Source organism: Echinococcus granulosus (assembly GCF_000524195.1).
Source record: "Echinococcus granulosus chromosome Unknown EG_S00044, whole genome shotgun sequence".
Classification (NCBI taxonomy): Eukaryota; Metazoa; Platyhelminthes; class Cestoda; order Cyclophyllidea; family Taeniidae; genus Echinococcus; species Echinococcus granulosus.
Genome location: NW_020170424.1, coordinates 391,247 through 443,784, shown reverse-complemented (window position 1 = coordinate 443,784; position 52,538 = coordinate 391,247). Strand labels below are relative to the sequence as shown.

At 42.8% G+C, this 52,538-nt stretch overlaps 2 protein-coding genes across 2 annotated transcripts; one reads left to right on the top strand and one right to left on the bottom strand. All coding sequences in view use genetic code 11, as the record gives it.

The window, feature by feature from the left end:
* Positions 1–3,214: 3,214 nt before the first annotated feature.
* Positions 3,215–9,226, bottom strand: EGR_05703 (Immunoglobulin-binding protein; the record flags this gene model as incomplete). The annotated part of the gene is made up of 13 exons (XM_024494952.1): positions 3,215–3,322; positions 3,410–3,544; positions 4,001–4,104; positions 4,391–4,843; positions 5,645–5,769; positions 6,283–6,466; positions 6,553–6,766; positions 7,513–7,652; positions 7,757–8,000; positions 8,080–8,340; positions 8,412–8,571; positions 8,744–8,973; positions 9,125–9,226. 13 exons carry the CDS (start codon positions 9,224–9,226, stop codon positions 3,215–3,217), a joined length of 2,460 nt encoding a protein of 819 aa, XP_024350648.1.
* Positions 9,227–11,885: 2,659 nt separating this feature from the next.
* On the top strand, positions 11,886–47,836 carry EGR_05702 (Signal recognition particle protein; the record flags this gene model as incomplete). Its single annotated transcript, XM_024494951.1, has 19 exons — positions 11,886–12,506; positions 12,557–12,701; positions 12,975–13,126; positions 14,535–14,708; positions 16,502–16,937; positions 18,473–18,823; positions 19,948–20,111; positions 22,414–22,584; positions 23,270–23,574; positions 27,699–27,952; positions 30,760–30,958; positions 32,583–32,801; positions 33,216–33,350; positions 33,402–33,560; positions 37,153–37,293; positions 42,268–42,388; positions 45,120–45,224; positions 46,428–46,524; positions 47,664–47,836. 19 exons carry the CDS (start codon positions 11,886–11,888, stop codon positions 47,834–47,836), a joined length of 4,122 nt encoding a protein of 1,373 aa, XP_024350647.1.
* Between the last annotated feature and the right edge of the window lie 4,702 nt (positions 47,837–52,538).

Here is a 52,538-nt window from a genome sequence, read left to right as displayed (position 1 = left end):
CGATTTAATTAATTACAGATTAGGACAGGAAAGCAAATATTCCTCTAAAACGTCAACTAAATTCACGATTTTTATAGGAGACACGCAAAATCTGGGCGTTCGTCAATTTACAAAATCCTAAATTCTTGGGATTCGGGTGGAGCCTTAAGGCAAACACATGGCTGTGGAGGAGTTTGCAAACCTAATGAGAATTTCATATTTTTTCCTACTGTGAATAGTGAGAACCAGCTTGATGAAGTTCAACAAATGCCGATTTGAAGGCACCTTGTAGGTGGCAAGTGGTTAGCTTACACAGACAACACAACTAACCAAACATCCTTGAGCCCTTAGTCGAAAAACGACATCGGACTTTGATAATCTTTTAAATTTCACCAAAGTTTCTCGTCCTCCTCTCCTGATTTCTCTTGTTTAGAGGGTAAGGAACCAATGGGAGAACACAATACGGAATAAGCAACAGAATAAACAGCAAGGCGGGCTAAATGCTTTTTAATTAGAGGCCTTCTTCATCTAAATCATGCCTTGATTTGATAGAAGTTTTGACCTTGCGGACCGATAAAATATGGAATTTGATTTTTTTGCATTTTCTGCCAATAAAGGACCCGAAAATTCCTTCTAAATTCATGCTTTTGCCGTGGAGGTGGGGCAAATTTTACTGCACTTCATTTCCAAAATGAAAATTTGGTTCACTAGTGCAATGTCAGAAAAAATTATGCGTCGGAGTTAACTGCCATTAAGTAGGCTGAATAAATGGCAGAAATGAGGCCATTTGTGTTTATCTGAATACGTTGCCAAGTATAACTGCCTCCTAATTTTAGATCCTACGACGGCGTATCACCAATAGTTTGTTATGATCGGTTTCTTTCAAACTGTCAATTTAATCATAAATTTCGTGCGAAACACGAGCCATCTTAAAGTGTGTTGCGATTTTAGTGGGTGGTCCATGCATTACAAGTTCGTTTCAAAAATTTCGCCTATTTTTTCCTAGTACAACGAGACAGCAAATTTAAGCATGTTATCATCAAACTGCCAGCCTGTAACAGATTTGGCATTCACCTCTTCCACCTTGGCCTTGAATCCCTTAGAATGAGTGGACTGATTAGGTGTGGGCATTCTTCATTGGGGATAGGATGAACGAGCACAGTGATCAGGGTTATGAATGTCCTGAGTACACTCCTCCTTGGGAACAGATGGCGTCCATTCCGCCACAAGTTTCGGGCTCGCTGACTGCCTCTTACCTAAAAGACGCATTGCACAGCTCCCTCGTCTTTTTAATAGTAGTCTTCTATGTTTCCTTAATGCGCGGTCCTTGCAAATGCCGTTTCTGGTGGTATTACTTCTCTCGTTTGTACGTCAGCTCCATCTTCGTATCCAAAAGTTGGTGTACCTTTGTAGGGGTGCATCTTGCGCGGAGATCGGTGATTGGTTGAGCACTGCGTGAGACGGCTAGCACTTCTTGGAATGCATTTTTGCTCCACGGGTGATTTTACAATTTTTGTCCCATTCCTTATTTAGCCACAGGATGTATTGTGGGATATCGTGGATCGCTTCTTCCATATTTGTTAAAGAAATATCAGTTTGTACTATCGTTTCACTACCTGTAAGCATCTTGAGTGGTGAAACGCCGGTAATGCATGGACTGTAGGCAAGGAGGCTCCGTCCATGGCGTTAATCCCGTCTTCCGTTTGTACATCCTTGTTGAAAGCTGGTAGTATTTCTCTCAGGGTGCGACTCGTTCTTTTCACCTGTTTATTACCTCGCGGATGTCTAGGTGTCTTATATGTCTTAAAAATCCCGAAGTTCGCGCATATTTCAGCAAAGAGTCGCTAAGTACCGTTTCAGGCACTTTGTGCTGTCAATGCCATTGACTGAAGAAAGACCATGCGTCTTCTGTCATCAGGGGTTAAGCTTTAGCTGCTTTCGTGAAACAGTCTCCCATAACCAGAATATATCCACTTCCCCATGTTGTCAATGCCTATGCCTTCCATTGCGAACCCTGTTAGTATGGATTGGAGTGGTGCGGTCGCTGTGAGGTGAGGCCTCTTGAAACCGCTGCAAGTGCCAAAAAAATTACCTAATGCATTGTGGTAGTTCGGTGTTGTGGTTAGAATTTTAGCGCTCTATTGTCCGAGCCCCATGTTCTGGGAGGGTACGACCATATCAAAGAGCAAGGCATTCCTTGAAAAGTTGCCGGTTGGCCGGGTCTTTACACCTTGAATATCTGTGAGACCTGGATAGGCAAGGCCAAAGCCGACAGCCGAAGAAACGGGAGTAACCATTCCCCATTCCCGGAGACAAAACCGCAAATCGACCAATACACGCCTATTTGTGGATAGCCTCTGCGCTTAAGCGAAGGTGCTGGAATTATGCATGCCGTCAAGACAATCATTTGTGGGGTGGGCTAAGCCGGCAAAATGTCTGTTCTGCTAGTGGCGTGGAACTATAATTCTGGCCAGATCTAACATGCAGTGTCAATTCTGAAGGCGAATCTGCCTCGGTTCTATTCCCGCTTCGTCCGCCCAAAAACGTCCTTCACCCCTCCATCGCCGACTATTTACACAACCAGAAGTTTTGTACCATCCCAAAATAGGTCAAGAATATTTCGGGCGTCCAAATCACCTACTTGGCCTTCTATGCATCCATGCCTTTGTCCAACCACCATTTTGTCAAATTCCCCTACACAGCTTAACCCAATAATACCGTCCAAGACTTGCCTTCTTTTGAATAGTTTTCGTCCTGAGAAAGATTACAGAGGAAATTGGGACTCTCGTTGCTCGCTTTTAAGCCGGCGTTCCTCTTGTCAATTCGATGTCAACGCATCCAAGCTAAACTTCTTGCAGGCATGCAGGAAAGCTATTAAATTTGCATTAAATGCCACCAAATTATAGTTAATCTCCTGATTTCTGCCTCCTCACCTGCGCATAAAACACGAATTAAATTGGTTCAAGTGGTTTATCCCACTGATCATGTGGTACCTATATTCCACAGCCCTTTGCTAGCGATTGCGGATCGCCTAGTTCGCCCTTTTCAAGCCCAAAATCTTACCCTACCATCCTTAGCCTGAAAAAAGGCTCAAATTTCGAGAAAATTGTTTTTTAAGTGGGATTGTTGAAACAAAATACTGAGAAGAGTCAGTTGTTTCACACCCCACACACACACACATGTGGAAATTAAACCAGAGGGGTCAAACAGATCTTCTGGTGAGGCCTCAGGGTCATCAGCACTCCAACCAATCATCTTTGCCTTTGTCAATGATATCCAACTTGTAGGGGCTGTGGTAGATGCCCATGGAGAACTTGGGTGCTCTGCGTCGAGTTAGTGTCACCTGGAGGGAGGAAAGGAAAACGTGTCTGGTTATAAACTATTTTAAAAGAGTGGAAGGCATTTGGTGATGCCGAAGGCGAAAACCTACGTCGTCTACACGATAATCAGCCGGACCAGGCATAGGCTTCAGGGGGATCGGTAAAGTGGCGCCCATGGAGAACTTGGGTGCAGATGGTTTGGTGATCTCGGGGTTGCCGATAGTGTAGTCCGCTGGGCCGGGGTTCTGGTGCACGAAAAGGGGAAAGAGTCAGTTTCTTTCTAACAGTTTAAGGGACCACAACCCTTCCCATGAAGCTTGAATTAATACCTCGCCTGAATAAATTCTACTACCTAAGTTTATAACTACCGTCTCACTATATTCAAGTTAATTTATTGAAGTCGAGTTCTGAAGCCTCTTGCCGTGGACTCATCAATCTCTGGCGTTTGTGCATCCGGCTTAGTGGCGTGGTCTTCTGGCTGTCTGTAGTTGCCTCATCCTCCACTACTTCAACAATGTCTTCTCTTCCACGCCGTCCAGAGTTATTACGAGATCAGGGAGGATGCTGGGACATTGCTGACATTTTAAACCTTCTTGTTTTTATTTTCTTGGTAAAAAAAGGGAAGATTTTTTGGTCCTAATCACCAAATTTGTTTCACATTTGATAGTTAAAAGTAGAAGAAAACATTAACAAAAAATCACCTTTGGTGTAGAAAGACCATCATTTCGGCCGGTCAGAGTGTACTGAGGTGCTGAAATCTTTCCACTAATAATATCTGGTCGAGGCAGTGAGTAGGCGTTCGGAGCTGAATTTTAAAAAAGGAACGGGGAAAAGTAGCAACGAATATTCACCTCTTTTTCCTAGCTGTCAGTGAAGAAGCGGCCGAGAGACTTGATTGGTTTGTCAAATACTGGCTAATGTGGTTACAAGGTGACTCACGAGTTGAGCTGTAAAAGGAACTTCTCGGCCCACAGTGCTATGTTAAAAAGAAGTCTTCTTTCACACGATAAAATTTTTACAACCTTAGAGGCTAGGGCTTATGCGCATCCCCGGAACTAACTTATAAACGAGAAATCGTCAAGTCTGCTTACCGGGCCCGGGGTTTTTGAGAAGATCCGGTGCTGCCAGCCCAAACTGGTACCCCGGGGATCTCGGATGCACCGCATTGTCATTGGGAAGGTATTGAGCTGGTCCAGGTCCAGGCGATGAGGAGTCTGGATCTAATCTCTGTTTCAGGCTGTAAGCTGGACCCTGCATGAGACCATGATTGGTCATCTTGCCGTTTTGAGGATAGGCAGCTGGTCCCGGACTAGCCTCATAATAGAGATTCTTGTATTGATGGCCGAACGAGTAAGCCGGAGCTTTTATATGAATGCTCTCAAAGTCGTGATCCTTTTCGCCCAATAATGGAGGCAGTTTGTAGACAGGACCGGGACTGCCGTACGTCGCATAAATAGGCACCCGCGGCCGGGTATAGGGATAGCCCAACTTCTCCTCACCCATTTTGGGATACTCGCCGAGTGGACTGCGCTCCCTCCGCCGCCCTATCGATTGGCGCGTGCGCAGGCGTGGCAATCAGCTGATTGTACACGTGATGTGAAAAAGCGCGGCTTATCTGATCGTCATGTCTTTCTGCATCCCATTTGCAGTGAGTTTTGTCGAGTAGAGTGTTTTACAGGGGGCTCTATGCAATTTACTTCACTTCTTTATTGCCTTAGAAACTAAGTATATTGCAGTTTGGAAGAAATGGAGTTTGGTGTAAATAGATTCAACGCTGGGGCTAGAGGAGACCTCGACTACATCTATGGTGCTACTATAATCCAAAAGGTAAAGAAACTGTCTTCTCCTCTTGGGTAAAATAATTGTATCGATTTTGCGGTGGCATATCATCATGACCTCCTTTTTCGCCACCCAGCTATCGTAATCAAGGCATATAACAGCGAATTCTAAGATCAAGAAAAACCCTGTAATCAGAAAGGGGATAGGTCCTATTGTGGTCTATAATCTAGGCAAATGGACACCATCCACACGCAATGAGGGGCGGTGACAAAGCTCCCAAAATATCCGCTTCTTGCCCCTTATTTTTTTCGCCCGAGATGGTATGATCAGACACGAAGTAGGGGAGACAATACGAGAGAAAAAGTCGGCGGTCCTAGACCTCTTTTTGCCTTCTAGGCACACAATATCTGATGGAGATGGAATACGTAGCATCCTAGCACTTTTAGGGGAAGAATTTCCGATAACAATGGTAATTATCTGGCGGGGATTTCTGTAGTTATCTAGCACGTGTCATTAGGAGGCTGCACGAATTTATTTGCTTACCCCACGCTTAAATCAAAACAAACAAATTGTCGCTCCTTGATTCGCCCCCAGGTTCATAATAAGGCATTGCCAGGGTGGAAGAAAGTTACTAACAGCGGAGGGAGGAGTCGAGAGGCTATAGTCATGCACAGAACGCCAAAACGGGCAACTAAAAAGGTAAGACGACCGAAGAGTCCACACGGTTAGAGAATAAACAACTCTGATCTACCAATTCTAAGTTGCCAAATCTATTTACTACCGAGAGATTCGAAATTGCTCAAATTACTGTTTTTAAGTGATAAGGTTTCAATTTGGCTCAGTCCAAAAAGATAATTCGTATTAATGATCCAACCTAATGCAAATCCATGTCAGCATTCGAGCAGATGTGCCTTCCAAACCATTATCTATGACTGTGAGGGTTATCCCTCTCAGAGTAATGTCAAATTACAATCTGCAAAAGTCTGAAACGAACCAGGTCATTATTATTACTTGAAAACATTGCAAAGAGAACAAGAATACCATTCTGAAAAATTAGCACGAGGATGAGGCACAAAAATTTAAACCAAATCGAAAGGTTGAGGCGGTGAACCGAGGTCTAAGCAAGAGCCTACCGCAGTTTATAAAATTAAGACCAACAAGGTGGTTAAACTTATTTACAGATGACAGATTTTGTCACATTTACTCAAGCATCCCATCCTCTTCATCGTCATAGCTAAAAGAGAGGCTTCCTCCTGATTTTTTGTTCCTTTTCACCATTTCAGTCTTTTTAACCCCCTCGTTTTCTCCTTTCCTCCCACTTCTGTCTCTCTTTTCCCTCATATCCTTGCTATCTTCCTTGGCTTTTGGTTTGCGAAAGAGCACCCTGCCTACAATGGCAATATGGAAAAGCAGCTTGTAAAGTACCACGTACTGACGAAAGAATAAGTGGCAAGGTTTATTCGAAAAAACGAACCAGACCGTTCTGCTTCAATTTCCTCAGCAGTGGGTTTGTTGTTATTTTCCGCACCTGATTTCTTTGTCTGGGGTTGTTTCTTAACGAGATTTCGTTGAGCAAAGTCGATGGCCTCAGACTCGCTAACACCAATACCAGCTACCACTTGGGGGGCTTCGTCCTCCCTGTCACGCCAATCTTCATCGTCGTCTCCACCACACCGCGGTTGTACCCTCTGTTGGGAGAAACCACACGATATGGGGAAGGGAGGGGAAAGACAAAATGTGTAGTTCATAATAAACTCGAGTAGGTTCTTTGCTTTGGGTAGAAAAATCAACAGAAGGAAGGATCCATAAAATGAACTAGATTGTCTATCCAAACACTTATCTATAATTAAAATTGAAGGAAATTAAACCGCTTCCGGGCAAAACTAAATTCTTCTCATTAGAAAGCTGGAGAATACAGCTCTCTGTTAAGTAAAATGGGATTTTAAGACGAATGCAATATTCGCTTATTTTAAAAAATCAAATTTTGGAAAAAATACACAAGCCTGAATCTATTCCAGACGATAAAAAAATGTGGCGGAGGGAAATAAGCATCCAGAGGTAAGCGCAACCAGAGGTGAACACTCAAAATCTTGGTACAAATACTAATCGCGAATCGCAAGAAGCGGGTGAGAAAACTCTGACTACTTTGCATCAGTAATGGAAACACAGAAGACATTTATTTTAACAGTTAAAACCACAAGATGTATCATCAATTCTGAAAACGATGACTTCAAATATGCCAATTGGAGGAGCAAACAGTGTGACGGTAGAGATGAAAATGCAACCCAGCATAGGCAATTCAAACCATGTATACTTTCCAATACTCATTAAAACAGAGATGTCAAAGCTAGCCAAGACACCCACAAAATCCTGCCGTTAAAATATTCTTGCTACTGATGTAAATCAAGTAAATATATCATCACCCAAAATGTACTTTGCTCTCGATTGTGGCTTCTGGACGCATGCCGGATCGCTCCCGAAAGCGCTTTATGAAAGCCGGCTCCTCCGCATTTATCGCCTCAACACGTCGCTTCTGTAAATAATTGAATAATATGTTTGAAGCGCAGCCAAAACCTCCCCCCCGTCAAACATCCATTCAAACTGGTCCTGGATAAGAGAAAGGCAAAGGACGGGGTTATGGTGTGCGAACCTATTTATTGGTTATCTGAGTCATCAACCACGATTAGCACGGTTCCCAGAACCACGCCGATGCTCATCTTTGAATTCGTCAAATTTGCGCGCTTTCGCCCGCTGTTCTTCCGAGTACGCGTCTTCCAGCGCATCCTCCTTCGCTGCTCTTGTTTCCGCTTCTTGTTTGACCTCTGCAGTTTCCGAAGGATTAATACGTCGCCATGTGCCTCCTTTATTGTTTACTTTGTTGCCTTTAGCCGGTTGTGGCAGTGGCATCAGCCCTTGTTGCACCTACAGAACCGCATGATTACATTGGCCGGTTCGAGATATTATTGTTGCTTAAAAACACAAAATGCACTTGGTCTCATACCTGCAGTTCAACAAAGTGATCAAGAGTCATAGTCGGCAAACTTGGATAGCCGGCACCGAAGACAGCAGCTTGAATCTCTTCCCGAGTGATGAGGAGTGGAGGTTGTCGACTGATTGGGGGAGGGGGAGGGGGAGGGAAAGGCGAAGAGGGCCCCTGCGGCTCTAGAAACCGCAAAAGAATGGCCACCTCCTCACTAATCAATTTCAGCTCTTCAACCGCTGTATAGGCCCAATAGCGAACAATCGCCAAACTTTCTTCCCTCTCAAAATAAATAATACTCGGTTATCAATCCCAAAGGGCAAGATTTTCCTTCAAAGGAGAGACTCGCTTACCAGAACCTCATCGTCCACATGGGAAGTATCAAGGAAGTGGAAGTTTTCCAGACGTTGTTCAAGAGCTTTTTTCGCCTTGTAGGCACGAATTTTTTCTTCACGAACAGCGTTAGGATCCCATCTAACTACGGATGGTTTCGATTTCGAATTAGCACCATCACTGAAGAAGAAAATGGCAGGTACTAAGCACAACTACGAAACCATATTTGGCGCGCGCAAAAACTACTTGACATTTACTTGCCCAGAAAAATCATGCGCTGTTTGACGCTTTGGTAAGTCGGGAATGCCGTAACAGTCGACTAAATCCAGAAACTCGTCATAGTAGGTCTAACAAAATTTGACCAAGACAGAATTTGCATGCCTGAGCAAGTTTCAATGTAGTTAGCCGCTCCTCTCGATCGGTTTTTTGGCCATTAAAAAAAGCCAGGAAGGCGGGAAGAGTAAGGTAACGAATTGATTGAGTGGATAGATCCTCGAGTAACTCATTTTTACTAAATAGCTCGAGTTGATTGATCATCTGAATGGCCTCTTGACATATTGCACAGCTGTCTTGTATTAACTCCTATGCACGTCAGAAGCAACAAGGTTTTACCATGAAACCAACGACTGAAATCAAGAAAACTTATATAAAAGCTAAAAAATGAAATAAGACAGAAAAACAAGCAGCGCGGCACGATCGTAACAGGGGAATCATGGGAATTTATAAAGCATACCCTAAATTTGTCATCTGTTGAAACCGTTCCAGTTTTTTTAATCTTAAGATAGTTCCCAAGTGCGCGTGAGAAGAGGGACGGCAGTGTGCTTTCGGACTGCATATGACCAAAATAAAGGCTAAGGGGCTTTTCACAAACATTGAAAGATCTCTGTCAAGTAAGAACCATATTCTGCAATTTTCATTCAATTGTGTTGTAAAAAACCCACCATATATTCAAAAGGTCATTCAAAATGAACTTGTATTTGCAAATCTTAGGAGAAAATTATTAAGATACTTCGATTTGCTGCCAACAATATTTGAAAGCATATGCTTTGTAAGGTAGGCATACCTCCTTATTGGGAGTTTTATATGTAGGTAGTTTGTTTACTTTATATGGAAATGCAAATAACTTTTTAAGTTACATGCAAAATTAATCCGTTGCATTAGACTACTTTAAATGAAGCAAATTTGAAACATTTATTAAAATCAATGAAAGCAATTTCTACCCACGGGGTTCCTCTTCGTTTAACTGCGTTTTGTTCTTATGTAGCTTCTACGGACTTTTTAAAGATTATGAAGAACGTACTATTAGAGCGGCAGTGCTTAGGGCCAATGGGGTTGCCCAGTAACCAAAACTAAGAGTCGAACAAACAAAACATTTTGTTTACCTGGATTCTTCAAGTGGTAAATAAATCTAAGACTGTATGTAGGCAATGGTATTCGAATAATCTGACTGTTATTATCACCCCGGGTATTCCTGAGAGTGCGAGGACATGGATGAGTGGCAAAGATCCACCGTAAAATATGCGCATCAAGACAGCGTCTCAATTCCCTACATTGATTAGTCCTTTTCTTTAGCTCAGCTCACGGTGTTCAAGATGATTCTTCATCTACTAAGGCCATCTATGCATGGCAAGTGTTGCAAAAACATCCTACGAAAAGGCAGTTTTTCAGCTGCTTACGGGCATATAATCTAGTTTGATTCTAAAATTGTATTAGAAAAGGTTAACTCCAACTTCACAGTGTTTAAAAGTTGATGCTACTTTGCTATAGGTAAATTTCCTATATCGTTCGCTGGTCACCAAAATGGTGGCCTGAGAGGGGGGCCATTTAATTAAGTGCAAAATCTAAAGCCACTTTGTAAATCTGATATTCCTTATCTCTTTCTACTTTCCATATTACTCTTATACCGATTCTTCCCTCGTCAAGTGAAGACGTGGAGGAGGTGTCATTATACTTGTGTGATTATCTCTGTTGAGGCGTAGAAAGTGCCTTCATGGTAGCGTCATTAAAGTTGCCAAAAGAAGACGCGCTTTAATCTATAAGTCAGAAGTCCAACCATATTCATCCACCCATAGTAAGTGGTTTGCTTTATAGCGTTAAGGCTTAATGATCCGACCGTCGTTTTCGATCGGATCTGCTTGCTGTCATTAGCACGTTTGCAGTTTAAGCCTTCTAGAAGGGCTGAAGGGCTAGAGTGTTAATGAGAGCATCATAGAGCAGGGACAAAGGGCTTGCCGGGTTAAATATGCTATTTTATGAAGTTGAACACTGCATCGCTCCACTTCACCTTTTGAGCATTGGTCTCACTACACCTCTTTGTCAAATGTCTGACTAGACTTTAATAGACCCTTGAGTAATCTGGCAGAACAAGGTGAACGTTTGATTGGTATTTTTAGGTTTGAAAACTTATGAAAGGGTGCTGCCAAAATGGCTATCAAAACTTCAAATATCCACAATCTGCATACACATCGCTTTCCAAAGTTTATATAGCCTATAAATTCTCAGAGTTTAAAAAAACGATCCCCTGGGTTTTATGATGAGTTTATGCCTAAAGAAATTTAGGAAGTTTTCATTTGAGTTAATGCCGAGTTGTGACAGAATGTGAAATTAGGAAATTTTCAAAGGCAGACGCCACGTTTCTCTGGGCAGTATCACTTCGACGAATTCGTACCTACGCAGTAGATACCTTTGTTCGCAACCTTAAAATTTGTCAGTCGGCTGAGGAAAATAAGGCAACTTAGTTACCATGGCATGTAAAATTCCCCCGCATTTTAAATTTGTTTAATAAATGAGAGTCATACCAAGTAATTTCCTTTAATTTTATGTGTACTTATAAAGGTGCTTGCGCCTTCTTTTGTTTAATTAATATGTGAAGGCGAATGCATGATGGCTTACAGTAGCTCATAAACTTATTTTCTAGCAATATGAGAAGTATGACTCTGATGTTGCATTGAGAGTCACAAACAGCAGGGTATTTAATATTAAGCATATTCAACAAGATAAGAAGTCTGCACGATGGCACGGAATAATCCAATGTAGTTTTGGGACAAAAAAGGCCATAAGCTAAAAAAGAAACGTATTAGCTTTTAGATTGCATCTCAAGCCATTGATTCCTAAATATTTCTATCTCTTAAACTAAAATTTAAAAGGTCTCTTAATCGCTACTCTAATATGTATATATATTGTTTATATACACGAAATCTTACAAAAGGCTGCCAGCTGGTCACTCGTCCAGGATATACGCACGCGTAGGCCAATTTTCTATTGGTTTTAACTTGGGTCTATTATTTTGAGTGCACCATATGCCTCCATACGCCTCCAAGTTATTAAGAACTCTCGTCCTTTGAAAGGCCTTTGGTCCCAATGTTTTTTTAATACGGAAATCGTTTTTTGTTTTGGTGGTATAGGTGAGAAATAATTTTCCTACCTTCTGATTCGCTATATGTGGAGCCAATCACATACTTGGCTTTCCATATCCCGGCCTTTTTTCCCCGGAGATGGTGTTAGCTGAACTCGGACGTAAGATCACTTCTGCGCTCAGAAGCCTCGGAAATGCCACAATAATCAATGAAGATGTCCTTAACAGCCTTTTGAAAGAAATTTGCACTGCCCTAATCGAGTCTGATGTGAATATCCGGTTGGTCAAACAACTACGTGAAAATGTCAAGTCGATGATCAACTTTGACGAGCTGGCAGCGGGAGTTAATAAGAGAAAACTAATTGAAAGCGCTGTTTTCAATGAACTTGTTAGGATTATTGATCCTCAAGTGAAAGCTTGGCAACCAACTAAGGGGAAGAGCAATGTCATCATGCTGGTTGGATTGCAAGGTAGTGGTAAGACTACCACGGCTACAAAACTCGCATACCATTACCAAAAGAAGGGTTGGAAGACATGTCTTATCTGTGCGGACACTTATCGTGCCGGTGCTTTTGATCAGCTGAAGCAAAATGCCACGAAAGCCCGAATCCCATACTATGGTTCCTATACAGAGGCGGATCCCGCTGTGATTGCCAAAGAGGGTGTAAAGCGATTTAACGAGGAGAAATTTGAGATAATCGTTGTCGACACCAGTGGTAGACACAAGCAGGAAGAGGCGCTTTTCGAGGAAATGCTTCAGGTTCGTCTATTTCTTTCTGGCTTTAATTATTGGATTCTTTATTTTAATAGGTGTCCAATGCCATCAATCCAGACCACGTAATTTATGTCATGGACGCATCAATTGGTCAGGCCTGCGAGGCCCAGGCCAGTGCCTTCAAAGCAATGGTGGATGTTGCCTCTGTCATCGTCACCAAACTTGATGGCCACGCTAAGGGTGAGCTTGAAATTTTAATTTTGTCGCAAAGGTTTCAACACTCGTTTATGCAAATTGGTAGTGAAGTGTGTAAAAGAGGTCGATGAGATCTCACTAGTTTTATTTTGAAGTTGATGTATCTGTCGCCTAATTCCATTACAGCTACCTTCAGCTTCATTGATCTCAACTTCAGGAATACATGATTTGGAACTGCTGATTAGCAAATGAATTCGTCCTGTTACAACCTGGGAAAATGCGTCATATCCCTCATCAAAGTTAATAATGATATTTTAGGCGGTGGTGCCCTCAGTGCAGTGGCTGCCACCCACAGTCCTATAGTCTTCATCGGTACGGGTGAGCACATTGAGGACTTTGAACCCTTCCGTGTGCACCCCTTTGTCAAAAAGCTCCTCGGGCTGGGTGATTTGGAGGACCTCTTTGAAAAGGTTTGTGTGTGCCCTCTCCCCCCTCCTCTATCCTTATTCTCTCTAAAATTTACTAACCGTAGTCGCAAGCTCCGGTGTAAGAAGGTATCGCACATCGCATTGTAAGGTGCCCCATGAATTTACAGTTCAGCCATGTCCTTGAGGTAGTTTTTCTTCATTATCCTCTTTTATGTATTCAGTACCATTAGATCTCATGGTAAGGCCTTATTTGTGTAATCAGCTTTTCTGAATTTGATTGTTCGACCTCACTGCAAATTGGTGTGTTAGTGCATTCAATAGCTTTGACAGCTTTTGATGGTACACAATACGACATCGTCCGTGAATTCTCAAAGTGTTTTGCCATTTAGGCTCGGAAGGGTTGGTTTATCTGCTTATTTCTATGATTCGTATCAGGAAGGGGTTATTTGAGTAATAAGTGTTCAAGGCGGGATTGTTTACATTTCCTTTTTTTAGCCGTATTAGGGTCTTAATGGGTTTATGTTACTACCGACTTTTTAATTAGTTTTCCTTCCATACAACCATCACGTGTAGATGTCGCCTCGAGTTCTTGCCCTATCTCGCAATCCATAAATGCGTGGAGTTCCTTTTTTTTGCTAGTTTATGACAACTGGTTGTATGAAGGCGTCCCAAAGAGATTGCAAGTTGTTTGTGGCCTGAGAAGAATCACATTAGTTTTTGACCATCGGTTAGAATGGTTAGAAAAGAGCTATTGACAAGTAGTCGTAGTAGAGCAATGGAACATCGGGATTGCTGTATAGCTTTAGCTGAGGGCTTGAAAAAGCGTTGAGTTCTGCAGCAGTTATGGTAATTTAAAAATTTGTTCTCAGTGCTATTTCTTCAACTCTTAGATGCTCTACCGTTAACTGGCGTTCAAAGCATTTCGATATGCATATGCTCACAGCAATCGTTTGACTAGGTTGTCCCATATAGCTAACTGTGCTGAACAAGACCAGTGAGCAAAACTGGTCAATTTTTCTCTTTTATAGCAGTGGGCCCTTGGTTTAATTGTCAACTTTATGCATGTTTTAAAATTGGGCACTTAATGGTTTTGTAGCATTCGTTGAAGGCGCTGTAAAGCATTCCCAGTCTGGAAATTCATTTATACCAATGTACAGAAGGATTTAAAGATCTGCGGCATTGCTGACCTGAAGACCAACTTAGTAGCCCAATCGCGGCAGACTGAAAAGGTCTCTATTCGGTTCCAGATAAAAATACTCCAGCATCAGTCCCGCTTAATGCACATGGATCACTATTCTTTTTGATGGCTCCGATTCCACCTCTTTAACTATTCACCGCCAACAACAACACGTAATCAGCATCGTCTGTGAAGGGGTTAGAAACGCCTTGGAAGGAAGAGCTAGAATCAACCCTCATCGTTTATTTTCTTCCTACTCTTCTCTGTTGTCAGGTGAAAGACATGAAGTTTGATGAGAACGAGGAATTGATCAAGAAGCTGAAGCAAGGCGTCTTCACACTGCGCAGCATGTACGAACAATTCCAGAACATTTTAAAGATCGGTCCTCTATCTGCGGTTCTGTCGTCCATTCCTGGACTAGGTCAGGAGCTCTTCACTAATGATCGAGTGAGTTGACTTTTAGTGATCTATAGTACATAACTTATCCCCGGATGTGTAATGTGGCATACTAGTTTGGGTTTGGTATCACTGAGCAGACTGCGAAACTACCTACAGAAATACTGTCCATATCACCAGGCTGGTGGTCGAACCAAAGAAGCATGAAGGGCCTTTTCCTTTTAAACGTCATCTTTAGTGCTCTTATAGACTAATACTTACCTTGAGATCTATTTTAAAGCTAGGAAGCCGCGTCAACTCCTCCTTACAGCAGATTTTCCCTTCTTCAGTGTCTGGATTTGGTATTCAACCGATGAAGTTCGGTTTGTTCTTCACTTGCATCGGATTCATTTACCGATTCCGCCAATGAAGCACCTGGAGTCATCTTTAACGAAAAGAAGGTTTACCAGCACTGAAGAGGTGAGAAGGGTTAAAAGGCTATAGCCGTAGGCAAACGTCCATGCCATCGAGCTGGTGAACAGTCTGAATAAATTGACTCCGGATTCACTAAGCAACAAGGGTGTAGACTTCTCTGCGTTGTTCAGCGGCTCAAGTGCTCTCAGATTGCCAGTCCCCATGACTGCCAGGAATGCAATGATGTGTGCGCCTCCCTTACTTTTGTGAGGACTTCTAAAGTCGTCGCTCTGGGGGAGGGGGTTCATTCGTCATGTCGGCTCCCTTACATCCTGTACTGGTCGGTTTTCGTGGAAACACTCATTTAGAAGCAGAAAACGTATGCTTTATGGGGCAACTTCTTGAAGTTTCTTCCTACTTCATTCCCACCTTCATTTCGTTGTTTATAATTCAGAATCCGTTGACATTCGGGTGCTGCGACTCTGGATATTTCCAATCGTCCACTGCCTTTTGCAGTTGATTTCGGCCCGATCGGTTACGGTGTGGTGGAATTTGAGCTTTAGGTTGGTTGTCGATCATTTGACAGTTTCTTTGGCACTTCTGTTGGGAGTCCCCTCGAATTAAAATAACTGGCGGTGAATGACTTGAACATGGGGTCCGTTGAAGACATAACCCTTGTGTAAAGGCTTAGGAAAAACAGTCGCGTTTGTCTTTAAGGTGAGGCGAAGTTTGATGGAGATGCCAAAGTACCCTACCAGTTCTTTGTGGTTACATGTTTTGTTCATTCTTTTAGCTGGCAGTGAATCGTGACAGCTTGTCATTCATTTGTTGTTTCAAGAACTATTTGGCACAAGATCACGCGTTTGTGGTGTGTAGGCAGTTGTTCCAAGCTGACTTCATGCTTTTTTTTTCTTTCATATGTGAAAAGCCCACCTCGAGTTTGGATTCGGAAATAAATGGTTCTTTAAATTTGTTACAAAGTAAGTAGTGGCGAATTTTCGTTTGATTTGAGTAAAACAAAGTTCCGATCTCGACGGGCAAATTGATTTTGAGGCAAGTCTAACGAGAGGGGAGTGTCCAATCTTTTGAAGCTGAAAGACGTAGTTTTCCGTCAGGTCGATCGGCAAACGGAAAAGCCGATTAATCAAGTAAATGTGCACCAGAAAATCTATCTGATGTCACGTTGATCAAAAGTCGGTCTGACACACCGAGAATTGACCGATTCAGTCGGCAATATTGAAGGAGAGTCTAAACTTTAAAAAATCATTTTTTACCCATAAATGTAAATATGGTGTGGACGTCAGTATTCAAAGCTGATCCTCACATTATTTGGGAGTGACTTCCCACCGTTCCTTAACATTTTTAGGAATATTGTCGTCTCTCTTTCCTCTTGGAACCACTAAAGTCTTTCAAGGGATTTTTTTTTCCACCCCTTCTATTCATCTATGTAGGAGAGCCACCGCCGGCTAAAGCGCCTGATGACCATCATGGACAGCATGAACGATCACGAATTGGACTCTGACGACGGGGCACGACTCTTTAACCGCCAACCCGGTCGCATTCAACGCGTAGCCCGTGGTGCTGGTGTTAGCCAAGGAGAGGTGAAACAGTTGCTAGTGCAGCACACAAAGTTCGCCCAAGTGGTAAAGAAGATGGGCGGCATCAACGGCCTTTTCCAGCAAATGCCTAGTGGAACTGGCGGAGGAAGCGGAAGTGGTGGAGGTGGACAGCCGAGTCTCTCAGACATGGCGGCGGCCGCGCGCTCAGTAAATTCGGGAAAAATGGCAAAACTACAGGCCTCCATGGCCCGTGCGATGGACCCACGGGTGTTGCATCAGATGGGTGGGACGGCAGGCCTGCAGAATGTCCTTCGACAACTCCAGTCCGGTAACTTTGGTGGACTGGGTTCTGGAACACCTTTTGGATAAGAGAATGACTACTTTCAAGTTACTTTGTACTCCACTCCCGTCTCTTCTCTTCCCCTTCCTCCGTTCCTTTTCATGGTATACTAGTCATGCTGTGATGGTGTGAGACAGTATTAATATGACTTGTGATTACGTTGGGATTCTGCTGTAATTCGTTTCATTTATGCGATGGATGAATTATTAACAAGTGAATAGTGAGGCAGACGGGGGGGTGGTTGGGTAGAAGAGTCAACGAAATCAATGTTTGAAGAGGCAGGAGAGGAGTAAGCTGAGTAGACAAGGAGAGTGCGGCCGGTAAATGGTGTGGTCTTGCACAGAGGGTGCTGGCATTGACAAAGAGTGAGTGTATTGGTTCTAAAAAAGATCAACCCAAAGCCCCTCCTTGCGTTGGTAATACATGTGCATACTTAATTTGATGAATTATTTCGACTTCAGGCAAGACTCGGAACTCCGCAGTAGCAATCGCAAAAACCATCAACTTATTTAACAATATGCAAGAGCTTTTCTGGCTTATGTTGCACACAAAATTAAGTGCGGTGTGACAGCGAATTTAATGATCCAGGTTATTTCTATCTGCTCAGATAGAAACAGCTTATCTTCACCTAAATCTCTGTCCATTGCAATCGTAAAAAAATCAAGCTTATTATTTAACTTGTAATTTTCCCGCCACCATTTTTATTTAAATATAATCTGCAATTATTTTTCCACTTATGTTTCTCCTCGCGCTTTTAATTGATGTTCCGCAAGAAGAGCTTGATTTAATCTAGCCAATCATTATGCAACTGCTGTGGAAGCAGTTATATATCAGAGGTGTTGCGCAATGAGCGTAGGATTTATTGTAAGTGGCAGGTCTAGTCCTCGGCTTGCGTACGCTTTTCAATTGAAGCTTCCTGTCACACTGACTGTTACTTTATCCTGTTTTGTGTTTCAAAATAACAATTTAAGGTAAATCCTAACCGTAACTGTTATATCCTCACTCGCATTCATCTAAATTCTTGTTGATGCCCAAAGTCACCGAGTACATTGAAGTTGCTCTGTGATGCTATTTTTTATTTTCCCCTTTAAAAACTATGTTATGTGGTCAGCCTCTTTTGTCATTGGAAGACTTTGTAGGTTTCTCTTTTGGGACAAGTCGCTATCCTACTATTTTTCTCTGTCAAAAGTGGACTTTAAATTGAGCTTCATTCCTGACCTAATTTTTGCCATGCTATTTTTTTGGACGATTGCTCAGTAGTTTCTACGGATCGTAAGATGAGGTCTGTCAAGATTTTCGAGCATTTTAGCACATGAATAGATTTGCTTAAAAGATTGATCCTAAATTTAAAAAATTATGGGCTGTATTTTCGTTGCCTTTGTATTGCAGGATATGCCCTCACAAGAAGAGTGTGGCCAAGCTAATATGACGTTTAAGTTAAAGGTGAAAAGTGAGTTTCTTCTCTGATAAATTTACCGCTTTTATCAGAGGACAGAACCAGTCTCATTCTATTTCTGCCGCAGTTGCGAGCGCAAAACTACACAAACACACCAGATCCACAGCTCTATCGCGAATCCGAAACCCCATATTTCGCGTGGAGTTTAACACCACATCCTGGGACGCCCCACCCCCATCTGACAGTCCGACAAACACGGAGCACGTAACCTCCAATCGTGGTGTTACTGCGACCAAAACCGGGTGGAATCCGCATTTCAATTCAAGAACCAACTTTAACATCAACATCAACTCTCATATCGAATTCCTCATTGTCTCGCAGGCTTCTGTGCATGCTTCTCTAAACGGTGGGACCGGGCTAGTTGTCGGCTACTCCCGTCTTGGAATCCGTGATGCTTTGAGAAACTATGGTAATAATTGTGAGTGCCAAACGCGCGTGTTATTACTTTGTACTTTCATTTCATATGTGCACATGTACCGATGGCGTCATTGCTGAGTTTTTACTATTCGCCATCCCTTGTTTGATGCTATAGTGCCTGAGCTGTTTCTTAAGCCATTATAAGAAGTACCAACCTTGAATTGTCTCTGTTATCGACGTGCAGAAGAGTTAGAATCCGGTTGCACTAGCGTGAAGGTCGAACAGCAACAATGATTGCTCCTCTGTTGCGTTGCTTCCCTCTTCTCTTGCGCCTTATCTTCGGAACCTTTCGTGATCGCTCTTCTATTTCGGTTATCGCAATGTCGTTGGGTAAATTAAACCCAACTATGAGATGTTAACGAAAGTCAGGGTCTGAAGATGTTCTATTCCAACGATAGGGAGATATGTCATCAAGAGCGAACGCACTTCGTAAGCTGTCCACTTTTCAGACTAACATTTAGTTGAGAGCGAATTCACTTGGCATAATGTAAAAATTGTAGTGGCTATGTTTCCTGTACATATCTGGGTCACTCTCGACCTATTGCAGCGCAGAAAGGCACTAGATAGTCTGAAGAAATTCTCTATTGTTGCAATCATAGGCAGTTATTCTAATGCCATTTTCAATTCAAAACCCAGTGCCGTCGGTTTCACTAGCCTTTTAAGAGACTTTGAAGATTCGGCCATTCCTTTATGACTTACTGGTGTGCCACTAAAGTGTTGTTTGATTAATTTTTGAAGATATTTTAAAAGACACCTATAATCTAGTTGATCCGTTACTAGGGAAATATAAAAGTCTGGGAGACTAGCGACAGAGGCCGAGGCTGAAATGTGGGTGGCTGAAAAGTTCACAGAGTTAACACGTTCCCTCTCAGAATCTCAGGCAAATCAGCCATCACAACCCAGAGTGTCTATTACTCCAATATGATATAAACTGTTTTTTGTTTTGTTTCCTCCTCTCCACTCCAATTCGTATCCTTTTAAATGTCACTTGTAACATGCAGGCTCATGTAGGGTTGAGACATCGCAGGTATGCGACGTTGGTAGCGAGCGTGTCGAACAGGCACGATATATAAGACGAATTAAAAAGCTGGACTCATCGTTTTGCCTTTATCTGTGCTTGCTTAGTGGAGGATGCGGCCTTCTCTTTGGATATACTGCCCCTGCCAACAGATCAGTGCGTGGACGGTAACACCTTGCCTTCGCTAGGGACGCTCAGCCTCTTCCTCACCGCCTCAGCTACAGCTGTCAACGCGGCAATTGTGGCTGCCAACATTAATCAACGATCTTTTGTAGGTCCTTTGCTACGGTTTCATGTGTTAGGACGTTTAATTTTGCTAATGCAACGCATCCATTGCTGGCAGGAGATGTCTGTGGGGTCTACCGAATTGTTTATTGAGGGCTGAAATAGCGAATACGTCTAATCTAACTGCTAATATTTTATGCGCATTTTGAGAAGGATGAATTTAAAAACGGATGTTAGATTTAAGCCGGGGCTTTGGAATTCACAAAAGAGATGAAACTATGTTAAGGAGTTCAGTGCTTATTTGTCCACATGATCCCTTGCTTCGATATTTATAACTTAGAGTTTGTTTAATAACCGTAGAGTTCCGGCTTAGGGTAATTTTTTAGTTTAGCCGAACCATTTCACAGCAGCTCGCTTCACTTTGCATTCCTTGGTATCCAGTGTGAACCAATTTTTTGTTCACCGTTCTTGTCAAAGTCTCTGTTGCGAAGTTTCGTAAAGGCCTCAAGGATCAAACCTTCCATGTGCTGGTCGGATTTTTACAGAACTGACGCTGTGTTGAGGCCTAGGAATCATCACAGTCCAGGCTGCCACTGCCGGAAGTTTGGCCGCCTCCAGGTTTAACGCTTCCGTTCATCGAATGGTGTTTCTTGCACCCATGCACTACCATTGTTGTATTGATTTACGGTGTCTAGAGTCTGGACTGGGGCAGTCTGTTCCGATTGTTACTGAGGCAAACCTGGCGATTCCTACATCGTGTCTTACTATCACGATGGCGCCCATTCGTATTCTTATTGGGTAATTAAGGCTCCCTGTTTGAATTGAGTGTGTCTTGTGCGAACCGCTTCTGTTGTCCTGTAATTAGCTCACTTCTAAGGCTAGGACCATCTGCCAGAGCGGAAGTTACTGTCCAAACGGGATAGAAGTACAGTTCGTGTTTTGGGTGTAGGGTGTATCTAGTCCCACCCTCGCCTCATCAAGCATTTCATCTCCTCGTTGGTGTTTATGCCTGTGATTTACTCCGAGACGGAGCCCTGAACTCACGATCGTCGGAAGGTCAGGGAGCTACCCACTTGTAAACCTTGGGTTGATATAATATTATCAGGTGTCTGTTTCTGATTGACTACTGACCGGTGTCACTACCTGGATTTTAAAAACGCGACTTTTTCAATTTAGTAAAGTAAATATTTGGCCCATGCCATATCTGCGCATTCGTGTGTGGGTTTGTGTACTTTGTTTGCTCCGCATTGCTAATTCAACTGTGTCAGCCACGTAATATCATGCCAATAACCAACTTCACTCATTGAGCTTAAACAATGAGTTTTTTTTGATTAGTTTACAACGATCCGCTCTTATCTCAATCTCTCTTAATACCACAAGATCAAAGAGCATCACATTGTCGTGTTTTCAGTCTCAAGAAAACTCGATTTATTACAGTCGTGTTCTGACGTTTTGCTGGGGCATGCTCTTCAGTACCCGTGTAGCCCTCTCATCTTTACAATGTTGTTTACCCCCTCGATTTACCGACCTTCGCCCTCGGCTTTTTGCGCCTCTTGAAATGTTGTCTGTGCATCAAGTCATGTCAAAATCTGTCGCACTTTTCTGGCTAGGCAACTACCTAAGACACCAATTTTGTGGAACTTGAATCTGCACTTTTTTCGTGTGGAGCTTGGACCCAATCTCTTATGCACTTAAGTGGAGTCTCGTGGTTTTGCCCGAAGACAAAAAGTGCGCTAATATGGCGGCTTTTCTGGGGCATTACTTTTTGGCACTGCGTGTTCTTCCGATTCAGCGGCCAATGGTGGGATTAAGTAACTAAACATTCACTAGCCTCGCTCTCAAGAACAGTGAAATAATCATGCTGCAGTGTGGAAATGGGAGGACTTCAATTTTTAGTATTGCCGGTGCATTTCGTAGTACTCTAGTTCCTTGAACCAAACGTACTGCGAGCGCGGAGGAATTCATTTGGGAAGGGAGATAGAAACAGCTGTCCTACTATTTCGAAACCTCTGATCAAATCGACTTGGGAAGGTATCAGTGGTGTCTGTTGGTCTTCCCTTAGCTGTTCGTACCCAATTTTGAGCGGGGGATGTAAGGAGCACTTTGTGGAATGCATCCATCCACCGTCGTCGTTAATACAATTTGCTAATGAGTTCCCTCCCTCTTTCAATTAGATCAGAATCAGGTGAACTAACGCCACTTGATAACTAAGACCAAAACATGGGCTTTTTTCGACCTTTTCCTTTATCAGTGTCTCATAAACTATAATGGTGTCGTTAACGATGTGTTTTACGAAACAGGTCTTTAAGGCTATTTTCAGTTTCCAGTTTTGCTCTTGCCCCCATTAGAGTCCCTCTGGATACTCTGCTATGCTCCAAACAAACATGGAGGATGAGGTACAGAGCCGGACCCTCCAGTGTGTCCTGTTGTGCATCCTCCCGATGGGAAAGGGAGATGTGCAAGGGACCTGCGATTCGAAGTGCGGCTTCGGAGTTGATAGGAGGCACAAGCGAAGTCATGTTAGCTACTGCAAACTGCTACGTACACACGGTGCCTATGCTACGGCCGTATTAATGACTGCAAACTTTCGACACAGAAAGATTTGCCTTACTTGGATGTTGAACGTGGGCTAACTTGTCCAAGATGTTTGGAATGGGTGGGACGAGAAGTTGCGTCTCTTGTACGATGATTTATGAGGGGTTGTGTATGTCAATGAGGCATCCAGGAACAGACATTGGATCCAGGGGTAAGGTGGACTGGAAGACTCCATGACTGGAATTGTTAGTGACAGTGTAGCCGTCCTTAAAGTGTTCGCACTATCGTGTTCAAGTGTTGATCACGACAGGGTTGCATCGCCGTGTTGAGCTGCGTTGTACTGTGCTTACTGTTGCTTACCCCTTGGACAAACGTTGCCTGGGCTAGACTGGCCTACGATAGCTTCACTGGCGATGGTTGTTCGTGATAGGACACATTGCACTTGCTGCTACGTTTAGAGTTGTTACAGTAAAATTCCATTTATCGTAGACATCTTCAATTAAGAGACTCTGACCTTAACACAGTCTATTGTAGAATAAGTTGCTATTACTCTGATGAGTATTTTTGTTTCTTATCATCGGCGGATCTTTCAAATTCCGATGGACAGTAATGGGCGAGTGCATTTATAAGAGTAAAGCCTATTTGTGAAAGCTATTTCATGCATTTTAGAGGTCCACTCCCACTGCTGAGGAGTCTCGATCATCCACACCCGCTGCCAATAGTAATACGGCGCCCACCAATGCCGTCACCAATGGTTCTTCTGATACCTCTACTACCAACAGAACTCCTGCAACTGGCGACCTTTTGACCATTCCACGTCGGTCAAACGGAGGCAGAAGACGTTCCGCCCCAGATACGGAGGGTCTACCACCGCAATGGGAGCGACGTACCGATCCTTCTACAGGGAGAATCTACTACGTGGATCATTTAACAAAAAGAACACAGTGGGAGAAACCACAGCCTCTTCCAAGCGGGTACGTGATGAATACGTCGTAATTTCTCAGTGGTTTCACGAAGTTATGCCTATTTCGTAAGGGAGTTTCGATTTGCCAGCGTCAACTTCATGAAAATAGAGGTTTGCTTCGTGGTTAAAAAATATTTCCTCTGGCTCGATTGGTTGTCCTTCTATTGATATCATCTCGTTCGGCTTCCAGTTCATCCTTTTAAGTAGGTTTAACCCAGAGCCGTTATCTGAAGCTGTAGAATCCATGACCAGATGCTAGTTTATGATATGACTCCACTCTACGTCTATTTTATTATTCTAGGTTTCATCCTAAGTCAGGGACTTGGCCCACGTAATGTGTATAGTAGCTCTTATTTCCATTATGACCGATGTCGGCTACTCCTAGATGGATTGATGCGCATTTCGACAACTGTTGTGGCGTCTTTCATCACTTCTTTGTCTTCTTGTTGCTAGTTTGCCGCAGACGTCAACACTAACGGGCCCACTCAAATCGTTTGTAAATTGGTACTTTTTTTCGTGCATCAGCAAGGAGCGCTCTGCTTGTATTTAATGCTTATCTGTTCACAAATCGCCCTTTTACTTCCTTTATTCATCCCTCTTCTAATAGGTTGAGCTTAGAACCAGATGAGCCGGAGTGGAGAGAGTGCGTAAATAATTTCCTTTTTGCCTCAACTCGACGCGTTTTCAGTCAAAAACCCATTGTTTTTCTTCCGGAAGATTTGTGCTCTGGTCAATGTGGATGCTCTACCTCTGTTTCGTTGGCAATACTCATTACCTATTCATTCCAACTAGCCAACCAAAATATCAAGTCTGGTGGATCCGCTTTTCTTTCCTATTTTCGTGTGTCGCTCCTCGCTGACTTGTTTCAATAAACCAACAATCCAGCCGGCTACGTTCTCACTTCTGGCGAGCCTGCCTCTAGTGGAGTACAACCGTTGCTTATATTTTTCCCATCCGCACTCTTTGCTGACATTTGCTGCAATTAAAGATGCTTTGCTGTGCTTCGAATAAGTATTCTCTCTGGGGGTTCTCCTTGCCTGATCGACTTGCTGCCTAGAGATTCTCTATCGGGTAAAGCTCGCAAATGTCTCAACCCAAAGACAAAGACTGCTTGTCCGACGACAGATTGCTCTGTTTTGAATCAGACCTTGTCCCTTATTTACCCCACCTGTTCAAATATCGGCGTTGTGTTTACCCTTTTAATTAGGTCGGTCCTACCACCATCTCCACCCCTAGATAAGGAGTGAGTGATGGAAAACGGGTTAAGTATTTGTTGCTCTTTGAATTATGGCTCGTCTCCTTGCACCTTTTTCTCCTGTGGTTAATTAGATGTTGGTGATTTGTTTTTTTAGCGGAAGACAGCTGCCTAGATTGATACCCTTGCCCAAACCGTAGGTCTTTCAAGTTGAACACACTTCTATTATCGTGAATTCCCTGCTTTCCCTTCTACTGAGCTATCCGGGGCTGCTTTTGTTGTTTTAGTGAGTTGCGACGACCGAGATCACCAACTTTGCTCACGTCGTATGTCTATTATGGCGGGACGATGATCGGCCCCATGGGAATTGATACCCTTCAAAGCACTTTTCTTCACTAGCCAAACAATCTTTTACCCTTGTAGACGCAAGCCACCACTATTGAAGCGCTTGCCTACTAGGGATGTTGTTAGGTAGCTTCGTTTCCTCGATGTACTGGTTGCTATGTTCCACTCTTGTAGCTTTATCACAATACTTATTTGCTTTACCGTAGGGATTCACCGAGATGTGAAACCAAATTGTATGTAGACACTGCTTTGGTATGATGCTACCCCATTGTTGCGGTGCAATAGATCACAGTTTATCATTTCGTTTCATGGCATCATGCGTCGTAGATAGCGTTGCATCCTTAGCTTTGCCAACTGCTAGTTTACTGTCTCGTAAAGTTGCTACGGCTTTCTGTAGATTAATCACTCCGTCAATGGGGGTGGTTTGTTCTTGCTAGGTCTCAGTCACCTTCGACTTCGAGAGTTCAGTATGTGAATTAGCTCTTCTTTAATTGTAAATATCGCTGGCTGCTCTAGTTGGATTGATTGCTTTTTACAATTGTGTTGGTGGTAGCATTGTCCACCACCTCGCAATCAAGTTGTTGACAGTTTGCGACCATTAACGTCAACGCCTCTAAACTTTGAGTGAAGTAGTGTCCATTTCACGTCGAGGTGCGGGTCGCTTTGGTTGAGGTAGATATTCTTCCACTGTCGTGGTGTTGTTCATCAGGCATTAGTGGAGGCGTCTGCTATATTGCACTAGGTTTCATGCAAAATCAGGGACTTGGTCCCCTGGTTGGATAGGTGTGCTCGTTCTTCCACTGGCATTTCCCATGATTTCTTCTTGAACCATTTTCATTGGCCAACACTACTGATGTCATCGCCTGCGCATGTCAAATGTTACTTATTTTGTCTCCATAGATCGTTTCACTTTGATGTACTTATCTTTTATTAAGACAAGGTTACTCTCCGGACCTTTTCGATGAATTCACTCCGTAGCTTGTCATCTTAGCGCGATCCCTATGTGAATTAACTTTGCCGTTTTTCTGCATCCGCCAAATGGTTGCTTGGTTTGAAGCATCTCTTCGTGCATCATCGTGATGCTTTTTAAAACGACTTTGTTTTTTTTTTATTTTTATGGGCCATTATCTCCTGTTGTAACACCCTACTTTGATTCGTTCGTTTGTAACCCATAAAAGAATAATTGCTCTGGTGTTGCATTTGCCTCATTACTGCTGATGTGTTTGTTTTCCCCTTGCAGTTCATCGTCAAATTCGAACAAGCAGTATGTAAAAACGTGTTTTTATGGAATAACTTTACCTACCCCCGTTGTTAAGGCGATTTTTTGATGAGTGCTTTTCTTCCCTTCATTAGTTCGGGATCAAATAAACCAATCCCACTTGACGATTAGGACAGAACACAGGCTTTTCCTGCGCCCTTTCCCTAATCAGTGTCTTATTAGTCATGGTTTTTTCGGTGGTGATATGGTTTACAAAACAGAGCTTTGAGGCTATTTTCGGTTCCAAGTTTTGCTCTTGTTCCTATTAAAAGGTCTCTCTGGATGCTCTGCTATACTCCAAGCAAACATGGGGATAATCACAGAGTCGTGTGAAGTAGGATGTAGTACAGAGTCAAACCTTCCAATGTGTGTCCTGTCACGCATTCTTCTTATGGGGAGGGGAGGTACGCGAGGGGCATGCAAGTTAAAGTGTGGCTTCTGAGTTGATGGAAGGCATAAAGTCATGTTAGCCACTGCAAACTACCGCTTACACCCAGTGCCTATACTACGGTTGAACTAATAGCTGCGAAGTTGCGACGCGGAAAGGTTTGCTAGTGCGATTAATGCCTTTTGGAGAAGTCTGCTTTACGTACTCGTTCGGTGTGGGCTGGCTTGTCCAAGATGGTAATATGTGTGTCGATGAGGCGTCCAAGACCAGACATGGTGGATGGATGCCTGGGCTGCGGGTTGGAAGGCACCAAGATTGAGATTGCTTCTGAGAGGATGTAGTCGTCTTTAAAATGTTTACACTATTGTGCTTAAGTGTTGGCCGTGGCAGAATGTTGCATCGCCGTACTGCACTACGCTGTACAGCATTGTCTGAAGATTTCTTGTAGATAGCAATATCTGCGAATTTGGCGTCTTCTGTGTTGCCTGTAAACGGTGGAGCTGCCATCATTGCTTACCATTTGGATAAACGGTGTCTAGTTTGGACTGGTCCGTGCTAGGTGCGCCGGTACTGGTTATTCGTGATAGGACACACCTTGAACTTACTGCTACGCTTAAAGTTTCCACAGTTAAGTACCTTTTATCGTAAACATGTTCTATTAAAGGTCTCTTTTTTGCGTAAACTCTTTTCGAAGATATTTACTGAGTCAGTAGGCTGGATTGAGACAGGTTTCGCCTTTCAATAATTACCACTCTTTCTGTGAAGATGATGTGATAGTTCTTTTTTGTCTGCTAGCTAAACTCATGCCTCGAATGGAAGATATTTGAATCCTTGATATCCTTCAGTTCCAAGTGAAACTCAAGTGTCTCCCTATTTTCTTCTGATTTGATGATACGGCTGTCAACTGGATCCCTTTTAGTTTTTCTTTTATGGTCTGACCACTTCCAGATGGGAACGACGACTGGATCAGAACAACCGGGTTTACTACGTGGATCACAACACGCGCACAACAACCTGGCATCCACCGTCAGATCATCTGCTCGACAACGTGGTGCGCTGGCGCCAGTGGTACGACATACGAGCCGGTAACATGCGGAATCAGATGTCGCAGCTCTACGCCTCCTCTGGCTGGGCCAATGGCGCCGGTAGTAGCCCAGCTCATTCCATCCCTGAAACACTGGGTCCGTTACCCGAAGGTTTTGGTGAGTTATTCGATATCAGGCTTAGGGATGTGTCGGTAGTGCTTTTTCGAATTCGATTTGCAGTAGCTTTGATTTTTATAAAAACGTTTGACCTTTGGATTTATGGACCGCTGAATCAGTCAATGAAGCCTGAGGTAGCTTTTGTTTCATCTGCTGCCTTGGCTTTTGAAATGTGGTCCTTTGATTCCGCCTTGTCCTGTTTAGTCCAGTCCCTTTGAGCTTAGTCTTAGGCGGCAATGAATTGACAGGGATATTACTGGAGATTATACCTTTGTTCGGATCGCGAGAGCCCGCGTACTTAACACCTTCATTACCGACCCCACGAATACGTGAAGCCCCGGTTTTCTTGCCGAAGATCGCTTGTCACAAATATGTGGCATACGTGCCTTATAAGCCTATAGTAACCGGTTGCTCCGTGAACATTTTCGTTTTCATCATGGTGTTTTTCCCATACGAACGTAAAGAAATAACCTCGAAAACTTTTTTATAGATGGGAAGAAAAATTTAATATTTAGCGTCCCACTTTAGTTGTTTCCGTGCTTATCGCTATTCTATCCCACATGTTTTGCAACGTCAACTTTATGGTAGTTTTTGGAGTTCTAAGTAGGTGTGTATATGGTATTTTTTGACGCGAATTTCACTGCCAAATCAGTACTCCTGTGTGGGGGGTTCACAACACCAATGAACTAGGTGTGTAGTGATGAGTTGAGGCGTGGGCTTTTTGACAGGTGTTTCATGGTGACTTGTTGCACGGTAAGACGTAAAAAATCATTTAAACTAGGTTAAAACATCGTGTGAATTGAACTAGCAACAGAAATATTTCACGTTGATTTACGAATTTGAATTCACTCGTCACAAATACGTGACGCGTTTTTTTACTTGTTTGTGATAGCTAGCCCCATCCCACCGAATCGTACTACAAACTGATTAATTGGTTTCAAAAAGGTCACATGGTGGTAGGGTGGTGGTGGTCTGTGGACAATTGCCTTCTTCGTTGTTGAGCAGTAACAGTTGAATTGGTCGTTTTGGCAATGTAATTCTTGGCGTCATATTTGAGCAGTTGGTTTGTGCTAGGGGTCCACGAACACTGTGCTAGCAAGAATGAATGCACAACATGGATTTTTGGTGTGGCTATTTGTCCGTTAGGGCAGTATCAACTAAACGAGCCTAGAGTTAACAAATAAGCAGCATTGCAGAAATGCTTCAAAGAAATTTGCGGTCACCCTTTAATTGACGCGAAGTGGTCAGTTTGGTTCCATATTTGAGCAACAGTACATCTAGATAAGCTGTAGTGGTTGATTTTTTTATCTAAAATACTTGATGGCAAAATTGTCAAGCAAGAACTGTTCCATTATGGTATTATCAGTCTGACAGCCCTTATTTTGAGCATTTTTGGGATTTTCTTCCTTACCTCTCAATTGATGTGGCTCCATCGCCCAAGTTAAGCTGATTTATCTTTCAGGATCTATTTTGACCTTCCATGTGTGTGTGAGAGGATGAGGCTAGTTGCCTAACAATCCTCAATTTCCCTCGCTGTCAGCCGCCTATTGGCATCAACCTGGCGCTGCTTCTATTGAGAGACGTAGTATTTATTTGTCGTTGCCATGACTACATCACGTGTCAGTCCGCTACTGTGTTGTCATTTCTGTAGCAATTGTAACTGCTTGTGTGCGTGTGTGTGAATTTTGAATGTGCCTTTTTCTCTCCCCACTTGATCGATACTGTGTGCGGCGCAGTGTAATGTGAAGGTGTCAGTTGTCTACCACCTTTCTGTTTCTTCTTTTTGAGCAGACTTGGAATCTTCTTCAGCCTTGGAAATAAGTTGTTTCAAGGTAAATGTGAAGGTGATATCTTCATAGATCAGCTAGTTGAAGCCCAAGGTCTCCAAACTCGACTCTGTTATTGTCGCCTCATTCCCACCATTTCACCTGAACGAGCTTGAGGGTAGTTACCTACGCTAGTGGACATTTCCTTCAAGGTTACAATTTCGGTGATGTAGTCAGCTACAAGTCAAGTTAAAACATATATGAAGGCGACCCACAGCCTTGAAGTGTGCATACGTATCATGCGTACCGTACGCAGTGGTAAATGTCGGGCATGTACTTTTCTTACCTTGTATTTCACCGATCTAGTTGTAGTGCGTGTGCTGACCCAAGCCAGACGCAGTCTTTTAAGATGAAAGGCAGTAGCAGCAGTGCTAGTGCACTCATACAACGGTGTGATGATGTTATTTATCATCGAAGACGTGTAACTTGCAGATAGTTACTGAAGACGTCAATCACAGTCCTACTGTAAGACAATTGATGCAAATTTTCCCAAAGACGTCTTTGAGCCGGTGGCAGTCCAGGTTGTAGTAGTTTCGATCCAAGCCGACAGCAGTCATTCGAAGTTGTGAACCCTCACGAGAGATGAATGTTCCTGTGGAAAGATTGGCATGAAATCATTGGTGTAAATTAACAATTTCGGAAAGTTGCCTCATGCTGACTGCCAGGAGTAACATCAGGGGTGCACATTTCAGCGCCAATAACGAAATAGCGCAAGCTGTCCCAGGTTGGCTTAGTCGCACTGACAAATCATCCTCTTTCAAAGCTTTGCAGGCATTGGTGAGGTGGTGCGGTATGAACTTGGCAGAAGGGAACTAGATGAAAAGATTAATGCAATTTTTTCGTGGTTTATGTGTTTTGTAGTGGCCTGTATAAACACGAAATTGCTAACATGACTTGACCTCCCCTCGTTTTTAATCAGTAGATAGATAGAGCTGGAGATGTGAATAAACTATTTTTACTTTTCTCCTCTCCCTCCTCTAGAGCGTCGCAGAGACTCGAATGGTCGCGTGTATTACGTGAATCATCGGACAAAGACGACACAGTGGGAGGATCCACGCCAAACTACAGTACCGCTACCATCGGGCTGGGAGATGCGATACACCCCTGAGGGGTTTGTCTTCTACGTCGACCACAATACCAGAACCACCACCTTCAAGGATCCCCGTCAACCTGGCTCAGCGTAAGACATCTTTCTTGCTTTTGAGACCAAAAAGCTGGAATTCGATGGGGAAGGGGATGATCCCTGTGCCAAAGAAACCCTCTTGGATGGTAGAATTTTTGGGTTTCTTTCCCACAGGGCCAATAATGCTACTCTAATGATTATTAATAGGCCTTTGGAAGCATACGTATGTACAGACTTCCACTTGAGACACCGTTTTCGTGTCTTGTATTCCAAAGATTTTATAAGACAAATGTGCAACCACGGAAGAATAAAAACGCCTACAAATTAATCGGGGAAATGGTCAAAGCCCAGATACACAGTCGAACAACTTTACTGACACTGTAATATTTCGTAAATTTTGGATAGAATCAACTGATCTCGCTCCCTGACTAGCTATGGCAGTACGGAAGGACTAGGAGACTATAATTGCACGCAGTTTTCAACACTGACAGAGTTGCTCGTGAATCAGGTGGTAAATTTTTCGGATACAACACAAAGGTGCCTTTTGGAAACTTCCACCAGATCATTAGCAATCACGATTCCAGATAGTCCAGAAGAGCCTGTATGTTAAGCTCATCCTTTACCTAATGTGGCTAGCACTTTTAGGGAGTCTTTTGACTTGACTGAATGGCAGTAGGTGTGTATGTGTGTGTGTTGTACTGAGATCCCAATACTTTAATTGTTTCACTTTCTCGGACGAAAATGGCTCTTGCTTTGGTGTGGAATCAAGGTGGGTTAGGTTTTGTCCTTTCCAGCTACTCCTCTTCCCTGTCTTTACTCTAAGTTAAAGTGCCGTGTATTCACTTACTTGGGGCAAAGGTCTACGGCATTTGGAAGCGAGACCAGCAGTTAACCAAAAGGCAGTCATTTATCGGCGCTTCAGAATGATTGTTTTAGATGCTTTAGCCACTTCGATGTGGAGTTCTTTATCATCCCCAACAGGTTCTGAATGGCTGAAGTAGACGCTTGGAGAATAAGTGGGTGAATGAATGGGTAATTGGATAGAAGAAGAGGTGAGTAGATGAATGGGCGGGAGGGAGCGTGAACGGGTGAATGAATGGGCAGATGGACAAGTGATTGAAAGGATAGATAGGCGAATAGTTGAATACATGGGCGGGTGGATAAATGAGTGTGCCTTTTGCGCCTTTTTGTCATGTGTCTATTGTGGATTTCTTTTTGATGCCGCATCACATTAGCCTAGGCGAGTGACAGCTGTTGTATGTTTTCAGGAGGTGTCAAAAAGTATTCTCGCCCGATTAGAACGCCATTAGCACCCGAGATTTAAAATCAGGTCAGGCGATTGTCCTGGCAACCAAATGGAGGCACTTAATTGGTGAGAAATTCAACCTTGTGGATTGAAAAGGCGGTACGAAGTGAACTGTATTGGGAACAAAACCATTTAAGTAGAGCTGGACGATTTTCTTTGGTGAACTTATTCTATTAGCGTACCACTGCCATCTGTTGTAAACTGATCAAGGCCCCGTGTCACGCGCTTGTGTCGTAAGGAGCCAGGTAATAGTCGGGGTGTCACATATGTGTGACGACGATAGCGAAGGTATTAAAGCGAGTGTTATTTTGCTAAAAGTGAGGGGTCTTATCTGTGCAAACCTCCCTTAACATAAGCCCTCGCTTTTCCTTCTAGGGATTCGAATCAATGGACATTGGATCGTAAGGTGGCTAGTTTCCGCTACCTCTGTCACGTAAATTCAAGCACTGATAAGGTGGCGATTCGGGTGCGTCGGTCAGATCTGCTAAATGACTCCTTCAATCAACTCCTCAAGGTGCCTGCAAAGTCTTTGCGAGGTCGTCTTTCTGTCACCTTTGAGGACGAGGAAGCCCTCGATTATGGTGGTGTACAGAGGTGTGTTTTCTGTTATTGGTTTATGGGTTGGTGAAGTAGTTGGTGCCTAACCCCCACTGCAAATGCTATTCGTCGCCTTGATCATTCGTCTACCGTGATGTCTTTCAGATTACTTTCAAGATTGCAATTGTTATTTATTGATTGAACTACTGGAAGGCATTTTATTTGTTTGCAATCATGAAGGGACCTCAAACTATTGGTAAATGTGTTGTGCTACTCGAACTTTATTATTGGCCGCCTAATAAAAGGCATTTCTTTAACTGTTGAAACGCAGGGGTCAGTTTGGATTACCATCTCATAATTAACATTTTAATGTTAGCAGCTGCCTTTCTCACCTTATTTAGAACATTCTATGATGTCCGAGATCAGGTTACTAAAAGCTCCCTTTTTCTTACTCTCTTCGTTTCTCAACAGGGAATGGTTTTTCCAACTCTCCGATCAGCTTCTCAATCCTATGTACTGCCTATTCGAATACGCCAGTGGCAACAACTTTTCCCTACAGATCAATGCCAATTCTTCAGTGAATCCCCAACATCTCCAGTACTTTCGGTAAGTCCCTCCCTCCAATGGCTCTGAAGGTCTCCCTATTTACATCTATAGGTTCGTGGGTCGATTCATTGCGTTGGCTTTGTTCCATGGCAAGTTCATTGACAATGGATTCACTCTGCCCTTCTACAAGCGTCTTCTCAACAAACCACTGTCGTTGAATGACCTTCAAACTGTCGATGAGGAGTACTATAATTCCCTTCTCTTCATCCGGTGAGTCGTCCTCTAATTTTATTGATCACAAGTCTACTTCGCCCCGGGCGAATCGTGGAGACTGTTGGAGATTCTCTCGTATAATAGTAGTAGGAAGTCTTGTGTTGCGTTGCGTTGCGATAATAGGACAGGATGGGGTGGCGTCTTGCTTAACGGATTGGATGCAAAATCCACTTCTCACCACATCAGTTGATCAGCAAAAATCTAAGATGCACAGCGTGCTCTCAGACGGTAACAGAAGTGAAGACGGAGAAATTGGGGATTCTCCAACCTTATTGTCTGTCATATGCCGAGGCACGACGTGTTGGTAGAACCCTTTGCTTAGCCTCCATGATTTTCCACTCCCGGCTGATTTGGATGGTAAGGGAACTCTTTTCTCAATCGCTTGAAACATCGCTGGAAGTTTTTACTACGTTCTAATCAAAAGCGCCGCATTGCTCTTAATGATCGCCAATAGATTGTCCTCCCTCTGGCCGCAATGCATCCGTCTTTGAGTGAATCATCACCCAAGTATGTTTTTTGGCTATTTCCGAGCGATACCTTGTTCTACTACCCCGCCTTCTCCAAATTCTCTACGACTGTTATGGAAGGTTTTTGCCGCTGTACAATCGGGTCAAAGTTGACTCACAAAGTCGACTCTCTCGAATTTGTGGTTCGATTGAAAATACATGGAAACTAGAGGGGTCTGTACAATAGAGGACCTCACCTAGAGACTGGCGTATGTCTATGCCTTAAAATCCATTTAGATAAACAATTGCAGGCGTTTGACGGGTGATTAAAGCCAAGTATACCGCCAATTGCACTAACTGTTTTAAATCAGGTCTGTTTTTGGTAGTCTAGTTGTTTCTAGAATCCATTTCCGTATTTCGAGGTACTACTATTAGCAACATCCAATGGGGCGTGTTGAGTTTTTTGCCTTTTCCTAGGTGGGGGGAAGGCTCCAACGTAAACCCTTTAACTACAGCCTATTTCAATCAGCGGTCGTCGTGTTTTGATTCAACACTGCTTCCAACAGGGTGAATCTCTCTTGTGACTTGGAAGACGACTTCTATGAAGCGCATGCTAACTATAATGCTGCACTTTTCTTTTGAATAAAAATTTACAGACAGTGGTTTTTAAAATAGGACTTTCCATACGTTATTCGACTCCTGTAAATTGTTTCTTGGAGTATTATCGCTTCGCTAAGGCTAGCCTGAATTCTGTCGGGACGTCTCTGGCAGTCTCCGCAAATGGTGCCTAGGAAATATCTGTCCAAGCATGGTCAAAAGTGGGAGTTATCATACAGTAAATGCCTCATTTTCTGGATAATAGAGATGAAAGTCCTTGTTTAATCATTTTTTGCTGTTTTAAGGGTCGCCAGTTTGCTGTGGGAATGGATCATCTCTAGGTGCTCAGCTCTTAGTTGAGGTACTTAGATAAAAGCTTTTTAGCATCTTCACTTTAAACAGTGGGGCATTTATTTTTTGCGCTGAATAAATGAGAAGGGATTTGGTTTAGTGACGAGTTGCTACCTCCTTATCTAGTCTGATTTTTGGGTGTTTTGCAACTCCCAATTTCCATTGTTGCAAGAATTTCATTAGTGGAGTATCTTTATGGATCCGTACTGAACGTTTTTTTTCTGGAGGAGGAGAGGCTTCAACACGTAGATCTGAATTAATCGTTGAATGTTTACGCTTCAACTGATAGTCTTTCCTCTCATACTTTCTGATGTGGCAAATTTTACAAAGGTTGTTGTAATTAGGCCTTCTTTTTGACGGTCAATCTTTGTTACCTATTCGAGTTCCCAAACCTTTTTATGTGTGAATAATAATAGAGTCTAGGGTGGTTTTTTGGTTAAGCAGCCCAATTTATTCCTACCTGCCTTCTTACGGTTCATTTTGTTTTTACTTAGGTCAGAAAATGGGTTTATCATTCGGGTATCTCACTTTTATTGGTTGAAGTATTCCCACATCACTGTGACCTACTCCAGTTTTTTAATCGTGACCTTACGCCAAATCCCTTTTTTTGGAACTTCTGTTGAAATGTTCGCCTTCCACTTTAGGGCATTGTCGATCGTATAGTTTAGTTGGTGAATTGGCTTCACTGAGGTTCCACTTTGTGACTCCTTTGGAAGCAGTCAATTTTTATTTGCGGAGCTTTGCATTTATCCCTTTTGGTTTTTTTATTGATAAATTTGGAGGAGTGATTCAACTCGTGAGGTTTTCGTATCTGTGTTTTCAGCATTGTGTTTTTGGATTCCTTTTTAGCGTGCCTTCTGCATCCGAATTCTTTTATGCTGAACGTCCATGGAAGTTTCCGCTTGTACTAGATGCTGCATTAAGTTCTCACGACCAGGGTCAAATTAAGTTTTTGACTGTTTTTTAAGTATCAGGGTTATTTTTCGATAGCGTCGAAAAGTGGAAGTTATGGTAGTAAGGAAGGGCTGCCGAGCCAATGACCTTGATGACCTGGCAGACTGACCTTTTCGAAAGATTAGAAGATAGCAATCAACATGTGGTGTAAATTCCATCTGACGCTGATCGCCAACTTCCCCGATGAACCCAGTTTAGTTACCATACCTCTCTACTGGTATCTGCACCAGGAAGAACATTAATTTGAAACCATCTAACCACGGGACAGAACCGAAGATGATAGATTGGCATCATGATAATGTCATATTTCGCTCGTCAAATGTTGACGACATATTTTTCATAACCTTTGATACAAATGCTGCTTTGGTACTTATGCAAGTTTCGATTTTATGACAGCTCAAAAAGAGATGAAATCCGCCTCGCCTTTTTATACAAATTGAAATTAAGGAATGAATAATAACCTCAGCTCTACTGTAACGAAACTTGGGTCCGCTATGAGAAGAGCACCGGTAGTGGCCGCCTCAGCTACTGTAAATGAAGGGAAAACTTGTGGGTGTTGTCATGGTAGCGTCCTCGTGCCTCCTCCTCTTCCGTTCCCCCAAAAGTGGATGTACTACTCCTCGCTCTTTCTCTCTTGTCTCCGTAAAATGCAACCATTTGAATGTAGTGGACTCAAACATTCAATTTTAATGGTAGCGTTATCATTGGTGTAAGTCTGGGTAGATTTTGGACGTGTGTCCGTATTTTCCGCCATCTATGACAGAATCCACATGGCTTTCGAGCTGGGTATCTAATCCTAGAATTTGGCAATGTCATTCATCTAGACTGGGCACGCTTAGTGTCGGCACCAATGCGCCGCTCTGAGTGCTCTCTTTAGGAGGTGGGGTATTAATGGAAGTAAACGGAATGCTACACCACCAAGACGGTGACCGCAGAGCCTGCGTAGCTAAATGCGCCATCAAAATAAGTGGCACTGTGGTGTGCTTTTCTGCTGCCGGAGGTGATCTTCAGGCAAAGTTGATCGACAGCTTTACAGAAGTAATGCTACTTTTTGTTCAGACTCGCTTAATCCTTGGATCTCCTCAATTCTCAACGGGGACTTGAAATTGATTGTTTTGCCTCTGACTTGAGGAACTGTGTAATGGAGTGAGGGAGAGGATAAGTTAAAATATCAGAATATGCGTTTTAATCCCGCCTATGACCTTTATTAACTTCTTTTCTTCCTCTTTCCTATTATTCAGTGAAAATCCCATCGACGACGCAGACTTGGAGTTGTACTTTGAGGCAGATTATGAACATTTCGGTCAGACAATAACCTGCGAGCTGAAACAGGGAGGCAAAAGCATCAAGGTGACGGATGCCAACAAAGAAGAATACCTCAGGTAAGCTTCAAGTTGCTAATGGGTTAAGTCGGTTGGAGCAAGAGTTCCCTTTCTTACGATTACCCTGTGATCGAGTTTTGTTTTGGCCCAAGATAAAAAATTCACTCTTATCGGTTAGGAGGGCTTTAGTGGGACACTTGACCTTCTCGTTTAAGTGATCTACTGCGAAAGTTATCAGACGGTTCATGTTCTTGGTACTATCTAAGATTTCCCCATTGAAAAGATCAAAATCGTTTGTTAGGAGGAAATCTTAGCTCAAACCATTGCCTGACTCACCGCTTAACAGAAAGACAAGCTTTCTCTCGATTTCTAACTTACCTGAAAATATTCGTTTTGAGATGACAATTTGAGATGTGGGGATCATTGGTAAAAATGCATAGTTTTGTAGTTACTCCTTTCTCAAAGCACTGATATTTGATCTTTTCACATTTCGAAGGTTTTCTTCTCCAACGGCTTTGTACCGAGTTACGAGTGTCTTATTTTTAGAGACTAAGTGGATATCACTCAACCTCTCTGTGATTTTATCCCCTCTGCGATTGGTCGATTTTTTGTGCCTCAAGGTCTCACAATGCTAATACAGCAAGTTGAGCAGTCCTTAAGATCTACCTTAAGCAAGCGGTCAATAAGAGGGAGTTTTTTCTCTTTCGAAATATCTAAATTTTTGATATCTTTAATAGCTAAGCTTCTAACTTTCTTTGAAGTGTTTCCGTGTGTAGGCTCGATCTCACCCATTATGGTGTCCTTTCAGCATCATTGAAGGTTTGCATTCCTGAGAGCTTTGTGTCATGCCCATTACCATTTTTTTCCTTAATCAGTCGTTCTAAACAAATAAGTTTTCTCCGTTTTCCTAAATCGCTCAAATTGTCTCTACATAGTCTTCTTCGTCTGCGCTTAAGGAGTCGTTAATGTCGTCATTGAGCACTTTGGAACGATGAGTTAGCACACACTGCTATGCGTGAACGTTAAGAGTAACCAGTTACTGCAAAAGATTCCTTACTTTCCTCACCACCGCTTGTTTAAGCAGGCATCAGTCATTTCTCTTTTGTACGACACCGTTTTTCCCCTATCCAAGCAAAAATGCTATTCTTTGAACGCACAGCAATGCAGGTACTTTTCGAGCTATTCAGTTCATTCATAGACAACGCCAGGAGGAAGGAAACTCAATTTTCATCCTGGACATCCTTTCTGTTGCTGATGGATTTGTATTCTCCACGCACACACACAATTCGGATAATACAACCACTGCCTCCACGTTTATTTGAAGCAGGTGACTTTCTTGGGTAGAAAGTGCGTTTTGAATGATTCAGGATTGAAAAAAGTGTCTCATCTTGGCGTTGAAACACTTTTCGTGATTATTTTTGGATAATATTGTAGATTCTGCAACTTTTGTGCATTTATTATCGGAAGGTTACATCAGTTTGACCCTTAAGGTTGCAGAACATGCGTGATTGTTGTCGGCGTCACTGATCGACACTTTACTATAGAAACTAACCCTTCCGGTCACCCTGAACAAAGAAGGGTGATCCAATGACTTTTTTGGAGTTCACTAAATGAAACTTATAAGCTAAAATCTCACCCTGCGTTAACTTGTGAACTAACCGTTAAGTGGTTGAGATTACACAAATGAAGAAGCTTACTCACTGGATGGAGGCTGAAATGGGACCTCCGATTTTGAGAGTGACAGTATTTATTTCCTTTTTGTTCTTTTCCAGAGCCTCCCGCTGCTATATTCACTAAATGCTTATTGCAGCATCTAAATAACATCTTCAAAGTAGCTTCAACTTAAAAATATTCTTCAGTATGGCTGAAGCACTCTGGAGAGAAACTACGTCATCTCATCCGTCTTAAGTAGCCGGCGTTAGATAGCTTCTCAAAACTGCTAATGTGTGTAAGCGATTACGTCCACCGTTCCTCCTATGGAACTTTGGCTTCTTGTGACTCGATTTAATGACAGGTTGTGGATGCGTTGAGTGGGTGTTCAGGTGGAGGTACGCATTCCACGCTCTGGCTGGATGTTTACAGGAATGGCTGGCGTAGTCGGGGTACCATTGCTTCTGGGATTGTCTCCGCCGTATCGAACGTCTCACAACGGCACCATGCTTAAAGTTTTCTGCATGAGTAAATATCCACAAATTCGTCATCCATCACAAGCGTGAATGTGGACGAATGTCGCTTCCCACAGTGCCCGGAGTGGACTGTGTCCTATGCCATGCACGTTGGCTGTGGGTAATAGAACGCGCTTGCTATTTACTGCTGCTTGTGAATGTAAATAAACGTTAATAAGAGATGATAAAAACCCGGTTTTTTACATCTCTGCTTTTGTGTCGGAGAGCTCGTCGTCATGTGAATCGGTCAGCCCGTGTGCTAGATCCACTGGCCACAGGAGAAACTGCCCCTTCTTTGAGCTGAAGATATTTTCAAATGGCACCGACGGCGAAACTTTTATGTCAGCGTCCGAAAACAGTTGTACCAACATGGGAGCTGGCGGTTCATGAAGCTTTGCAGTAGAAGAGTAGGGGGCTGGGGGTATCGCAACAAAGCTGAACACGACTATTCATTGCTTCAAATTTTCCGAGTTTATAAAACCTCATTTTCGATGTTCATTTTTTTTACTCCTAAATGTTGCGTAAAACCATCTGTGTAGCAGTCAAAAGAGTCAATGAAGCCGTCGGCTTTCGGTCAAAACACGATAATGCAATGAGTGGCATTTTTGAGGCGCTTAACCAATGGCAACAAGAAAGCGGTGGCGAATTGGGTGTCGCCTTATTTTAAATGCAGGGTGGATGAAAAGTTTTTGATCTCCTCTAAGGCAATCAGTGGATTGCAACTAAGTAGACTGCGATCGTTTAATTCTACGAAGTTGTGTGCATTTTGACACCTCTTGTTTTTAATTAAATAGAGTACAGAGGTGATTAATCGCTCTGCCTCCTCCCATTTTTTTGAACTGCGAATTTAGGATTACGTGGCTTCTAGCGATGGCGATATCGTCATTTCAGATTACCACGTACTTCGCGCTACTGAGAACGTGAATGCGATTGGCAACAAGAAGTGTGCTAACAAGTAGGCGTTTTTTTTCTTTGATGTTGATATCGTACACCTAAATAACTGGGCTGAAAATGAATCCGGTTGAAAGCAGTTGGATCTAGTTCTACGATGACGTGATTTAGGGTTATTTAATAGAGAAGGCTGGCTGGTGTTCCTCGCCAAGCGTTTTTTTTCGAGTGATTTCCATCATGTCCTTCCACCCGTCTGTTTGCTTATGCAGTTCGAATGTACCAGCCCCTCACAATCCACTGTTCATACTTTGTAAACAAAAGTAATTACGCTGCTTGAAGGTGGAACAGATTCATTTATTCATTATCCAACTGTCAAGAGTATTGTGGGCACGTTTTATGACCTCCCTGAACGGCGTTTGTTATAGACCGTGTCGGCAGTTGTTATAACCTGGAGTTGCTATGCTCACGAGTCGTCTGGATCGTTTCGTGGCGGTTGGTTAGTAAAGAGATCAGTGAAGAATGCCTGGCTATGCGTCTTGGTCTGAGTCGAGTCACCTGGTCTACTTTGTCACGCCTACTTGTAGTGACTGATCGACCTTGGGCTTAGAATGACCAATTGCCAACTTAAAGTGCGGCTGCCACGGTTACAGCCAATCAGGAGGGAGTAGGCGAGAGGCAGTTCCAAAATTGATCTCGAAAATAGCCACGAAGTTAGCAAATTCTAGGAATTTGAACAGGAAGAACCCCGGGCACCTTTGGACTTTACTTACTGCGAAAATGTGAAGTTTTTTCAAGTCGACTTCGCTGTCTATCTTGAATGGCTGTGTTCACCACTGCCATGGAAAGGGCCCATTTCTCACGCGATTCCACAACAGATTGTGTATGTGCTGAGTATTTACGATTTGACATTTCACTCACTGGCTAAATGTTCGCAGGAGTAACTGTGCCGTAGGCTGGGAACCGCCGCGTCCGAGATTGTAGATGAAAGACACGCGGTTGGTTTTGAATGAACTGTTTACGCTATTCAAGCGTCTCACCGGTCCCGTAGTGATCTCAAAGTCTTCGGGCAGGTCGTTGTTTTATGGCCTTGTTCACATGATACTCCATTCACTTCCACACGCCGCTTCACGTACGCCTGTCATCTCGGTTAGTCATGCCTGGACTGGTGCACGGTGGCTCTACCGACTGTAAATGTTCATAGCGAGGGGCACGCACTTTAATCTTCTGCGAGTTTTACTGTCAGGTTCTAGCTTTTACTTGACCGATCCCCGTGAACAGGCATTTAAAGCTGACACCTAGCGTCGTGTGCTTAGGTTGACCTGACGAACATCTATGCCACGTCTCACCTCACGTGGTGGTTTATTTGAAATGTGGAGCGCTAGGCAAAGGTACCTTTACCCTCCACTGCAAACATCAATGAGGCTTTTTGTGTGCTTGTCCTATCGTGAAGTCAGTTGGCATTAGCAACGTCATGCAGCTGACCACTTTAGCAATTGGACGCGCTTTATGAGGCAGTAATCTTGGGTACAACATTGGAGTCGTCGTTAATTTTTTGGCAAACAATTAGAATACCTTTGTGTGGAATTTTTTCGTCAGTTGGATTGCTGGATGGAGCTATGGTTGATTCAAAGGTGGGTGTGCGCTTTTTGTGAAGTGGAAGGTTACATTTTCTAACGATGGTCAAAGCTGTGTTCTTGACCCACTGGAACGACGGTAGGATTTTTCTCCGAATTATTTACAAATACAAACAGGGCTATGAAATTTCATTTTTTGCTCTGCTAAGGTTTTGAAATATGCATTATATGCATATTTTTCTGAAAAAATGGGAATACTTCATCCGGATTTCTAATTGGTTAGTTGGTTTGGAACCGGTGAATTTAAATTTGCATTTTTTGATTGGTTGGGCCTAATTATTGATGCCCATCATCTATTTTCAATTGTTGAATAAAAATTAATAAGACATTTTTGTTTTGTTTAGTTTGATGGTAAACTGGCGGTTCTCACGGGGTACAGAGGAACAAATGGAGGCCTTCATGGCTGGTTTTGCCGATGTCTTTCCACTTCAATGGCTTCAGTACTTTGATGAACGCGAATTAGAGGTAGGTTTTTTTTCTTATATCTACTCTTTCATCCATTTATACCAAATTCATCAATTCATCTACCTTGGATGCATTCATCTATTTATGCTCTACATCCGTGCATCTCTTATGGGTTCCTGCATCCACGTGCCATCTCTCTAGTCGTGGTGGAGAGCCATTGGCGAGGATTTGATTTGAAAATGCAAAACAGTTGCCATGCGTTTGATTTCTGACGAATAAAACGAGGATGTAGAGCATCTAGATCAGGGAGTTTTAATTGTGAATACGAGTTAAACGAAACCGGAATACCCAGGCATTTGTTTGAAATTATGTTTGTGATACTTTGTGGACGCATTTTGATACTAGATTATCGGGTTTCTAAATGAGGAAAGCGTGGTTTTATTCACGAGTAGAGAGCAGGATACCTTCGTTCGCTTCAAGTGTCATTGATAAAAGATGCATTTGTAGAGCTTGTTCATATCTGTTTGGATGATTCAAGAGAACTCTCTATAGTTTGAATTGATGAATGCAGTGCGATAGGGAGTTGTATGTACAGGAAGGTAGAAATACGAACTGAGAGAAGAATAGACAGAGCCAAAGAGGCAGAATGAGAGTTAGATAGGGAAAGGGGTAGACAGACACCAGTTCAGGTGGACAGATAAAGCGTTCGCTTTAAACCTTCTCCACTAGTTGAAACAGCAGTTGTGCTTTACTTTGCGACATTCGAGATGCGTTGTTGCTTTATCTGCCCTCTGTTGACTGTCGCTGCTGCTGCATTGTTGTTGGTTACCTTCCTTCCCAATCATTTTGTTGTCACAGTGGTTACGATCAGTCGACTCGGCCCCAATAGCGTCAGGCGGAAGCTAGGCTCCCATCTCTTAAAATATCAGGGCAATGTCCACTCTCACTTGGGGTGTTATTCAAACCAAATCGGTCTTTTTGCGCCTAATAGACTGATGCTTGTTTATTACTTACATTATTTAAGTTGTCGAGCCAGTTTAATTCGGATTTGAACTTTGAACTTCATTTTGTTATTTTCCTAAGTCTTGCAATCTTTAAAGATTTACCTCATTGGAAGTTTGAACGTGACGTCGCCATTTTTCTAGCCGTTTCGAGGGGTTGTCACTTCACCGGAAGTCGGCTTTCTTTTCTCGATCTGTTTAGAGTGGAAGTATAATGCCTCATTCGTCGGTTTGGCTCTCCAAAAACTTTAGATATAAATTTCCTTGTCTTTTGCGACTGATTCCCAACCGAAAACCAGAAGTTACATCGCAAAGGCGATGGATCTTTTATTTACGCTCGGTTGGCAAAGAATCAGCTTGAAGATTAGTACAAGTTATTGAATAAATAACTCATGTTATTTCACATTTGGGGCAAAGATAGACTGGTTTTGCGGAAATTCATTCTCCTTTTCAATCACAATCTTTTCTATCAATTGATCAGGACCTCTAAAGGTCAAGTGGCAGACATCATCTTCTAACTTAGTACAGCCACCCCATGTCAAAAGCAAAGCATTTTGAGGCCATGCTTTGAGGCACTTTTTTACGATGACAGCAGGAAAATTAGAGGTCACGGGTGTGGTAAGTGCAGAATGCTGTGGTGATCAAGACAGTTACGTAACTCAATCATCCTTATGTAAAAATTGAGAAATACTCGCTTTCGTCGTAAGTTTCTGCCCATTCAGTCATCCACAGCAGAATTTCCTTCTGCAATACTAATCAGCCAATCCTTTTGGCTGGAAACTCTCATCCATCGGTAAAACATTTAATAGCTATTCCCTTAAAAAGGTTATTTGTTGCTATGGTTTGCGCATAAGGAAGGAAGAATGTGTGCGCTCATGCGCTTGATGGACATGATTTATTGAAGCGTGTAGATCTAACTCACACTTAATTGTATCACCATGGCAATGTTCTTTGCTGTTTAGCATGTAGGGAGCACAAGCGAAAAGTTGTTACTTAAGCATCGAGAAACTTTCTTCTCAAAGTGTAACAACCGGATATGGTGTACACGTTATGACTGGAAGTTATCCGCCCCATGTCTTTTGTAGAGGCACTAAACAGGGAGGTTTCTCATTTGCGTGTAGGAGAACTGAAAGACTAGTCATAGAGAAATTTCCATGTCATCGTACTCGGCGATCTAGATGGTTGATTCTGGTACAGCCATGGCGTCTTCCTGCGAAGTGTAGATAACTTCAATGTAGGAATAGCGGTAGTACGATGGGTTTGCATTCCTGATTTTTAAGGCGAACTGCATCAGGAAGGTGGGAAGGGGGTGGAAGTACTTGGGGCCGTGTTCTACGGTAGGTATTTGATGCATGTCAATCGCTATTACAGGCAAAGTAACGGAGGCCTCTTGGGTTCCCACCCGATACTAATGGATCGTTGTGGTCAAAGTCAGATATTTCCTGTTGGCGCCTGGTCCCAATTCATTACTGATCGTTTTGTAGCAAGAGTTGCCAAAAGTCGATGTGTTGAATCCTCACAGATTCATTCAGCCATCCCTGGCTGGTACCTTTGTCCTGTAACGTGGTGACTGGCCAAAGATCTCGAGATTATCGTTCACGTGGGTTGAATTTGCTTGTCGTTGTCACCAATTCATCGCCTCGGGTCTTCTCTCAAGACGTCCTGGGTAGAATTATACCGTAAATATACAAAAGAACACAGACAGAATACCATGACATCAAGGTGATGGGCGAAACCGGTGACAATCAGTTGAAGAAACCTTAAACGCCTATTCCATCTCCTTGTTATAGATGATTCTCTGTGGGTTGCAGAAGATCGATGTGGATGATTGGCAGCAGAACACGAATTACAAGGACTACACCGTCTCGAGCAAACAGATTGTCTGGTTCTGGAAGGTTAGTCTTTCTCCTGAAACTTGCATATGCGTTGTGAGATCACTTTCTTGTCTTCTCAGTCGTCTTTCGCCTAAGCTGTTTTAAGGTGCTCGGGTTTCAGGTGGATCATCTTCATCATTGAAGGCTTTCCTCCACTTCGTAGCCACCTTTGCCTCACCTCAGCTCCCACCCTCACATGACGCTTGGCTCACATGGAACCAAGATTAAAATCACTTACCAGGAAGGAGTATATCCTCCTACTTTGCCTTTTTATTTCAATCGTTGCGGTGTTGTCTTAGTGGTAAAGTGTCAAAAATTGCCGTTGGTGCCACTAATTGATAGCGTTGTTTTAGGTGGGGGGAATGGACGTATCCATGGTTTTCTTCCACCGCATCTGCCTTTCATCTTATTCACTACCTTAGTCTCAGCTCAAGTCGCTGACGTGGCTTGAAAAACTACGCCGCGTCGGACCTCAGCGTCGTTTATGCATAGCACCCTTTTTTAATTCCATATAATCCTCTCCTACGAATAAAAGCCAGCACTAGAAAATTTGCCTACTTTTAAATACTTGTTCTGAAGTTCAACTCTCATTGCTTATAAATCATTCTCGCCAGTTCTACAACTCATGAACTTTTCTTACGCCAGCTATTTTCTCACTCGCTTTCGGTGCGATGGAGAAGGTATGCCGTAGAAATTCATCATCTTGCGCTTTCTGAAGGCCTTTTTCGGATCCTTCTATACATTATCTCCTGTACCCCTTTTTTTTGCCGGACCACCTTTGGACTCAGCCTCGGTGCAAATGTTTGTCACAATTTGGCGAACCCTCATGCTCCGGTTCTCGTGTGCCAAGACGATCTCACAAGCTCTTGTATACTCTTGACGAAAGAAAACCTTTGACACCTTTCACGAAGACTGGTATAGACGATTGAAAAAATGCCTTTCTATGATCAAATTCTAACTGATTCCTCTCTTTACGAACTCACTAACAACCGTAACTTTAATTAAGCTAAAATTTTGGCAGAAAGGGGGTGCTGATCAATATAATTTTTGGAAGACAATCCGTTTTTCTTTTATTCAAAAAGAAGAGAAACGGAATTTTTCCTTATACGTACTGCAAATGCGACAATCTGGAGGCCTTCTCTTGAATGCCATGAAATTGTAATTCTGAGGTCTTTGAGTTTGGTAATGACGTTGACGCTTATTGCTTCTACTGCCTTTTTTTAGTTTGTCCGAACCCTGTCCACGGAGAGACGAGTGCGTCTGCTGCAATTTGTCACGGGCACCTGCCGTTTACCCGTTGGTGGCTTCAAAGAACTCATGGGTGCGTCAAACCTTCCTACTTATTTCCTTTCAGCAGTATGACGACATTGCGCATAATCGAGGAACTTCGTGGCTTTGCTTTGGGTCGAGAAATTAAGCGCACATTTGTGGGGTTTCTTTGTAGTTATCCTTCTGACCTGATGGAATGCATCGGAGTATCTTCCACGAGGGGGGAGTGAAAATAATATAATTAGGTCACATCTTATCACGAAATACTCCCCAGTTCTAGTCCTGACAATGTACCTTTTCCCTTTCGATGAAACTAATCTATTTCACTCCTTCGGCTATAAAGCTGCATTTAAAATGAAGTAGGGCAGAAGGCTGAGTAAGTTCCATGGATGTCCCTAACTTGGATCTGCCATGTTATTCGCTGTTGAGAGTAAAGCCATCTGTCAAGCCGAACTTCTCACCGGTGTGCGATCACTGGGCATTTCCTTAGTCAGCTCGTCAAACGCTACATCTGTCGAGGTTTCGGATTGTCTCTACATCTGAACATGACCTCGGCGTTATTCGGGTCCATCAAGATCATCCTTGGTAAGGAAACCAAGTTAGGTTAATTGATCCCAATCACATCGCACCATCATTCTTTGTGAGGAAGCATGACCCACCACCGTACGATGCGCCACAGCATCTTTTAGCTGTTCGTTGTCCACCGTCTTAGTCTAAGATCAGGCTTAGTTGTGGAAATAAAATTGTCCGTCGGAATGAATCTTCTTGCCCAGTTGATGCATTTATTACATCACCTTGCTAAACACTTTGTTAGTTCATTGACGCTTCGAGGTGTAGTTCCAGAATGGCATCTGGTGAATAGCCCAAATCGGGCGCCTTTACTTGTCCACAGCAAAGATCGTTACTGAGGTACAGACTTTTACGCTCTTCATGTCTTCTTCCGGTTGAGAGTCTCGTCACCATACAATCTGTTCTTGAAGTCTCCTGGGCGGGCAGAGATTTCACCACACACTATTCTGTGGACACATTATCCCAGTCGGCTCCCATGTCGATTTGTGGTGTCTAGTCTAGACTGTACTGGTCCATGACACCTGCGTAGGCTGTTTTTTCTTCCAAGCACTGCCTTTACACTTTTGAGATCCTATTTTAATCCATGCGACCTTTTCCTTCCATCCGTTCATCCATATGTAGGGAGCAATGGACTGCAGCTCTTTACAATCAAACGCGCAGGTAAGGAGAACGCCCTACCGCTTAGTCACACGTGTTTCAACCGCCTTGACTTGCCACCGTACCGGTCGTACGAGATTTTGGTGGAGAAAGTGACCCTGGCCATCGACGAGACGGAGGGCTTCGGGCTGCAGTAGACCACCTCCTCTTCCTATTCTCCTTCTTTCCATTCTCTTCTACTCTGATGAGTTTATGATGTGGATAATGATGACAATGATATTTTTATGCGATTTCGTGAACTTTCCCGCTATATCTCTCCCTCTGCTCATTCAGGAGGAGCTATTTGGATAACCTAAGTAATTAATGCAGTGAGGTTGTACACTTCACTCTCTCGTTGGTCCCCCATTGTTTCCAGTCCTGTCCTCATCTCACCCACACACACTTGGTGTCTACCTTTATCATCCTCTCGTCCACTTTTTCCACTTCTTTTAGAGTGATGATTTTTCCCCTCTGCCTCTCTTCGTGTTGTCCGCGTAGATTCGTATCGTATCACATTGGCACTGATGTGATACCCTTGTAGGAAATTTCAAGTGCCTAGGTCTAGTGAGGTGTCTCCTCTAGTGTTATTTATGAACAAAGTGAGGTTATAAGTGCCAGAAACACTAACCAAGGGAACAGTGCAAAACTCTTTTGTGCTCTATACCTTCACCTCATAAGGTGTTGGCTGAATTTGATTCAAGCGGAAATATCTAATGCTAGGTCAAACGAAAGGGATGTGTTTCTTGGCTTTTGAACTGGCGAAGGGGTGAGCAAAGTGACAGGAAAGCGGATAGGCGGTAAGTGATTATTGTAATTTGTGATTCGTAGATGTGAGTGAGGTCGAGACTGCTAGTTAAATGTACGATAGAAGCCCCGTAAGGTTATGCTAGATAAAAATTTTTTCCCATTTATGGGCTGAATTAACGGCTATTGTTGGAGAAACGATCCAATCCGCTGGAGAGCAAAGAATGGCGGTTTAAATGCGTTTTTTCCATCTAGAAGGAATGCTTTTCCCCTTAAGGCATCAAGTGAAGTGTTTTATCCTACGGCATAAGTTATAGTTGGTAGTTAAGAGGGCAAAAAGGAGGTCAATTATCTAGTCATTCGGTCAACTCGCTGTATAATTTGTTTATCCAAGTGTTAATCTCTCACTCTGCTTTCCTTTCACGAATTCGTTCCAGACTGCACTCCCTTACTGGATTGCCACTCGTCCAGAGTCGGAAGAAGGGGTGGTTAAAGAAGCCAGCGAAGTGGCAGCACTGCTTAGCCCTCTTTTCATTTTCAAACCATGGAGCAAACAATCAACACGACTAGAATGTAAGGGAGGCTGCAAGACACTTCACAAAAATCTTTTGATGTGCTTAAAACACCGAGTGGGAGATTTTTGAATTCTGTTGAGGAAGCTGTTATTTTGCATGTGACTGGCAGATCTGTGTATAGGCTGGTGTTGTCTCCATTCCGTTCCATTCCTCTTCCCATCATTAGATTGCCGAGAAATGTGATGAAAAAGTACTGCTGCATTTGGACCAACAGACCACCACGCACCAGGTATTCCCTCCGATTTATTATTTTAAAGAGGGCTTAGGACAGCTTAAGTCTATCCTTTTTCCGAATCCATCCATCTATCCGGAGCCTTTCCATCCATATTTGCCTTTTTTCTTTGAAGTTGACCACTCCCTTTTAATCTTTTTTGTCTGTGGACATTGAGTGTGACTTTGTGCTGCAGTAATGCTGATGCTTAAGATTTTGCCATTAGCAAAGTGTTGATGATTGATGATTTGTCCAAAGTACTTTCCTCCAATTATGTTAAGAGGCTCCACAGATTTTATATGGTTGTGATTCTTATTTCAAGAGCAAGAAAAGCTGTACAGACAGACTGTTTCCTTTCCTACAGTTTTCCCCTGAACTACCTATGCACACCGTGTCAAATAATATAAAATTCATGACAGGAGATTCCGGCAGGATGCTATCTTCGTAGTTTCAATAGACTGCTTTTCTAATCATTCAAAGCAAATTTGACTCGATTAAATGCTTTCAGGTTTAGTGATGAATTTCAACGTGAGCCATCACCACTAAGACATGGTCATTCTCAGTGCTGTGACAGACGCTTCGTGGTTGATAGTAGTGTGACCCCCTCCTTCCTGTCACTGAGATTGAGAACACAGCTTACTGACAAAGTAGGGTGAAGAAATCTCCATAGCCTGATAGCAGGCAAAGATGGGACTTTTAGCCTGCATCTTAAGTCTATTACTTGACTGCTAAAAGTTGAGTTTCCTCTAAGAAATAAAAAGCGAAAGGGCTTTCCTGATTGTGTTTACCGCAATGGAGGTGAATTTTTGCAATATCCTGTGGGATGTCAATTATTGCTAACGTGCCTATAAGACTAGTGGGGGAGGGGGCACTTACAACCAGCATAGAGTGATGTGACAACATCCCTTATGGTAAATAAAATTTTAATGTGCAAATTTCATAAATGATGCAATAAAGGTAAGGTGAATACAAACGATTTTTCACTGCTTTTTTTATACTTGGTCTGCCGAGATTTGGAATTTGCGCTGGTGCTGTGAATCTCTGTTCATACTACCCATGCTACTGACCTCTTAACCTATGCTGATATCGTGGTGGACTAAGTCCAGAAAGGCATAGTCACTTTTGCTGAGGCTTTGAAGCGAGATTCCTTTGGAAGGGATCGACTGGTCTTTATAGAGGAAAGGCATCTACTAACAGCAAATATGTCTAAAGGTTTTACACAAACTTAAAAATAACCCAGGCAGACAACTACATTGTAGGTAGAAGTTCCTACAATTAGTCAATGAAGTACGAAATTTCCAGTCTCATTTTTGCTCTGGTTTTCCAATCGAGACCGCACTGGATGAATGGCTCTATAGTCTTCTCGTTGTAGGATCAAAATCTGTGTTCCTAAGTTCATTCCACTCCAATCTAAGACACTTCTACGAAGCATTCACACGGATGAGCTTTAAGCTATGTCGGAATAACCTTTGTTCAATCTGTCTAGTGTTCCAATTCATTCGGTGAGAAATAATAATGTTGTTTTCACAAACGTACAAATAGGATGGGAGACTGTTGCCATGGGGAGAACGTCATGGTACCAAAGTAACGAACTAAACTGCATATATTGGTGAGACTGCGGCGTTACGCATTAAATGCAAAGTCTCCTTCATTTTGGCTTCGATTATAACGTGCCTTCCTGTTATTTGCAAATAAAACTGAGACAGAAACTGAGATGATTAGAAAAGCATAATGGGGAGAAATTTATCAAATTCTTCTCTCCTCGTATACACTGGAAATTTAATGGTGATTCTTGTGTGCTGCGTCCTCTGCAAGGTGAACTGCACTAAATCATGTTCCATAGCAAAGTCATAATGATGTTATCGCCTCAAATCATAGCCTTAATCGCTACTTTTATAGATAATCATTGTGTCTCCCATTGACACAATTGACACTAGCCTCACTTAGGTGTGAAATATCCCGACGTCAAAAATATGTCACCTGCAAGTCGGCACTGAAGAGGCAATAAGACATACTAGCGTATGGTGGCGCTGACCGTCTATGAGTATGCCTGGGATGACACAAGTCGCGGAAACAACACATGCATAATGCCACGTTGGCCTTTCAGCTCTCCACACAACTGTCAGCGGCATGTGACTCCGCTCACACCACCTTCGCCGTTAATTCGCTAATTTTACAATACATTTTAGGCAAACCCGTCCCTATGCGCACAACTTTTATAACCTCTTTAGGGATAACTCGAATGCTATAATACTTCCCTTCATTCATCAAATCATTATGCGTATGCAATTGTATAAGTGAAATGGCAGCACAAAGACACATGACTACCTGCTCAAGGACCTATTTCAACTTTGTGGATAGTTGTACACAATTGGAGAAGGTGAGCACGTGTTAGCTTAGGTAATGTAGTATTACGTCTAAACAGTATGGAAAATTTTGGAAGTTGACAACTCCTCTTGCCTTAATGAGTGGACTTCTACTGTGTTTCAATGTAAGCACATAATCTCTCTACACTTGTTGGGAATTAGCATTCGAATCTAGTGGAATTTACAATTAAATAGGCTACTAACTGGAAAACGTTTAAAAGGGGGCAAATAATTGAACTTTTTTGCGTGTTCAAGTGACAGAAAAAGATTTTATTTTAATAATGCCTTCAGTGTAGAAAAATAGAATAAATAGTGAGGTAATAATACAATGTTTAAAAAGTTCTTTTATTTCAGGGAAAAATCCACCCCGTTTGTGGAGTGTACAACAGTCACTTTGCCTCAGTGATGCAGATGCTCTCAGCATCTCTGTCGGTGGGGTAGAAATCGTCCCATTTTTTGCAACGCTGCTAAATACATGAAATAACATATTAATTAAACAGATTGATAAAATTGATGGATCATTTAAACTTCCTTCTCTCTTCCCATACCTCAGGGAATGATTTTACCTAGTAAAATGCACGCATTAAATCAATTAAAAATTACGCACAAACTTTGTGGTCAGCCTGTTTCGTTTAATGAAGGAGAGTTCATTCTCCTTTACCTGTTCATAGCCAGTAACATCAATCGAACTAGGGGTGTTGTCATTCTTAAGTTAATTATAACCCATTTAATCAACCGCTCATACTCTTATTAATGCCATCTCATTGAGTGGGAGAATTTAAACAGATCTGGCTCTATTACTGATTGTGTTTACTATTCTTAGTAAAAGTTATTAACAGAAGCAAGACACTTGCTCACAAAGCCTCAAAAAACACTCGAAGCTTTTCCCCGTCGAATGAATTGTAGTGGGCATGATCAGCTCTTTGCATGGGAGAGTAGCTAAAATCTAAGTATGTTACCGTAA